This window comes from Leuciscus leuciscus, assembly GCF_965113295.1.
Source record: "Leuciscus leuciscus genome assembly, chromosome: 25".
Lineage (NCBI taxonomy): Eukaryota > Metazoa > Chordata > Actinopteri > Cypriniformes > Leuciscidae > Leuciscus > Leuciscus leuciscus.
This window is the reverse complement of record NC_138724.1, coordinates 29,413,442-29,474,389: the sequence shown is the minus strand read 5'-3', so window position 1 is coordinate 29,474,389 and position 60,948 is coordinate 29,413,442. Positions and strand designations below refer to the sequence as shown.

The 60,948-nt window shown below is 40.4% G+C and overlaps 2 protein-coding genes across 2 annotated transcripts; both read left to right on the top strand.

The window, feature by feature from the left end:
* Positions 1 to 398: 398 nt before the first annotated feature.
* Positions 399 to 15,744, top strand: LOC309491248 (uncharacterized protein). The gene is made up of 4 exons (XM_082160733.1): positions 399 to 412; positions 1,518 to 1,591; positions 7,554 to 8,586; positions 15,676 to 15,744. Exons 3-4 carry the CDS (start codon positions 7,559 to 7,561, stop codon positions 15,710 to 15,712), a joined length of 1,065 nt encoding a protein of 354 aa, XP_082016859.1. The 5' UTR covers positions 399 to 412; positions 1,518 to 1,591; positions 7,554 to 7,558; the 3' UTR covers positions 15,713 to 15,744.
* A 4,147-nt stretch (positions 15,745 to 19,891) lies between these two features.
* LOC309491253 (uncharacterized protein) lies at positions 19,892 to 37,951 on the top strand. The gene is made up of 3 exons (XM_082160741.1): positions 19,892 to 19,954; positions 36,165 to 37,113; positions 37,764 to 37,951. The coding sequence occupies exons 2-3, from the start codon at positions 36,170 to 36,172 to the stop codon at positions 37,798 to 37,800; spliced, it is 981 nt and encodes a 326-aa protein (XP_082016867.1). The 5' UTR covers positions 19,892 to 19,954; positions 36,165 to 36,169; the 3' UTR covers positions 37,801 to 37,951.
* Positions 37,952 to 60,948: the final 22,997 nt, after the last annotated feature.

Here is a 60,948-nt window from a genome sequence, read left to right as displayed (position 1 = left end):
ACATTCTACATTAGAATTCAACCAAGCCATGTAATAAAGTATATTATTATTCAAAATAGAGACGTAAAATGTACCCCTAATTCTACAATGACTCACACATGACTGGAATCAAGGCTTCATGAAGTCAGAACAATTACTATGAACTTTAAACAACACAGTTTCTACTAAATAAACTGAAATGATCTACATCTCAACACAGCTTTACACAACCAGCAGAAAGAGAGCAGTTGGAATAAAGACCAGTTATTATTATTTTTTTTTTTGTTATTGTTGATGTCTAGATGTTTTGTCGTTATGAAAAGTATTTTGGCCCATCCTGTACAGTTGGCGGTCGATGACGTCACCGCTATTTCGCGCTTCTTCTTCAGTCATTGAGTTTCAGTCGAGTCAGAGCGGAGTCGAGTCTTCTGAGGTGAGGAGAAGTTCACGGTATTTATCATATTTACACAACCATCAAACACACTTTATACAGTTTGGTTAAGTGACAGGCTCATTTCTGTATTGTTTTCATCGATCACAGCGATACTTGTGTGTCTTTTCTGGCGTCTTCCTACTGAAACATTTACGTGCAGGGGTGGGGGGGGCTTTGGGTGCCCCTTCACTTTAATAAAACAAAATGCATTTGATTGTAATTAACATGACAATGTGTACAAAATTAAAGTTGCCTAAATTTACGTTTATTTTTACGTTTCTGTCAGTCTGAGGTGTCGTTGCCATAACGCGTTGCTATGGGTTACGTCACTTGCGTGTGACTGTCTTGCTTCGGACTTGACTGAAGAGTCACTCCGGATTAGTGTGTGTGTGTGTGTTATGCGTTGGTTATGCGTTTTAAAATGAAAATGCACTGGTGTAAGCGTACAGGTATTCCACAGTCTTCTCGGAACCGATGCTCGAGCCAGATATGGTTCTCTCAGTGCTTAGGCCTAAACGGCTCGGCGGCAATTTTTTAAACTTTTTTTTCAATAATAAAAGGTAGAATAAAAGGCAAATATTTTAAAATATTACATAATTCATTGAAGCCTGTTTGTTATGTATAGTACACCGACCAATCAAGTAGTATTTCAAGTCACTTGTCACAAGTCTTTACTGTCACTTTTCTTTTAATCAATTTGGCACATCCTTGCTGAATATAATGATGAATTTCTTAAAAAAAAGAAAGAAAGACAATTACTGACCCCAAACTTTTGAACGGTATATTGGTACAAAATATATTTTAAGATGCTGTTCTTTAACTAAGAATCCTGAAAAAAGTATTAAATGTTATGAGTATATTATAATAATTTGAATAATAATCAAACATAATTATTTATATTTGGAAGAATTATTTATATTATTTTCTTTATTTCTAGATACTTGTATTTTAATGAAGAAGCAGAAGAATGTTAGGATTAGCAATAAAAATAATTAATGAATTGGCATCAGTTACTGTACGATGAATAGATAGACAGACATAAATGCTTAGAAGTGTCATTTATTATAAAAACAAACTCAGTAATTGAAATATTTGATTTTGGCAGATCAGCTCCTCCCACGTTGGAATACATCATCAGTGAAGCTCCTCCCACTGCAAGAACAAAGAGAACAAAGAAAGGTTGGTGTTTATTCTTCATTCATTCATGAAGCTGAAGAACATTCTTGTAAGAAACATTCAAGCACTTCATCAGATTTAGATAAACAGTTAAACAATGAAATGCCGCCGCTAGAGTTCTTACGAGATCAAGAAAATATGATCATATAACACCGATTTTATCATCACTGCATTGGTTACCTATAAAGTTCTGTATTAATTACAAGGTATTGCTACTGACTTATAAAGCCCTAAACGGCTTAGCTCCAGTCTATTTAACGGATCTTCTATCACCCTATAATCCATCGCGCTCTTTAAGATCACTAAATTCAAGGCTTTTGGTCATACCTAGGATATCCAGAACCACCAAAGGAGGGAGAGCATTTTCACATTTGGCTCCAAAACTCTGGAATAGTCTTCCTGATACTGTTCGTTGCTCAGACTCGCTCTCCCAGTTTAAAACTAGATTAAAGTCGCATCTCTTCAGCCAGGCATTCATATAATCCTACAGTTCAAACTACAATCCGGCCTCTAGCTCATAAATGCCAGAGGAGAACTGGCCCCCGACTGAGCCTGGGTTCTCCCAAGGTTTTTTTTTTTTCTCCATTAGGTCACCTGATGGAGTTTTAGGACACCATTAGGTCACTTGATGGAGTTTTTCGGTTCCTTGCCACTGTTGCCTTTGGCTTGCTCAGTTGGGGATATTTTGGGGATATTTAATTTAATTTTATCAATCAATAAATTCCTCTTGAAACAAACTTTGTTGTATTATTTTAATTTAATACTGTGAAGCTGCTTTGATACAATCTGTATTGTGAAAAGCGCTATACAAATAAACTTGACTTGACTTGACTTGAAATGCAGAGCTCCAGACTGCGACCATTTTTCCTGCCGGTGAGACCAAATATTTGAAGAAATCCATTGATTTCGCCCCAGAATTGATAATATCATCTCTGCGAGATCCAGTGGGAAACATTACAATTTGGTGCAGAGTTCTCTGTTATAAACAGGGGGGGTGGGGTGGCTCTGGCTCTGATTGGCTCTGGGTTTTGATTGATTTTGGTGCATCTCGCAGTCGTGTCGCGTCTAGTGTGGACAGACACATTATTTGTCGCTGGAATCTTGTCGCGTCGCGTCTGGTTAGGACACGGTGTAAAAATAAACAGTAAACATCAAGTTACTGATAGTTGTATTTGACAAATTTCATACAAGTTTTTCATAGTTCATAGAGATTCTTCTTACAGTAACTTTGGTAACAGGGTTGATGAATGCAGTCAATCTATGGATTGAGATTATTTTCTTATCCTCCCATCATGCTGTAGAAAAAGCCCAGATGATGTCACAATTTTAATGTTGCGTTCACACCGAATGGGAATTGAGTGTCAAATTCGCTTCTATCGCGTCTAGTTGGACGCTTGAACATTTTGAATCTACTCACGCATCCAAAGCGAATTGGACGAGCGTTTGAAGCGAATAGATGCGTGTTCGAGGCGAAATCCGCTTCTTCTGGGAGGGGCAAGTGCTAGGCGGTGTTCTGTTTGCAAGACGGCTGATGTTGATCGGGCATTCAACGAGAGAGTCACCGCGGCGTAGGGGTAATCGTCGTCGTACTTGGGTCCACCAGACCCTCCGGAGGCGTACCCAGTTTGGCGAGTTTCACCACTTGCTCCAGGAGCTGCGCCTGGATGACGGCCCCTTTCAGCTGTACTTCCGCCTGTCCCGCGATCAGTTTGATGACCTGTTGTCCCGCATCGGAACGAGGATCACCCTCCAGGACACTGGTCTCTTCACCCCGTGACAGCAGCAAGCAGACTTTCGTGTAGTCTGGCGTAAAATGTGTCTTATACTTTCATTTTTTGTGGCACTCTCCCTCTGCCATGGCGCTCCTGTGTCTAGATACACTGAACTGATTAATTCGGTTCGGGTGAAGAGATAAAAGCCTGCCCACACTGACAATTGATTGGTTGATTTACCGAAACAGGCCAATCAGATGCTCTCTATCTTACATGCGCTTCATGATGAGGCACACTAGCACACACACGCAAGGTCTCTCGCTCCCTCTCCCTCTCTGCCGTGCGCACGCTACACGGTTTGGAACAGTCTCTGTCTCGCATGCGCGCTCTTGCTCGCTCGCTCTAGATTCCGGGAGATTTTAACTAATTTGCGGGCATCAGGGAGCCGCTAGCAATATGCGGGAGACTCCCGGAACTTCCGGGAGACTTGGGATGTCTGATTTTTTTTCAGTAAGGATGCATTAAAGTGATCAAAAATGACCTTAAAACATGTGTAATGTTACAAAAGATTTATGTTTCAAATAAATGCTGTTCTTTTGACATTTTTATTCATCAAAGAATCATGAAAAATGTATCATAGTTTCCAAAATATTAAGCAGCACATTGTTTTCATATTTCTGAAGGATCATGTGACACTGAAGTAATGATTTTGAAAATTGAAAATTCAGCTTTGACATCACAGGAATAAATTACATTTTGAAATATATTTAACAAATTTTTGATCAAACAAATTCAGCTTTGGTGAGCATGAGCTCTTTATAAAAAAAATTTCTTTGTGCACAAGTAGCTAGTTACTAGTTACTTCGGATCATATATAGGCCTATGTATGTTCCTATACATACAACTACTGTATGTTCCTGAACATCTGAACACAAACAACGATCAAATGCACATCGACGGATCTTCTTCCGTCTGTTCTCCAAAACATGCAATCAAATGTATATTTCTGCAAGCATGTTTAAACTGGTTAACTGTGTCTAAGGCCCTGTGTTCACCAAAGCATTGTTTTATGCGTCTGGCGTATGTTTCCAATTGTTTTCCCGTGTTTTTTTAAAACGCCATGAGCGTAACGAGGTGCTGAGTGTTTTTTTTTTACATGCTGAAGCGCTGAGAGCGTTTTTTACAGGTCGCCGAGAGTTGAAGAATGTTCAGCTTTGGGTAAAATGCAGCGCTCATCACTGTCACTTTTTACCCAGCCTTCCAATTACAGTGGAGGAGGGGCGGGACTAATACCACACCGACCAATCGCCACATTCTGCTTGTAGCGTCAACCGATGACAACAACAAGCATAATAACGGAGCAAAATAATTTCAAACTAGAGCCAGAGCAAATACTTTATAATACAAACAAAATATGTGTGAAATGAGATACTAGTAACACTTTCGCGGATATTCCGTATCATAACAAGCAAAGCGTCTCAACTGGAAAAAAACAAATGCTGCTCTGCCAAAACGCTCTCAAGCGCCCATAGCTAGGCGTTTTCAGCAGAGCGCTAGGCGTTTTCAGCAGAGCGCTAGGCGTTTTCAGCAGAGCGCTAGGCGTTTTCAGCAGAGCGCTAGGCGTTTTCAGCAGAGCGCTAGGCGTTTTCAGCTGGCTAAAAGCGGTTTGGTGGACACACTGCCTAAGGCAGGCAAAGGCGTTCGTTTTCAAGACGATTTCGCACGCCACTAGGGCTGGTCCGAATACCATTTTTTGAGCTTCGAAGCTTCGGTAGTAATGAACATCGAATATTCGAAGCTTCGGAGAGAGGGTGCTGAAAATATTCTTCTCTCTAATAAAGGCAGGAATCTCGATGTGTCTGTATGTCCGTTTGCATTTTGATTATTTCGAGAACCGTTCATCCAATCGACTTCACAAGGGAGTGCAGTGTCTCATTTGGTGCAACACGCGGATGGACACGCGAGACGTGACACGCAACACATTCAGAATAATAAACTTTTAGTAAACTACAGCGAGCGGGAAGCGGCGCGGGCAGGGCTTATATGCTCCGAGAACGGACACTATACTAGTGATATAAAAGGCACACACACAGGTCTGTTAAATTAAGAAATACTTTTAAGGTAATCTAATATTTTTCTGACTAACAAATTACTGACACGGTAAAGGGTAGATTGAAATAAAGAAAAACGAAATTTAAATAAAGAAAAACGAAATTTAAATAAAGAAAAAACTAAATTTAAATAAAGAAAAACTAAATTTAAATAAAGAAAAAACTAAATTTAAATAAAGAAAAACGAAATTTAAATAAAGAAAAAACGAATTTTAAATAAAGAAAAACGAATTTTAAATAAAGTAAAACGTAATTTAAATAAAGAAAAACTAAATTTAAATAAAGAAAAAACTAAATTTAAATAAAGAAAAAACTAAATTTAAATAAAGAAAAACGAAATTAAGTTAAATTAAAAACGAGATTAATTTAGATTGATAATAACGGGTAAAAAGGCTAATACTTTTTGTTTATATTAGCCTATTCTATTTTCCACAATGTCAAAGCAACGCAGCTTAACCCAAAACACAAGCTCAGGCATGAACTTCGGTCCATACAAACGCCGCTGTTCTGCGCTCTAGCCAGAGAACACTCCCGTTGCTGGAACATAGACGTCGGTTCTATTTCTAGAATGCATGCAAACTCCAACCTGTTAACATGGGAGCCGAAAAAAAAAACGGACACGCCACGCAGACGCTCAGCTAGTGTGTCGCCGGCCTTATTCAAGCGCGAATGAGAACTGTTTCGCGGGGGATCCCAGGTGTGCAAAAAAAAAAAAAAAAAAAGAATATTCGAATGTCAAATTTTCAAATCGAATACCAACCCACAGAAAGAATATTCGAATATTCGATTATTCGGGTACAGCCCTACACGCCACTGCGCAATACACACACATTACGGCGGGATGGCCGGTGTTCATTTCATAAACTGTGAACAATGGCTAATTTAATGTATACATTTCATAAACTGTGAACAATGGTAGCTAATTTAATGTATAAATTAAGGGTATATGTCCTGAGCGAAATTAAATCGAATGTATCGTCATTCACAGACAGCTTACGAAGATGTTCAACTAATAAAGATCTTCATCGCTGGCATACAATATGAAGCATTTGCAGATTTGCTTTCACTACTGTAGGTCCACGGCCACTTCATCCAACGCTCTTGATGCTCTTAAACCTTCCTGTTACGACTCCGAGTGTGAAACTGCTTCTGACAATTCAGTGTGTGAAGGAAACTGAACAAATCATTCAAACTGATTGGCGAACTGATTTAGACAGATCTGCCAACTTGTTTGATGAAGTGTTTGAACAGAGAATCGACTAAGAGTGATTCATTTGTGAATTGAGCATCGCTCATGCCCAGAAAAAAGATACAGCGCGCTTGGAATAAACTACGCATTTAACAACATGTATTGCATTCAAATAAAGTAATGAGAGGAACGTCGCCCAACGTAACAAAGTAAAAGTACCGTTTTTTCATTAGAAATGTACTCGAGTTAAAGTAAAAGTACCCACATTTAAATCTACGCTACTTACTTTTTTCAGAAAAATACTCAAGTAAATTTAATGAAGTAAATGTACTTCGTTACTACCCACCACTGACTCTGCGGCAGCTTTTTTACAAACATACATTTAACATATAACAAATAATAATAATTCAAATATAAAAAATATACAATCCACTCCACTTGAATACTAAACGTGTGTGTTATTTCTCACAGGGTAATTCACTTGAGCTTGTGTTTCTGGTGTCCCACATTCACATGCGCATGAATGGAAGTCAGTGCAAGGAAAAGTCTAGTGTGAACGGCCATTAATAATTAAAATGTTTTTAGTAAAATAAATATAAATCTCAAAGTTGGTGTCAAAATATGGCAGTATTGTATATTTTAATGTTAATATCATGTTAGATAATTGTGTCATTGATCAAATATATTTAATAGGTCTAGCTAAAAAAACATGGGATTCGTGTCTATAATGTTTTAAAAATAATAATTGGAAGATAAATTTACCTCGTTCATGGAAAGTTTCAATGACATATAATCAATTTATAAAAAGGCATCAAATTATAATATTTTATAACAGTTGTCTACTTTCTACTATTACATCAGGGCTCACCTTCATGTCCTTTCACTTTATATTTCTCTTTTAATTATTTTGATGTACTGAAAATTAAATGTAATATTTGTTTCTTTCATGTCAGACCTGATGGAAGAGAGCGAGGAGAGAGAAGAACTGAGTGAAGTGGAGGAGGAACATCATGTCAAACGCTCAAAGACTAAAAATATATTTTTAAAGAAACGAGCCAAGAAATCTTTCACCTGCACTCAGTGTGGAAAGAGTTTAACAACCAAACCAAGTCTTGAGCGTCACATGATGATCCACACCGGAGAGAAGCCGTTCACATGTGATCAGTGTGGAAACAGTTTCACATGCAAAAAAAATGTTGACCGTCACATGAGGATCCACACCGGAGAGAAGCCGTTCACATGTGATCAGTGTGGAAACAGTTTCACACGCAAACAAAGTCTTAAGGTTCACATGAGGATCCACACCGGAGAGAAGCCGTTCTCATGTGATCAATGCAGCAAAACATTTCTCTGTGCATCAGACCTGAAGAAACACCTGAGAGTTCACACGAAGGAGAAGCCGTATTCATGTTCTGTGTGTGGAAAGAGTTTTTCACAGCGGCAAAGTTTACATGAACATGAGAAAATTCACACTGGTGTAAGAGAGTACATGTGCTTTGAGTGTGAGAAGACTTTCATTTCAGCGAACTGTTTAAAACGGCACCAGAGAATTCACACTGGAGAAAAACCTTACAAGTGTTCACACTGTGACCAGAGATTCAGTCGATCATCATCTCTGAAAACACATGAGAGGATCCACACTGGAGAAAAACCTTACAAGTGTCCACACTGTGACCAGAGATTCAGTCACTCATCATCTCTGAAATCACATGAGAGGATCCACACTGGAGAAAAACCTTACAAGTGTCCACACTGTGACCAGAGATTCAGTCAGTCATCATCTCTGAAATCACATGAGAGGATCCACACTGGAGAAAAACCTTACAAGTGTCCACACTGTGACCAGAGATTCAGTCACTCATCATCTCTGAAAACACATGAGAGGATCCACACTGGAGAAAAACCTTACAAGTGTCCACACTGTGACCAGAGATTCAATCAGTCAGAACATCTGAAAAGACATGAGAGGATCCACAGCAATTCCCGGTTTGTTAATAATAGTCTCTACTTTATTTAACTTTAATAATACACCGCACATACATTTCTAAATCAGCCATTGCAATAATCAAATGTGGACAATGAAAGATTTATGCAAATATTCAATTACAAGCTACCCTAAAAAATTTGTTTTAAAGATGAACTGAACTGAAAAAAAAAAATTTTTATAACGTGTTGTTTATGACAATTAAAAGTAAATTACACTAAAAAAAATTATTAAAAATATCAATATAGCTTTTTTTTAAAGCAACACAAAAATTGCGTTTGTTAGTATAAGAACGCTGGCAATTCTGATGACGTCACTGGAATGGTAGGACCTGCGAAGGTATATGGCAGCTGCAACTGCAGGTCCTATACACACGAAAATGACTCATTTTGGTTACGTGTTTGAGCCCGTGAGGGACAGGCCAGTAGTACTGACTACCACCACAAGGAGGACGATCAGTTTCAGGCTCCAACTACAGTACAGGATCGTTTGGGGGGAGCGGCGCGCGCTGTATCGATTCGCCTCACTGATCAAGTGCAAAAGAAACTACGAGCATGCAACGCCGTTACGTTGTAAATTACACGAAATAAAAGTAATGCAGGTATGATCCAGATTGTATTTGCAATGTACATAGTCAATTATTAATGGAGCAATAGTGGTTCATGGTGTTATAAGAGGGAAATGTGGTGGGAGGTTGGAGGGCTGTAGTAGCCTGTCATGCACTCTCATTTATTGTATACAAGCACATTATGCATTTTATTAAATAGAGACTGCTTATATATGTCGTGTGCATTTAGAGAAAAATACTAAAACATGGTTGAGGTACTGTGCGTTTTAGAAAGTCAAGGCAGATGAATGGCAAATGTGATTGGACGAATTCATCCAATGGGATCGCTTGTTCAGTTAGCTGCACGCAAAAATGTTAAAGGAGAACTCTGTAACTCTAGCGAACTCTAGTCACTTCTTCGCTGATTTTCCCTTTTGTTGGTCGCATGTTTTCCCCACGAGCTCCCCCTACAGCTGTGGGGGGGCGTATATTTCACAACACAGTCGTAAAAAACTCACTTGCGGCGGCCTCCTCCCCCTCTCTACCGCTGCTCATGTGCGTTTGTTTTGATCGGAGCAAGCCAACTGTATCGTGTGGAGCTATGTCTACCGAGGTGGGTAATCTAGTAATACATCATACATGCGTGTGTGTTTATGTCGAATTGCCGTAAAGCAATTTGTGTTTCGCGCTCGTTCTCGTTCTAGTTCTCGCTTCTCACGAGACTTCCAATTTCACTTTGCCGGGACGGCAGTGCGCAAGTTGCAAGGTTGGTTTTCCGCCTGGGAACGCTGGGGGGAGCGGGGAAAGTCACCAATATCACCAGAACAGGTTGTTTAACCATCCAAATGATTTCTAGACAGTTTTATTAAGTTAAAAAAGTTACCAAGTTCTCCTTTAAAATCAAAATACTCCCTGCATCAACAATGTTTCCTGACACGATGAACATCAGCTAGCTTCAGGGTGAGTAGAGAGGGACATTGGATTCTGTTGACAGACCTGCTGCGGTTTAGTTAGCTGCTAGTAAACGCATTATTAAGGCAGCTGAGGTTACGATACATTTTCACAGGCTAACGTTACCTTTGACAAGGAAACCAGGCTTTATAGCGTTCAACAAAACTGAGACTGACACACTCGGCATTCATTGAAATTGAGTCACAAAACCAAGCTAGATACCAAACGATCCAACCTAGGTAAAGAGCTAGCAGCTAAACGAGTTGGATATCACAGATTGATGCGTTTACTGGCAGCTAACTAAACCGCAGCAGGTCTGTCAACAGAATCCAATGTCCCTCTCTACTCACCCTGAAGCTAGCGGATGTTCATCGTGTCAGGAAACATTGTTGATGCAGGGAGTATTTTGATTTTAACATTTTTGCGTGCAGCTAACTGAACAAGCGATCCCATTGGATGAATTCGTCCAATCACATTTGCCATTTATCTGCCTTGACTTTCTAAAACGCACAGTACCTCAACCATGTTTTAGTATTTTTCTCTAAATGCACACGACATATATAAGCAGTCTCTATTTAATAAAATGCATAATGTGCTTGTATACAATAAATGAGAGTGCATGACAGGCTACTACAGCCCTCCAACCTCCCACCACATTTCCCTCTTATAACACCATGAACCACTATTGCTCCATTAATAATTGACTATGTACATTGCAAATACAATCTGGATCATACCTGCATTACTTTTATTTCGTGTAATTTACAACGTAACGGCGTTGCATGCTCGTAGTTTCTTTTGCACTTGATCAGTGAGGCGAATCGATACAGCGCGCGCCGCTCCCCCCAAACGATCCTGTACTGTAGTTGGAGCCTGAAACTGATCGTCCTCCTTGTGGTGGTAGTCAGTACTACTGGCCTGTCCCTCACAGGCTCAAACACGTAACCAAAATAAAACAACACGTAAACAACACGTTATAAAAAAAAAAAAAATTTCAGTTCAGTTCATCTTTAAGGTAAGATTTAAAAATGCTAAGAGATTTGTGACAAGTGCTGAATATATAGACATTCAATAGGCCTAATATTCAATATTCAGTAAAAGACTATACTTGCAGTGCATACAGAATACAACATGTTCACCTTATCAGCTGCAATTACTAGGCTTTTTATGTAATTGCAAAAAGTGTTTACTGCATACAATATTATTATTTTCTGTAATGTTCTGGAGGCGGTTTTCTCCATTTTTTGATGTAGTGTCTAATGGATGATCTGTAGTGCTTATTTTATTGACTCGTGTGTTTATGATCTGAAAGCATTGTTTGATTTTGAGAAGAGTCAATGGTTTTGTGAGTTTAGTTGAAAATTTGGATTTGTGTTTACAGTTTTTCTGAATTGCTAAAACACTAGGGAGAGGACGCTGGCGCTGTCTGTTCGCCGCTTCTCCACTTTTTATATTAATTTATTGTATTTTAAGAAAGTGGTTTTTAGGACTATTTTATGCCCCTTGCAAGTTTCCTCTGTGTACCGCAACAACTTTTTGACCGGGTGCTTTAGCAACGTACCTGCTGCCGTTGCTTTTCGGTGTAAACACTGTGCTAACGCCACCAGCGTCCGGCATGATGTTGAAATATTCCATTTCTCAACTGCTGAGTCTCAACTGGAACACTGCTCCACCTTGCATCACAGCCATAAGACAGCTTGGACTTCTGCGCCGACCCCGGTACTGCCACAGAAGTGCTCGGAAAGACTTTGTTTACATTTCGCATGGTGCATCGACGATCCCCTCCATCTGGTCTTCAGCTGCGCGTGTCGCGCTACAACGGCGTCATCAGAACACTGCCGAGCTTGGAGTATGTAGTAACCCTACATCGCTCCTGAGAGCCTCTAGCGGTGGGAGATATATAAAACACGGAGTGGACCTCAGTGTACTGCGGAGCTTACAGAGACTTTCACCATCAGCTTTGTCTCCTGCCACTATGGAATTATTCAACACACAATCCCTTACCAATAAATCCCTTCTTATTCATGACCATATTTTGGATAGAGGATTAGATTTCATGTGCCTAGTGGAAACTTGGCACAAAACAGGCGACCACTCAGTACTCAATGAAGCTTGCCCCCAGGGTTATGTCTATATGGAAAAATCACGCAGCTCTGGACGTGGGGGTGGTTTGGCCGTCATCCATCGGGATGAACTGAAACTCTCTCCTCTGCCACTGCCTGATCTTACCTCAATGGAATGCTTAGCCTTCAAATGTAAACCTCCATACTCCATGACAGTGCTTCTCATATACCGTCCCCCCAAACCACACTCTTCATTTCTCCCTGAAATACATGATTTACTCACATCACTCTGTTCCATGTCAACAAGGATTGTTATTCTTGGTGATTTTAATATCCATATTGATAAACCCTCCTGTCATCTTGCAACAGAGTTTATGAGTCTAATTGATTGTCTTGGTCTCCAGCAACATGTGAAGGCTCCTACGCACACCAAGGGCCACACCTTAGATCTTGTCATTACTGACGCGGCCCCCATAAACAGCCTGGAGGTAAAAGATCTGGGTGTGTCCGATCACAAGCTGGTTTCTATGGCCCTTACATTCTCACTGCCCATCATCAGACCTAAGCGCCAAATATCTTTCCGGAACTGGAAACAAATAAACCCAACTTCCTTCACTATAGACCTTCAATCCAATATTAACTGCCCAGTCTCTAGAACAGTAGACGGACTAGTGGATCACTACAATACATCATTGAGCAGTGTTTTTGACCTCCATGCCCCTGTCAGGACACGGGAAGTCAACTTTGAACGCTCTGCCCCCTGGTTCACACAGGAATTGCGGCAAATGAAAACTGAGGGCCGTATCCTGGAACGCCGCTGTAAACAGACTGGTCTAACTGTTCACAATCTTGCATTCCGTGACCATCAAAAGGCTTATCTTAAGTCCTTGAAGGGTGCACGTTCAACATTTTATTCCAACCTCATTAATAAGAACACTGGAAATTCTAAACAGCTTTTTTCTACAGTAAACAATCTCCTGAAGCCGAAATCATCTTTATCCACTGAAACCACAGTGGAGCGATGCAACAGCTTCATTGACTTTTTTAGATCTAAAGTCAATAACATCCGCTCTTCAATATCTGGCTCTCTATCACTGTCTCCACCGTTATCCAACCCCCTGTCCGGTGGATTGACAGTCCTTCCGTACTTTACCGAGGTTCAGCAGAGCCATGTTGAGGAAACCATCAATAAAATGAAGCCATCCGTCTGCATCTTGGATCCCATCCCGACTGTTTTGCTCAAGTCACTCATTCCCAGTGTCAGCCCAATCATCACTGAGTTTATTAATCTCTCGCTAAAAACAGGCGTTGTCCCTCCTGCCCTTAAAGCTGCTGTCATTTGTCCGATACTTAAGAAACCAACCCTAGACCCTGAGGTCCTGGGAAATTACAGGCCAATCTCCAACCTCACCTTTCTGTCAAAGGTTCTGGAGAAGGAAGTCGCCATTCAGCTTCAAAACCATCTAGAACACAATAACCTATATGAGGTATTTCAGTCAGGCTTTCGTTCGGCCCACAGCACTGAAACAGCTCTGCTAAGGGTGACAAATGACCTTCTCATGGCAGCTGATTCAGGATCACCATCGCTGCTCATTCTACTCGATCTAACAGCCGCATTCGACACAGTTGACCATGCCATCCTACGGGACCGCCTCCACAATACAGTTGGACTATCGGGAACAGCACTGCAGTGGTTTCAGTCCTACCTTTCTGGCAGGACTGAACGAGTTATATTAGGAGAATATGAGTCCAGGCTGCTCCCTGTTACATGTGGTGTTCCACAGGGGTCGGTTCTTGGCCCTATCCTATTTATTTTATACCTGCTTCCCCTCGGTTCTGTCATCAGCAGACATGGACTATCCTTCCACTGTTATGCGGACGATTTGCAACTTTATATTAAAACTGCTCCAAGCCCCTCCACAACCTTGTCGCGGCTTAACACATGTCTTCTGGAGATAAAGGAATGGATGAAAAGCAACTTCCTCCAGCTAAACTCCGGTAAAACTGAGGCATTACTTGTTGGAACCACGCACCAGATCCGCTCCTCTCCCGTATCTCAGTTCATCTTGGACGACCAAGCCATCACTTTCTCCTCCTCAGTTACAAACCTAGGGGTTAGGTTTGACCCGCAGCTGACCTTCAACGAACACATTAAATATATTTGCAAAACCTCCTACTACCATCTTCGAAATATCTCTAAACTACGTCCTCTTTTAACTCTTCAGGATGCAGAGAAACTTGTCCATGCTTTTATTTCCACCAGGTTGGATTATTGCAACGGACTCTTCATTGGGACTTCTGTCAGAAACATGCAGAAGCTACAATACATCCAAAATAGCGCTGCCAGAGTCCTCATGAGAGTCCGAAAATTTGATCACATAACTCCCATCTTACACTCACTCCACTGGCTCCCTGTTTCATTCCGGATCGACTTCAAAATTCTGCTGTACACACACAAATGTATTACTGGACATGCACCACCTTATCTGCAAGAACTCATCACCTTGAAATCCTCCTCCCGCACTCTCAGATCATCAGGCCACCTACTTCTTCAGGTCCCGACCACTAGACTTCGTACTATGGGGGACCGAGCTTTCTGTTCAGCTGCACCGCGGCTTTGGAATCAGCTCCCGAGTGAGCTGAGAGAAGTACACAGCTTGGACACTTTCAAGGCAGAACTGAAGACCTTTCTATTTAGAAAGGCTTTTATGTGCTGATTGTTTTATTGTTTTTATGGTTTTTAGTATTCTGTAGTTATTATTGTTGTTCTTTTGTGTAGCACTTTGAGATTCTTCGGAATGAAAAGTGCATTATAAATAAAATTTATTATTATTATTATTATTATTACTAAAGGCCAATTTATACTTCTGCGTCGGGTTCGCGTAGAAGGTACGGCGTAGCATACGCATTGACGTGTACCATACGTCGTACCCTTCGCCGTACCCTGACGCGCACCTCCTCAAAAATGTAACTACGCGTCGCGGCGACGCGGACCGCAAGATCTGTGATTGGTCGGCTGGATAGCATCGCGTTTCCTCGTACGCATTTCCGGAAGGATCTTCTGCACTCTGCACCGCCCGCCCGCCATTTTTAAATTCCGAAGATCAGTGAAGAGCCATGGAAATAGACCAAGTGACCGAGAGATTGCTTGAAGAAGTGCGGAAATACAGCCATCTGTATGACTCCTGTCCTTCAGTCGCCATTGCTCGTAGAAACCTAAACTCAAAACAGCCGCGAGGAATGTAAACACAGTGGAACTGGAACATTAAAACCCACCCGCGCCAACTAGCGTTTCGGCGGTGTAACTGCAGAGCAACACAGACATTCGCAGAAGTATAAATGCTCACGACGGCGTCGCCTACGTGCGTACCCTACGACGTACACTACGGCGTACACTCGACGCAGAAGTATAAATTGGGCTTAACTCCCATTCTCTGAACCAGGAATCTGTTTCCACAATCTCTGATCAGTTTCTTCAGTTCTGCACAGTTACTTTCACTGACATGTTTTTCTATTGACTTATTTTTCAGGCCATCTCCTCCAGTGAACAGAACGATGCTGAACTGAGCAGCTCTTGGACTAAAGATGCTAGGCTGTTCTGTTTCTTGTCTGTCGTCGCTATAGGTTGTTCTGTTTCTTGTCTGTCGTCGCTATAGGTTGTTCTGTTTCTTGTCTAGAGTGTTGGGTTGTTCTTTGAAAATAAAGTTAAGCTGTTGCAAGTAGATCCTGCATCCTTCCCTGCTTCAACCTGCTTCGTGACATGTTTTTGGTCATCACATTAAAAATAATAATATTTAGAGATGTGAAGAGCTGGAAAAAGTGTGAATGGCTTGAAAGTCCGTGAACGTAGGCTCACTATTGGCCGGCGCTGGTCATGGGTGTGATGCGTGTAATGCTGGCCAATAGTGAGCCTACGTTTGACGTACAACCCAGACGCGCTGCGCTGTTACACTACGTGAACTCACTCAGAGGCCCACACAGAAGAACATGAAGAGTTGAATAAAGTCGTTATTTTTGTGCACAAGAAGTATTCTCGTCACTTGATAAACTTAAAGGGACACTTCACCCATTTGCTTTGCATCGTTAGAAACCCAGTCATATTTTTGAATGGTCGTGCATTATTCCCTCATTTTCCCCTTAAAATATATTAATTTGAGTTCCGAAGATGAACGAAAGTCTTTTCCGGTTTGGAATGACATGAGAAATGTAAACTATTTTACTCTTTTAAGCCAGCTAACCCTTTCACTTTTTGCAGTTTAATATCTTGAATTAAAGGAACATGCTGACTTTTTGGGGCTTTAGCTTATTCACCGTATCCCCCAGAGTTAGATAAGTCCATGCATACCCTTTTTCATCTCCGTGAGTGCCGTAACTCTGTCTGACGCACCCACCGCTAGCCTAGCTTAGCACAAAGACTGGAGGTAAGTGGCTCCAGCTAGCATACTGCTCCCAATAAGTGACAAAATAACGCCAACATTTTCCTATAATATGTCAGTTGAGGCTAATATTTCCAAAATTCAGTAATACAATACAATTTATAAAACAGTTAGTTCCAATCCTTGATTCTGATTGGTCAATAGCTGTGCTTTATTCACGATAAAACACGGCTATGACCGCTTCACCCAATGGTTCTATGTATCACTACAACACCCCTAGCAACCACTCTTAGCAACTTAAACACATGTGTGATCTCATTGATATTGTTCATTGAAGCTATAGTGGAGTATTGTGAGAGATCGAGAAAGCGAGTGTAAAGTTACCTGCATTCACAGTAGATATTGGATTTTCCTTCAGGTCAGTCCTATATTCATAATAAAATAATCCGTTTGAATGTCCGCTGCGACATCTTGTCCTTTTAACTGTTAACCGTTAATGGTTTTCCTGTGCCTATAACGTTAGTCATCTCTCAGTTGCGTCTTCCTTCTCGGTGAAAACAAGTTTGAGTCTTTTCAATATAAAAGTCTTCTCTACCGACTGACTCATTCATAAGACAGTCTTTGCCGCCATCTATTGGCGAAATAATGTAACTTCTGTTGCTGTTTACGGTCAGGGACTATTTTTTCCAGCGGAAGGAATGCTTTTAGTGATTTTACTTATGAAAGTTGCATAGATAAATATTTTTCGGCTTTAATATTTGTATTGTGTGGCAACCGTTTTATAAAAGCAATAAGGTACTCGAGGCAAGTGCTGTATCGTGAATAAGTAACGGCTGAAGTGGTAACGGCTGAAGTAACTCCGCTTCGTGTCGTGCCTAACAACGCCCTTCAGCCGTTACTTATTCACGATACAGCACAGCCTCTCGTACCTTATTGCTTACTTAAATTAGGGCTCTTACTATCACGATAACAGATTTGACAAATAATGAATCTGCTATTGGTGTACCCTAAACATTTTGTACAAATGAATGAGAAAAGAATAATGACATTTCTGCCAGAGGAAGTGACATCACTTGGTACAGTTCACATGCTTTTTCTTTGAATACTTTGGAGATTTTTATGTTGTTTTATAATTTATAGACACAAAATCTATTTTTTAAAATTAATTAAATTACATAAAAAACAAAAATATGAATATTCTATGCAATTGTTTATATAAGTAAAAAATGACTTATTACATGATAGTTCAAGTTGAATACATGAATCAGGAGGCAATGACAGACAATAATAGGTGGAGTGGGAGTCGTATTAGAATATTTAAATAAAGAATATTTTCTAAAAAAAAAATCCCTAAATATACATAAAACATTATTTTAAATGATAGTGTAATATATGTAAGGGATAATGTAGAGCGAGGCGGTTGTTATAGTGAATACAACCCGACAGGGTGATCGGGACCCGACGCGGAGCTTGAATCAGCCTGAAGGGAGGGGTTGTATTCGCTATAACAACCGCCTCGCGCTACATTATCCCGCTTATTACATGGCTACCCACCAAATAAATCAATAATTTGACACAAAATATTGATTTAAAAAGGAGTTTATTGATTTAAAAAAAATCCGCTAAAGAAAATAGTCCGTTCCGTCTCTCCGGTTAGAATCCTGCGTCCATAGCAACGCTCTGTTTTTCATGGCAACGGTGTGTTATACTTCACAGCGGTCTGTTATCAAGAAATAACACACCGCATTATACATTAGAATTCAACCAAGCCATGTAATAAAGTATATTATTATTCAAAATTAATTAAAGTTTTTTTTTTTTATAACAGTTTATCTAGAGACGTAAAATGTACCCCTAATTCTAGAATGACTCACACATGACTGAAATCAAGGCTTCATGAAGTCAGAACAATTACTATGAACTTTAAACAACACACAGTTTCTACTAAATAAACTGAAATGATCTACATCTCAAAACAGCTTTACACAACCAGCAGAAAGAGAGCAGTTGGAATAAAGACCAGTTATTTATTTATTTATTTATTTATTTTTGTGTTATTGTTGATGTCTATAGATGTTTTGTCGTTATGAATAGTATTTTGGCGCGTCTTCGATCCTCTACGGTTGGCGGCCGATGACGTCACCGCTCGTTCGCGCCTCTTCAGTCATTGAGTTTCAGTCGAGTCAGAGCTGAGTCGAGTCTTCTGAGGTGAGGAGAAGTTCACGGTATTTATCATATTTACACAACCATCAAATACACTTTATACAGTTTGATTAAGTGACAGGCTCATTTCTGTATTGTTTTCATCGATCACAGCGATACTTGTGCGTCTTTTCTTGCGTCTTCCTACTGAAACATTTACGTGCAGGGGTGGGGGGGCTTTGGGTGCCCCTTCACTTTAATAAAACAAAATGCATTTGATTATAATTAACATGACAATGTGAACAAAATTAAAGTTGCCTAAATTTACGTTTATTTGTACGTTTCTGTCAGTCTGAGGTGTCGTTGCCATAACGCGTTGCTATGGGTTACGTCACTTGCGTGTGACTGTCTTGCTTCGGACTTGACTGAAGAGTCACTCCGGATTAGTGTGTGTGTGTGTGTGTGTGTGTGTGTGTGTGTGTGTGTGTGTGTGTGTGTGTGTGTGTGTTATGCGTTCAGGTTATGCGTTTTAAAATGAAAACGCACTGGTGTAAGCGTACAGGTATTCCACAGTCTCCTCGGAACCGATGCTCGAGCCAGATATGGTTCTCTCAGTGCTTAGGCCTAAATGGCTCGACGGCAATTTTTTTACTTTTTTTTCAATAATAAAAGGTAGAATAAAAGGCACATATTTTAAAATATTACACAATTCATTGAAGCCTGTTTGTTATGTATAGTACACCGACCAATCAAGTTGTATTTCAAGTCACTTGTCACAAGTCTTTACTGTCACTTTTCTTTTAATCACTTTGGCACATCCTTGCTGAATATAATTATGAATTTCTTTAAAAAAAGAAAGAAAGAAAGAAAATTACTGACCCCAAACTTTTGAACGGTATATACTGGTACAAAATATTTATATTTTAAGATGCTGTTCTTTAACTAAGAATCCTGAAAAAATTATTAAATGTTATGAGTATATTATAATAATTTGAATAATAATCAAACATAATTATTTATATTTGGAAGATTATTTATATTATTTTCTTTATTTCTAGATACTTGTATTTTAAAGAAGAAGCAGAAGAATGTTAGGATTAGCAATAAAAATAATTAATGAATTGGCATCAGTTACTGTACGATGAATAGATAGAAAGACATAAATGCTTAGAAGTGTCATTTATTATAAAAACAAACTCAGTAATTTAAATATTTGATTTTGGCAGATCAGCTCCTCCCACATTGGAATACATCATCAGTGAAGCTCCTCCCACTGCAAGAACAAAGAAAGGTTGGTGTTTATTCTTCATTCATTCATGAAGCTGAAGAACATTCTTGTTAGAAACATTCAAGCACTTCATCAGATTTAGATAAACAGTTAAACAATGAAATGCAGAGCTCCAGACTGCGACCATTTTTCCTGCCGGTGAGACCAAATATTTGAAGAAATCCATTGAATTCGCCCCAGAATTGATAACATCATCTCTGCGAGATCCAGTGGGAAACATTACGATTTGGCGCAGAGTTCTCTGTTATAAACCATAGTTTATCAGAATCAGAATCAGAAAGAGCTTTATTGCCAAGTGTGCTTGCACCCACAAGGAATTTTTCTTGGTACTGAAGCTTCCAGTGCACATATACAAATACAAATACAACAAGAAACATAGTAATACAAATTCTAAGAATAAAATATATATATAAAAAAAAAATAATAGTCTAAATGTAAATAAAGGGGTCACAGTTGGGTTTAGTCTGAATAAACATTTACAGATTATGAACATATTTACAGTATTTTGAGTATTATGAATAATATAAGTATAAATATCACCTGAGTTAGAGAATATTACACTAGACAGTGGGAGTCTAGTGCATGTTACAGATTATGAACATATTTACAGTATTTTGAGTAGTATGAATAGTATAAATATCACCTGAGTTAAAGAATATTGCACTAGACAGTGGGAGTATTGCACTTACAGGCATATGCCTTGGGGGGCATGTTAAGTGTTCAGAAGGGAAATGGCCTGTGGAAAGAAACTGTTCCTGTGCTTGGATGTTCTTGTGGCCAGTGATCTGTGTCGCCGTCCTGACGGTAACAGTTCAGACAGGGGGTGTCCAGGGTGAGTGGAGTCTGTGATGATTTTACCTGCTCTCTTCCTCACTCTGGAAGAGTACAGGTCCTGGAGGGTTGGCAAGGGGGCACCAATAATCCTCTCTGCAGTCCGGACTGTCCGTTGTAGTCTCCTGATGTCCGATTTGGTAGCTGAACCAAACCAGACAGTGATGGAAGTGCTTAAAACAGACTCAATGACGGCTGAGTAGAACTGGATCAGCAGCTCCTGTGGCAGATTGAACTTCTTCAGCTGGCGAAGGAAGTACAGTCTCTGCTGGGCCTTTTTCACAATGGAGTCAATGTGATTTGCCCACTTCAGGTCCTGAGAGATGGTAGAGCCCAGGAACCTGAATGACTCCACTGCTTCCACAGTGCTGTTCATGATGGTGAGAGGGGGGAGTGCTGGGGATTTTCTCCTGAAATCCACAATCATCTCCACTGTTTTGAGCGTGTTCAGCTCAAGGTTGTTATAGCTGCACCAGACAGCCAGCTGTTCAACCCCCAGTCTGTAAGCAGACTCGTCACCATTTTGGATGAGACCGATGACGGTGGTGTCGTCTGCAAATTTCAGGAGCTTGACAGAGGGGTCTTTAGAAGTGCAGTCATTAGTGTACAGGGAGAAGAGCAGTGGGGAGAGAACACACCCTTGGGGATCACCAGTGCTGATGGTGAGGGTCCTGGATGTGAGCTTCCCCAGTCTCACTCGCTGCGGCCGGTCCGTCAGGAAGCTGGAGATCCACTGACAGATTGAGGATGGCATGGAGAGCTGAGTCAGTTTGGCTGTGAGAAGATCAGGGATGATGGTATTGAAGGCCGAACTAAAGTCCACAAATAAGATCCGTGCATAAGTCCCAGGTCTGTCAAGATGTTGCAGGATATAGTGCAGTCCCATGTTGACTGCATCATCCACAGACCTGTTTGCTCTGTAAGCAAACTGAAAGGGATCCAGCAGGGGTCCAGTGATGTCCTTCAGAAAGGCTAACACCAGTCTTTCAAACGACTTCATGACCACAGACGTGAGAGTGACAGGTCTGTAGTCATTAAGTCCAGTGATTTTAGGTTTTTTGGGAACCGGAATGATAGTGGAGCGTTTGAAGCAGCAGGGAACTTCACACTGCTCCAATGATCTGTTGAAGATCTGCGTGAAGACTGGGGCCAGTTGGTCAGCGCAGGCTTTTAGACAAGCAGATGAGATGCCGTCTGGGCCTGAAGCTTTCCTAGTCTTCTGTTTTTTGAAGACTCGGCTCACATCCTCCACACAGAACTTAAGCTCAGGTTGGATGGCAGAAGGGGGGAGGAGAGGGGTTGCAGGAGGTGATGGTGGATGTGTGAAGTGCACATCAGAGCGGGTGTGAGGTGTGAGTCTGGGCTTCTCAAACCTGCAATAGAATGCATTGAGAGTGTCAGCCAGTTGTTGATTCTCCACAGATCGGGGGGATGGTGATTTGTAGTTGGTGATGTTCCTCAGGCCTCTCCAGACTGATGCCGGGTCGTTGGCTGAAAACTGTTTTTTCAGCTTTTCAGAGTAGCTTCTTTTAGCAACTCTGATCTCCTTTGTCAGTCTGTTTCTGGCCTGGTTATACAAGATTTTATCCCCACTTCTGTAAGCATCCTCTTTGGCATGACGAAGCTGTTTGAGTTTCCCAGTAAACCATGGTTTATCATTAGTGAATGATAAGAATGTCCTGGTAGGAATGCATGTATCCTCACAGAAACTGATATATGATGTTACAGTATCTGTGAGCTCATCCAGATCGGTGGCTGCAGCTTCAAAAACAGTCCAATCAGTGCAATCGAAGCAGGCCTGTAGATCCTGCTCTGCTTCGTTGGTCCATCTTTTTACAGTCCTTATTACAGGTTTAGCTGATTTCAGTTTCTGCCTGTAGGTCGGTAAAAGATGAACCAAACAGTGATCAGAGAAGCCCCAAAGCTGCCTGTGGGACGGAGTGATACGCATTCTTTATCATGGTGTAACAGTGGTCCAATATATTACTGTCTCTGGTAGGACATGTAACATGCTGTCTGTATTTTGGCAGTTCACGGGAGAGATTTGCTTTGTTAAAATCCCCAAGAATGATTAAAAGAGAGTCTGGGTACCTTTGTTCCATTTCAGCTATATGTTCAGCCAGCTGTTGTATCGCCGCGCTCACACACGCGTCTGGAGGAATGTAAACATTCGCGAGAATGAATGAGGAAAACTCCCGCGGCGAGTAGAAAGGTTAACAGTTCATGAAATGCGCCTCTAAGTTAGGAGAGCACATCTTCTTCAGTGTTGTTACATCTGAACACCAACTTTCGTTAATGTAGAAACACAATCCACCACCTCTCGTTTTCCCCATTAGTTCCGCGATGCGATGTGCTCGGAACAGCTGGAAGCCCGGCAGATGTAGTGCGTTGTCCGGTATGGCTTCACTCAGCCAGGTTTCAGTGAAGCACAGAGCAGCGGAGTTGAAAAAATCCTTGTTAGTGCGGGTGAGGAGAAGAAGTTCGTCCATTTTGTTAGGAAGAGATCGGAGATTCGCAAGATGAATACTGGGGAGTGCAGTGCGGAGGCTGCGCTCGCGGAGTTTAACCAGCGCGCTTCCCACGTTTGCGTCTGACCGCGCGTTTGAACAACACCGCTGCCCCTCCGACGAGAATGTCCAGTAAAACGTCTGAGTAATCAAAATCTGTAAAAAAGTTGTCTGGTGTGTGTTTCCTAATGTCCAGTAGTTTGTCTTTGGTGAAACTGATAGGAAAAGAATGACTAAACGCAGAACAAACCAACAAAAACAACACAATAACCGGAGAGCTCCACACCGAGGCAGCCATCCGCGGCGCCATCTTGGTTTCAACCGTGGCCGTTCGTCTGTTATAGGACCGTTCGTCTGTTATAGGACAACTTAGTTTGAATAAAATTAATATTTGTGTAGTGTTCAATGTTGTTATCAATAGAGATACGCGGATGGGGTATTAGTTAATCCGCAACTGCATCACAAAACTCATCATCCGCACCAACGTTTTTTGACCAGATTTCAAAGCCTCACCCGCCCGCCATCCGCTTATTGTTTTGCGGTCTATGGACGATGCAATGCTCTGCTGATGCAAGCCGCAAGAAAGCCCTTGTCTGTTCTAGAAAGGATGCAGCTGCAAAGATATTTAATGCTAATGTCTGAGGCATAGGCCTACGCTGAGTTTCATTCATTTACGATGAGATGCGCTCTACTTCACAATGCAATGCAAGTGTGCAAGCTCCATGTCACGGTTATTATATTGTCTCCTATATTTGCTTTTTATTTATTAAATACATGCAATTGGTTGATGAAACATTTCTTAAAATTAAGATACAATTTGTACAAAACGAAATTCACTTTAAAGAAAGGCTTTCTACAAAGCTATCTCAAATGATTGGCGGTCGGTCAAGGGGTACTTGGCAAAGAATCAAATACAGTTGGAAACGACGTAGACCATTAATAACACAGACTGTTAACAATTGTTTTTAATTAGTATTTAAACATTCTCTATGATAAAAAATGTTTGTAAAAAATATTTTAATAACACGGTTTTGGCGGTTATAGAGTTGTAATGACGGTGTTCAACTATAACCGTCGGTCTCACGGTTATATACTAACCGTCACACCCCTATTTGAATATCATTTAGTGCTCCAGCTTTGAAGCTGTAAAAGCAACAATGGATAATTCACCATTAGGGATGGGACGGTATGAAAATTTCATATCACGATTATAGTGACCAAAATTATCGTGATTATCAATATTATCACGGTTTTGTTAAAACGAGATGAAAGTGTTCAAAAAGAACTGATGCTCACACTAAAAACAGTTTAATATTTGAAAATCAACAAACAACAAATAAAACAAGCAGCTCTATGCACTTTTTCAAGCAAGATTATATTCTGTGGCATTTCCTTCCTTATAATGACCGTCGTCAATAGCAACACATTATAACACCGCGCACATCCATGAATCGCAGCGGACGCGCACGCGCTCTCTCGTTTCATTCAAATACAACTTGCCGTCTTGCGTCTCCGTTCTTCGGCGATTGTTTTGTACGCTGTACAAAATGGATTTATAACAGGTAAGATTTAAAACATTAATCTCAATTCAATATGTCCCTGTAATTGTGTGGTAAAAAAATAAATAAAAATAAATCGGTGTAATAAGTGTACAATGATAGTCTTGTTTGAACTTGTTCGCTCGTCTTTGGCTCAAAGCCACTTGCTGCGAACTTGTATTCGCAGAAGCTTCACGTTTATTTCAAGTGAGTGAGATCAAATATTTCAACTCAAAACAACATTTTGTGGCCAATTATTTCCCAGACGTAGTTTTTGGTAAGTTAACTTGCCTTGCGTTCGCTATAAACAGTGGGTGATGGTCACAAAAGAGGACTCGGCAGATTTCCTCGGCAGACTCGTGTTTCCCCCTTATTGTTGTGACCATCCTCGATTAAGTTTCACTCAGGACTTTTCTAAAAGCCAAAATATGACCACACCTCAGATTTGGTCCTCTTAAAAGGCTGAAAAATCTCCCGAGCACGACCACTGCCTTTCGCCATTCCTTCTTGAATAAAAAAACAACAACATTGCGCGCTGCGCCTGCGTCAGACTGTTGCTGGCTGGACAGGATTTACAGTGAGTTATTAAAATCGCGATAATCAAACACGGTTTTAATGATAATTAAATTTTGAACGATAATACTAATCGTCAGTACTAGGGCTAAACGATATATCGTTATCGTATCTATATCTAGATATGAACTTTCAAGATATTACTATCGAAAAAAGCAACGATATAGACGATATAGATTTCCCCTCTCCGTGCTCGCCCTGCATACAACTCTGGCAGTCACAACAAACATCAGTTTTACGAGTGCCCTTGAATGCACCGCTAAAGCCAGCGCGCACACACTAGTACCAGGGACGTGGGAACTATATTGTGAGAGGGGGGGCGGCGTTTCCATGGTGACGTGTCATTGCTTGTCACGTGACACACCGCAGCAGCAACAGCGCTGAATGAATGATGATCTGCTTTTATGTAATTTTTCCTTTTTTATTCAGAATATTCACAAATGTGTTAGCTATGGCATGAAATATCTGATATTCCGATTGTCAAATACATGCAAGTGGAAGTATATTGTTGTTTAAACACCTTTATAACGATCGCGTTAGTTGAGCTGTATGCGCGATGGGCGCCGCCGTGTTAGTTTGTACAACACGTGAATTCATCCACTTCTCCCGAAATACTTAAAAGTAAGTGGCTGGTGAACTGGGAATAGAATAGAGTAAACATTGAAGTTACTTACACAATGTGTATCTGATATGAATAAAACGTGTCGAATTATAATGGAAAGGATTATTATTACCTCTTCCATAGACATCAGTGTGTATTTTACAAACTCTAAATGTATTGTTTTTTTAGTACTTATGTGAATTTATATGTTTGAAACCTAAAATAAACATTATGTGGTTGAAAACACTGAAAAGTTGTGATATATGACAGCTCTGAGCGCGCCTGTCTCTGGCTAAATTAAACGTTTGAATTTAGCAGTTGATCATGTGATGCACTTGATCGTACGCTCCAGGGACCAGCCTAGACTGATTACACCTGTGTGATCGTACGTTCGAAAGGCTTAAAAACAATACATTTTCTGACACAAAATTGTCCCCCTTTCTCCTGACCCGGAGAGGGGTTGTTAAAGCAGAGCTGCAGTAAAAGGTTTGATTTGTAATTTATTTTTTTGGTAATTTATGTTAATGTTGATGACTTGTTCTTAAAAATAAAACTATACTTTCCACATTTTTTTGTATTATGATCTTTTTATTTTTCTGAGAAATGCTTGGTTTTCACCGAACCCGTAGTCATATCGTATTGTATCGATATCGAGATATCTGGCATGAAAATCGAGATATGAAATTTTGTCCATATCGTTCAGCCCTAGTCAGTACATTTAATCGTGGTTTATAGTGAAACCGGTAATCGTCCCATCCCTAGTTGACATACAGTATAATACTACTGTTTCTGTATCATGAAATGTAGTTTTAAGAGTTTTTCAGGCGAGAATGTAGTTGTTTAAAGCTCAGATCTGTGGTTTATTTATAAAGATTTATGAAAATTGTATCCAGTTGTGAGATCCAGCGATGACCGGGCGCTCGGCGTTCATGTACCCCGCCTGGAACAGCCTTTCCTCGGCTAGTCGTTCTGACATTTGCCGCTGACTCTGACGTCTCTGTAGTGGTTAAACATGAGATATAATTTGTCTTGTGTATATCTAACGGGTGATTTTTGGTCTTGTAAATCTATAATTTGTTCCCTGGCCAATCGGTTTGGCTGAGGGGAAGTTTCATAAGTTTATAAGCTATTTAACTTTACCATTGTATGGTTAGACTAGATCGAGCGCTGACTTTGTATGTTTGACAGAATTGTTTGCTTTATTTGTATAGCTTCTTGTACCTTTTACTTATACTTTTATAATAGCTAATATTGATAAAACTGAAATTTAACAAAAAGAGACTGGGTTGAGTTTTGTCATTTAAAATTTTAATACAACGAATATGATCTGTAATGTTGTTTACTGCAACATCTGTTGTTTAGTACAAATGCACATATTGCCTGGACCATATTAAAATGTTTAATATTTTTATATTATATTTAAAACGAAAAGAGGCAGGTTTGTGTTTTATATTTTGTTTGTTTTTTTATAAATAGGCAAACGTTATGTGCAGTGAATATAATCAATACGCGTTGCCTGAACCACATTTGTGTGGCTATAATGTTTAAGATTTCTTTAAATGAAAACGAAAAGTATGGTGTTTTATAACATATTTCGTTGCCTAAATATACACAGAGATAACCGAAGTAGCAGAGCGAGCGAGTGACGCGCGCTGCTTCAAAAGGTGGGCGGGGTTAGGATTTCCCAAGATTTTCGAAGATGGCGCCGCCCATACCCCCCATAAACGGCTTCAAACCCGTTCTTCAGAAAGTCTATGGGTGACGTCACAGACGCTTTGTCCATATTTTTTACAGTCTATGGTCTAGATACACTGAACTAGAGCTGGGCGATATATCGATATAAAAAATATATCGATATATTTTTGAAATGCGAAATGGAATTAGACCATATCGCATATATCGATATAGTTTAAATTTGCGCTGTGATCCTTGCTCCCCGCGCCTCCTTTTCCACTCTGCGTGCGTGTTTAGCGCATGTTATGTTATGAGAGGCGAATCATGACTACTTCAGAAAACCCAGCACAATAGGAACTACCAGGCAGTGACATAAGTGTACGCTGAGATAAAGTTTTTCACCTCAGAAAAACTGACTTTCTTGTCCTGTCAGTCATTATCCTTTTCTCCTAGCGCACACTCTTCAATTGCACGCGCAAATGCGGTGGCGCGCGCTGTATCGCCTCACTGATCAAGTGCAAAAGAAACTACGAGCATGCAACGCCGTTACGTTGTACATGACACGAAATAAAAGTAATGCAGGTATGATTTTCATTCTATTCACCAGGAGCAGTTTCCATGTTTCATTAACAGTTATTGTTAATATTGTGTATTCACCATGGTAACGTCTCAGTTACGTATGTAACCCTCGTTCCCTGAGTAGGGAACGGAGACGTTACGTCGGATGACGACGAATGGGGTTTCGCTTAGAAAGCCTATCATCTTCGAGTATATAAAACGAGCCAATGGCAAAGAAATGCCATGGGTCTGCGGAATTTGCATAGCGTAACTCCGCCGTACCCTAGGGGTATATAAGGAAGTACGCCGCAACATGCAGATATGTCTTCGCTGAGGAGCCGAGACTGAACTCAGGTGTTCCAGCGGTACAGCGGAAGTGGCAGGGAGACGTAACGTCTCCGTTCCCTACATACGTAACCGAGACGTTCCCTTTCGTTGTCACTCCGAGTTACGTCGGATGACGACGAATGGGGTTCCCAGTGAAATCACGCCACCTCTCGACTGTCTTCCAGTGCCCTGCGTAAGTGTGAGCTCCCTGTCGTGAGACTGGCACGGACGAAGGACTCCTACTTAACACAGGATATACCAAGGTACACTGGGAAGCATATCTCAGTGGAAATATGCAATCATGCCCAACCCGAAGGGGGGGACTTGGAATACACATATGACCCCGGAGGGCTGCATATGGAGAAACACTGGGGTATCCAGCCGCAGGTGGAATATTTCAACCCCAGGGGTGGCAAGGTGGCTTGCCAAGGGAAAGACACATGCTCAGAGAGGCTTACAGTGGAATACACATGTGGGGGTCGCCCAGAGGGGGAACCATGCACATGGAGGCACCTAGCCAAGCGCGAAAGCTGCCGGTGGCAACTCTGGCGTTGACATCGTCAGTGCTGGAGGAGACTCAGGGCTTATGAGGCTCACCTGAGGAAATATCGCACGTATCCCGTCCGTGGAGAGGAATGGCGAGCAAGCGAAGACACCTGAGCAGAATCTAATACCGGCTAGTTGAAGCGAGTACATGAGAAGAAACTGGCTCCACTCGGAGATTATAGAATCTCGCGAATGTGTTAGGTGTCGCCCAGCCTGCAGCTCTGCAGATGTCTGTTAGCGAGGCGCCATGCGCTAGAGCCCAAGAGGATGCCACACTCCGGGTGGAGTGGGCCGTCACACCAAGGGGGCATGGTCGACCTTGCTGCTGGTAAGCCAAAGCAATGGCGTCCACTATCCAGTGAGACAACCTTTGCTTGGAGAGAGCCTTTCCCTTCAGCTTCCCACCATGACAGACAAAGAGCTGGTCAGAGGTCCTGAAACACTGCGTTCTGTCTACGTAAGCACGGAGGGCGCGTACTGGACAGAGCAGTGCCAAGGCTGGGTCTGCCTCCTCCAAAGGCAGCGCTTGCAGGTTCACCACCTGGTCTCAAAAGGGTGTGGTGGGAACCTTGGGCACATATCCAGGCCGGGGTCTCAGGATCACGTGAGGGTTAGCCGGCCCGAATTCCAGGCACGCTTCGTCAACCGAGAATGCCTGCAGGTCCCCTACCCTCTTGATAGAGGCCAATGCAACCAGGAGCGCTGTCTTCATAGACAGGAACTTAAGCTCCACTGATTGCAGAGGCTCAAAGGGAGCACTCTGCAGGGCAGTTAAAACCACTGAGAGGTCCCAAGAGGGAACGACAGGAGGGCGAGGAGGACACAGTCTCCTCGCTCCTCTCAGGAACCTGATGATCAGGTCGTGCTTTCCAAGGGACTTACCTTCGACTGCGTCGTGATGTGCGGCAATGGCGGCAACATACACTTTCAGGGTGGAGGGAGACAGCCTTCGCTCCAACCCTTCTTGCAGGAAGGAAAGCACGACACTGATCGGGCATTTCGTGGGTTCTTGATGTTTAGAAGAACACCAGTTGACGAAGAGGTTCCACTTCAACGCATAGACATGTCTCGTGGACGATGCTCTAGCGGAAGTGATGGTAGCCACCACCGCTGGTGGTAGGGTACTCAAACCTACCTCGTCCCGTCCAGGAGCCACACGTGGAGGTTCCAAAGATCGGGATGAGGGTGCCATAGGGTGCCCCGTCCCTGAGAAAGCAGGTCCTTCCTCAGAGGAATAGGCCAGGGAGGTGCTGTCGCGAGGAGTACTAGTTCTGGGAACCAGGTACGGTTGGGCCAATACGGGGCAACCAATATCACCTGCTCCTCGTCCTCCCTGATCTTGCGCAAAGTCTGCGCAAGAAGGCTCACTGGGGGAAACGCATACTTGCGTAGGCCCCGCGGCCAGCTGTGCGCCAGTGCATCCGTGCCGAGCGTGCCCTCGGTCAGGGAATAAAACAGGTCGCAATGGGACGAGTCGTGGGAGGCAAACAGATTTATCTGAGCGTCCCCGAACTGATCCCAAATCAGCTGGACCGACTGGGGATGGAGTCTCCATTCTCCAGCGAGAGGCCGAAGCCGAGACAGCTCGTCGGCCGCACGGTTCAGCTCTCCCGGGATATAAATGGCTCGAAGCGACCTCAGATGCTTCTGACTCCATATGAGGAGGTGGCGGGCGAGTTGTGACATACGGCGGGAGCGTAGACCACCTTGACGGTTGATGTACGCTACTGTGGCGGTATTGTCTGAACGGACTAGTACGTGTTGACCCCTGAGCAACGCCCGGAAGCGGTGCAGGGCAAGGCGTACAGCCAGCAACTCGAGGCAATTGACATGCCAAAGGCGTTGGGGACCTGTCCAGGAGCCCGCGGCAGCATGTCCATTGCACATGGCGCCCCAGCCCGTGGTGGAGGCATCCGTTGATACAACAACATGCCTGGAAGCTCGTTCTAAGGGCACTCCGGCCCGTAGAAAACTGAGGTTCGACCACGGGGTGAAGGTCTGACGGCAGGCCGGAGTCACTGGGACTCGGAGCGTGCCGTGTTGCCATGCCCACCTCGGGACTCGATCGCAAAGCCAAAGCTGAAGCGGTCTCATATGAAGCAATCCGAGCAGCGTTACTGCGGCTGCGGATGCCATATGCCCCAGGAGCCTCTGAAAGTGTTTCAGTGGGACCGAACTCTTGCCCTCGAACTGACGAAGGCAAGTCAGCAGTGACTGCGCGCGCTCGCTCGTAAGCTGCGCGCACATGGCGACCGAGTCGATATCCATACCGAGAAAAGAGATCCTCTGCACGGGGCAGAGTTTGCTCTTCTCCCAGTTGACCCGAAGGCCCAGACGAGCTAGGTGCCGGAGCACTAGGTCCCTGTGTTCGCAAACCTGGTCTCGAGAGTGAGCTAGGATCAGCCAGTCGTCGAGATAATTCAGGATGCGAACTCCGTGTTCCCGAAGGGGAACAAGGGCTGCCTCGATGACCTTCGTAAAGACGCGAGGAGACAGGGCTAGCCCGAAAGGGAGAACCGCGTACTGGTAGGCCTGCCCCTCGAAAGCAAACCGTAAGAACGGTCTGTGTCGAGGAAGAATGGAGACATGGAAGTAGGCGTCCTTCAGGTCGATCGCTGCAAACCAATCCGTGCTTCCAATTCTGAATTTTTTGTGTGTGTTTCACAAATATAATATATTATATAATATAACCACTGGTGGTGGTTGAGGAGAGATTCTCTGAAATGATTGTAAAGCGCTTTTAAGTGTAGGCCTACAGTAAACATATGAAAGCGCTATATAAATGCCTCATTCATGCATTCATTCAGCTGGATATCTTGATCCAGTCTGAAAAGTGTTTTCGCCTGTAGGCTAAAGTCTATTTCGGCGCAGTATATTTTATAACGTCCTATAGCCTAATGCCATGTTGGTAGATTTTCCTTTTGTTGAAAGGCAAGAAAAAAGTAAAGCTATTATTTTGTGTAGTTCCAGTTCACACACACACACGCACGCACGCACGCACACGCATGAATGCCTGTGCGGCAATGTGAAATAACGGCAAGCACACACGCAACTTCTACAGAAGACTGTATTCTGGTAATGTTTCGACTTTATTCTCGAAATGTTTCGACTTTATTCTCGAAATGTTTCGACTTTATTCTCGAAATGTTTCGATTTTATTCTCGAAATGTTTCGACTTTATTCTCGAAATGTTTCGACTTTATTCTCGAAATGTTTCGACTTTATTCTCGAAATGTTTCGACTTTATTCTCGAAATGTTTCGACTTTATTCTCGAAATGTTTCGACTTTATTCTCGAAATGTTTCGACTTTATTCTCGAAATGTTTCGACTTTATTCTCGAAATGTTTCGACTTTATTCTCGAAATGTTTCGACTTTATTCTCGAAATGTTTCGACTTTATTCTCGAAATGTTTCGACTTTATTCTCGAAATGTTTCGACTTTATTCTCGAAATGTTTCGACTTTAATCTCGAAATGTTTCGACTTTAATCTCGAAATGCTAGAATTTTTTTTTTTTTTTTTTTTACGGATTTTTTTTTTTTTTTTTTTTTAGTTGCGGTTCAGGGCTTCCGTACTAAGGAGCATGAGTCAAACTGAAAAAATAAAACCAAAGTTTTTCTGAGGCAATGTGTTATGTAATCTTGTTAAAATGGATTTCATAAAATTGGTATCGAAAAAAAAGTATCGTTCAGGAACCAGTATCGAAATCAAGGTATCGGTATCAGTATCGAAATTTTTTGAACGATACCCAGCCCTTCCAGATGCTCAATTCGCTTTCGGTGTGAACGCAGCATAAGAAATGCTCTGTTTTTGAAAGGAGGAAAATCATGTCAGAAGTAACAGAGTTGAGTAAAACATGTAGGACACAGTTAAAGCTAATAAAATGTGTTAATTTAAAACTAGTTAAAGCCACGGCCACTCTACACTTTGAGCATGTGAAGTTTCTACAGACACTGCAATGGTCGTGATATGACGTCACACTCTGCGCAGAGCTGGGAAGAGTATCCAAAAACTGTACTCAAGTAAAAGTACAAGTACTTATAGAAATATTTACTCAAAGTAAAAATAAAAGTAACAATCTTAATAGTTAGTTGAGTAAGAGTAAAAAGTATACTATGAAAAAACTACTCAAGTAGCTAGTTACTAGTTATTTCGGATCATATATAGGCCTATGTATGTTCCTATACAACTACTGTATGTTCCTGAACATCTGAACACAAACAACGATCAAATGCACATCGACGGATCTTCTTCCGTCTGTTCTCCAAAACATGCAATCAAATGTATATTTCTGCAAGCATGTTTAAACTGGTTAACTGTGTCTAAGGCCCTGTGTTCACCAAAGCGTTGTTTTATGCGGCTGGCGTATTTTTCCAATTGTTTTCCCATGTTTTTTTAAAACGCCATGAGCGTAATGAGGTGCTGAGTGTTTTTTTTACATGCTGAAGCACTGAGAGCGTTTTTTACAGGTCGCCGAGAGTTGAAGAATGTTCAACTTTGGGTAAAATGCAGCGCTCATCACTGTCACTTTTTACCCAGCCTTCCAATCACAGTGGAGGAGGGGCTGGACTAATACCACACCGACCAATCGCCACATTCTGCTTGTAGCGTCAACAGATGACGACAACAAGCATAATAACGGAGCAAAATAATTTCAAACTAGAGCCAGAGCAAATACTTTATAATCTATCTACATTTTTATATTGAAACAACACAGAAACAAAATATGTGTGAAATGAGATACTAGTAACACTTTCGCGGATATTCCGTATCATAACAAGCAAAACGTCTCTACTAGAGCCCGACCGATAAAGGATTTTTAAGGCCGATACCGATACAAATATTTGGTGATTTAAAAATCCGATATTCCGATATATCGGCAGATATATATATATATATATATATATATATATATATATATATATATATATATATATATTTTAAATCCAGAAACACGTAACAAAACATGAACAGATTTCCCTAACATTAGTTATTTGTCGTTATTTAAGAGTCCTCAGCCTTACTAAAATAATATGATAATGCAGTTTAAAAATAAACTTGTTTGTTTTATTGTCACAACAGAACAGAATATATTAAAGTTCTGATAAATATAATGTATAAAAATACAAACTTAAGATAACTTTGAACAAAAAAAAAGTCAACTAATATTATTAATATTGACAGTAATAAATCAATTATGTAATAATGTGTGTGTGAAGAACTGATAAGATTGTAAATGTGTACCTGCCAAATGCAATGTAAGTCGCTTTTGATAAAAGCGTCTGCCAAATGTCAATGTTATAAGCTACCTTATAATTACAATGTCAACTTGCTTATCCCTTTACCTGCACTCTTTTAATTCTATCCATCTATTCCATCAAGCTACAACAAACCATTTTCAATCTTCATTTGCTGCCTGTCTTCTAAAATCTACTACTCAGTGATGCACTAAATACATTATGTGACTCGTTAATGCTGCGGCTAAACGAAGTCAGCAACGCACACTTGGAGTTCACACACGTGTAAAAGAAAAGCTAACTTTTATGCACAGGCTGTGTTTGATACTTTTTCTCTATGTCTAAATGTTCACGCCTCGCGTGCCTAACTTACGTTTTACAATGCAGAGACTGGAACTACAGATATGCTAGTTATAAAATACAGTAATCATTACTTTATTTAGGCAGAATAAGTTTGTTGTGATTTCCAAGCTCATTAGCCGCGTTTCCACTGTCGGGCCAGTGCGAGCCAGGGCAAAAAAAAAAAAAAACGCTTCAGTGCGCCGACGAACAGGTTAAACGGGCCGTGCCGGGCTAATAGCCTCGGGCTAATAGTTGTTTACCACAGGTTTACAATAAAAAGTGATACATTGATCATAATGAATTCATTTATGTCAAAATTGCACATTAGTCACTCAGAAATAAATTACCGTTAGGTCTATTTCACAAAAGAAAGAGGACACTTACTTACTTCTTCAGTCGCGTCTGTTACTGTTTATCTGGTAGTTACAGGACATATTTACATCACATTTAGAAAGAATGATAATTTCTACAAATATATGCCACCAAAAATACGACCCGAGGAGCTTTAGCACTCTCTCGACTCCCATACAGATATTTTCAGTCAGAGAAACAGAGGAAGCTCCCGAAAAAAAAGTTGCTTTATTTTGTCATGATAGTCCGGTATAAAGAGACGAGACGTAGGCTACTGACACATAAAATAAAAACATGACTGTGATAGCCTTTATGATTGGTCTGATTTCTTCAAGCGTTCACTATGTTTTTACACTATGCGTATCTTCAAGCGTTTACTATGTTTTTACACTATGCGTAAAGTAAAAGTACAGTTTTTTCATTAGAAATGTACTCGAGTTAAAGTAAAAGTACCCACATTTAAATCTACTCTACTTACTTTTTTCAGAAAAATACTCAATTAATTTAATGAAGTAAATGTACTTCGTTACTACCCACCACTGACTCTGCGGCAGCTTTTTTACAAACATACATTTAACATATAACAAATAATAATAATTCAAATATAAAAAATATACAATCCACTCCACTTGAATACTAAACGTGTGTGTTATTTCTCACAGGGTAATTCACTTGAGCTTGTGTTTCTGGTGTCCCACATTCACATGCGCATGAATGGAAGTCAGTGCAAGGAAAAGTCTAGTAATTAAAATGTTTTTAGTAAAATAAATATAAATCTCAAAGTTGGTGTCAAAATATGGCAGTATTGTATATTTTAATGTTAATATCATGTTAGATAATTGTGTCATTGATCAAATATATTTAATAGGTCTTGCTAAAGAAACATGGGATTTGTGCCTATAATGTTTTAAAAATAATAATTGGAAGATAAATTTACCTCATTCATGGAAAGTTTCAATGACATATAATCCATTTATAAAAAGGCATCAAATTATAATATTTTATAACAGTTGTCTACTTTCTACTATTACATCAGGGCTCACCTTCATGTCCTTTCACTTTATATTTCTCTTTTAATTATTTTGATGTACTGAAAATTAAATGTAATATTTGTTTCTTTCATGTCAGACCTGATGGAAGAGAGCGAGGAGAGAGAAGAACTGAGTGAAGTGGAGGAGGAACATCATGTCAAACGCTCAAAGACTACAAATATATTTTTAAAGAAAAGAGCCAAGAAATCTTTCACCTGCACTCAATGTGGAAAGAGTTTAACAACCAAACCAAGTCTTGAGCGTCACATGATGATCCACACCGGAGAGAAGCCGTTCACATGTGATCAGTGTGGAAACAGTTTCACAACCAAACAAAATCTTAATAATCACATGAGGATCCACACCGGAGAGAAGCCGTTCACATGTGATCAATGCAGCAAAACATTTGTCTGTGCATCAGACCTGAAGAAACACCTGAGAGTTCACACGAAGGAGAAGCCGTATTCATGTTCTGTGTGTGGAAAGAGTTTTTCACAGCGGCAAAGTTTACATGAACATGAGAAAATTCACACTGGTGTAAGAGAGTACATGTGCTTTGAGTGTGAGAAGACTTTCATTTCAGCAAACAAGTTAAAACGGCACCAGAGAATTCACACTGGAGAAAAACCTTACAAGTGTCCACACTGTGACCAGAGATTCAGTCGATCAGAAAATCTGAAAAGACATGAGAGGATCCACACTGGAGAAAAACCTTACAAGTGTCCACACTGTGACCAGAGATTCAGTCGATCAGAAAATCTGAAAAGACATGAGAGGATCCACACTGGAGAAAAACCTTACAAGTGTCCACACTGTGACCAGAGATTCAGTCAGTCATCAAATCTGAAAACACATGAGAGGATCCACACTGGAGAAAAACCTTACAAGTGTCCACACTGTGACCAGAGATTCAGTCAGTCATCAAATCTGAAAACACATGAGAGGATCCACACTGGAGAAAAACCTTACAAGTGTCCACACTGTGACCAGAGATTCAGTCGATCAGAACATCTGAAAAGACATGAGAGGATCCACAGCAATTCCCGGTTTGTTAATAATAGTCTCTACTTTATTTAACTTTAATAATACACCGCACATACATTTCTAAATCAGCCATTGCAATGATAAAATGTGGACAATGAAAGATTTATGCAAATAGGCTATTCAATTACAAGCTACCCTAAAAAATTAGTTTTAAGGTAAGATTTAAAAATGCTAAGAGATTTGTGACAAGTGCTGAATATATAGACATTCAATAGGCCTAATATTCAATATTCAGTAAAAGACTATACTTGCAGTGCATACAGAATACAATATGTTCACCTTATCAGCTGCAATTACTAGGCTTTTTATGTAATTGCAAAAAGTGTTTACTGCATACAATATTATTATTTTCTGTAATGTTCTGGAGGCGGTTTTCTCCATTTTTTGATGTAGTGTCTAATGGATGATCTGTAGTGCTTATTTTATTGACTCGTGTGTGTATGATCTGAAAGCATTGTTTGATTTTGAGAAGAGTCGATGGTTTTGTGAGTTTAGTTGAAAATTTGGATTTGTGTTTACAGTTTTTCTGAATTGCTAAAACACTAACTCCCATTCTCTGAACCAGGAATCTGTTTCCACAATCTCTGATCAGTTTCTTCAGTTCTGCACAGTTACTTTCACTGACATATTTTTCTATTGACTTATTTTTCAGGCCATCTCCTCCAGTGAACAGAACGATGCTGAACTGAGCAGCTCTTGGACTGAAGATGCTAGACTGTTCTGTTTCTTGTCTGTCGTCGCTATAGGTTGTTCTGTTTCTTGTCTGTCGTCGCTATAGGTTGTTCTGTTTCTTGTCGGTCGTCACTGTTATATGCTAGGCTGTTCTGTTTCTTGTCTAGAGTGTTTTGTTTCTTTTACTGTATGTTCTTTGAAAATAAAGTTAAGCTTCTGCAAGTAGATCCTGCATCCTTCCCTGCTTCAACCTGCTTTGTGACCAGTGTTGGGGAAGTTACTTTTAAAAAGTAGTGTTTGCTCGTTACTCGTTACTTTTTAAAAAAGTAATCCGTTACTTTACTTAGTTACCCCGTTTGGAAAGTAACTTTTTACGTTACTCGTTACTTTTACGTTACTTTTATGTTGCTTGACTTTGGGCAGAACCCAATATCTGTTCCTAAATATGTAGACAAAGTTATACAATGGAGGACATAACAGGTAATTATTTTGTGCTCTTTATTATAAAAAATAGTATCAATTTCAAAAGAAAAAAAGTCCTCATTGCAGCCGGCTCTGCATCATGGGGTAGAGTGCGACACTCCGCGATGAGCCGCGTGCTCGCGCCACTTCTCTCCGCTCCGCTTCCCCTATCCACCGAACTTTAAATTTCGGCAACAGCCAATAAAGCTTCCCTGCTCTCTAACACCGGTGCGAATCGCGTCTTGATAACATAGGACAAAATGATATAGAAGACATAAGCTTAGTTTTCAGACATACGACTCACTCTATCAAGGGAGTAGGAGAAAAAAAAGAGATTTTGAGAGAAAAAAAAATATTTTGTTTAAAAGTACACATATTCAAGCTTTCTATATATTTCTCAGGTCTGTGAGACAAGTAGCTTATGAGTTTCGGTTCATTTACAGTATGGAGAGGAGCTCCAGTTCACGCGCTGGTGCCGTCATGATTATTTTGCATGCCATATTTACTTATTTATTAAATTCAGGAAAATTAATTGGTTGGTAAAACATTGATTAAAATTAAGATACAATTAATACAAAACGAAATTCGTTTTAAAGAAAGTCTTTCTACAAAAACAAACTTAATAAAGTGGTCTAAATCATGTCTGCCCACTCCATTTATCTCCCGATATATTGCACAAAATTATGATCTTACTCACGCTTTTCACTTTTCATATAATCAACATAGATTAAATTATTTATTTATTTATTTTATTTAAACATAAATATGAAACTAAATAGTTTTCTTTAATTTACTTCTTATTAAATTCAGCCAATTGGTTGATAAAAAATTGATTAAAATTAAGATACAATTAATACAAAACGAAATTCACTTTAAATACAGGTTTTCTACAAAAACAAACTTAATAAAGTGGTCAAAATCATGTCTCCACACTCCATTTGTCTCCCGATATATTGCGCAATTTTTTTATTTAATTTAATTTAAACATAAATATGAAACTAAAGGCCATTGCACACCTAGTCCGAAATTTTCGTATCCGTTTTTTCGTGTTCGTCAGCCTTAAAATTCGTCACGCACAGAAACCTTGCACACTGAGTCCGATGCGTATTTATTAAACCTTTGCGGAAAAAAACGCAAAAAATACAAAATGTATTCGTCAAGGGTAGCAGTGAGGATGATTTTGTTGCCCTCTTTCTTCTTAAAAAGAGAAAAAGAAAGAGGAAATATTGGGTCCACCCAATACTGAGATTGCGCCGAGAGGAAGGAGAGTTTCAACTCCTTATCAAGGAGTTGCGAAATTATCCCGAGCGATTCAAAATTTACCTCAGAATGTCAGTGGAACAGTTTGATGCTTTGCTAGCGATACTGGAGCCACATATTAAAAACAAGACCACCAATTTCCGTGAACCAATCGATCCTGAACAGAGACTGGCAGTATGTCTAAGGTATGGGCACACACACACACGCAAGCGGGCGGCGGAAGCGCTGGGCAGACAGAACAGCTGTATACAGGTTATATTTTATACCCAAATAATACATGATTAGTGATCGAATTGGCTGCTAAATCCATTGTGGATCTTGTCGTTCGCTTTTAGTTGTACGGTGGCTCTGAATTGTGAAAAAACCTCTCAAAATACTGGCTGTGGATGCGAAAAACGCAGAAAATCGAACCCGATCCGAATTTTTTTATTACGGACGAAAGTTTCGTAGACAGTGTGCAAGCGTGATTGACATAACGTGAGGTCGAATTTTTTTTTTTACGTGCGAAAATTTCGGATGCGAATTTCGGACTCAGTGTGCAATGGCCTTAAATCGTTTTCTTCAGTTCTCAACAGTTCTCTTCTCTCAAGCGCGCAGCTGAGGCAGTGTCGCTGTCAAATATATCCATGGGAAAAGTAACGTAGCGGCGAATTGAAAAAGGAACTACGTTTCGTTACCAAATTTTTAGTAGTAACGCGTTACACTACTTTTTACCCAAAAAAGTAGTTACGTTACTGTAACGCGTTACTTTGTAACGCGTTACACACAACACTGTTTGTGACACATGTTTTTGGTCATCACATTAAAAATAACAATAATATTTAGAGATGTGAAGAGCTGGAAAAAGTGTGAATGGCTTGAAAGTCCGTAGGCTCACTATCGGCCGAGTTCCGAAGATGAACGAAAGTCTTTTCCGGTTTGGAATGACATGAGAAATGTCAGCAATTTTACACTTTTAAGTCAACTAACCCTTTAACCTTTTGCAGTTTAATATCTTGAATTAAAGGAACACGACGACTTTTTGGGACTTTAGCTTATTCACCGTATCCCCAAGAGTTAGATAAGTCCATGCATACCCTTTTTCATCTCCGTGAGTGCCGTAACTCTGTCTGACGCACCCACCGCTAGCCTAGCTTAGCACAAAGACTGGAGGTAAGCGGCTCCAGCTAGCATACTGCTCCCAATAAGTGACAAAATAACACCAACATTTTCCCATAATATATGTCAGTTGAGGCTAATATTTCCGAAAATTCAGTAATGCAATACAATTTAAATTAGGGCTCTTACTATCATGATAACAGAATTGACAAATAATGAATCTGCTATTGGTGTACCCTAAACATTTTATACAAATGAATGAGAAAAGAATAATGACATACCTCACTGCCTTCTAGAGATTCCTGCCAGAGGAAGTGACATCACTTGGTACAGTTCACATGCTTTTTCTATGAATACTTTGAAGATTTTTATGTTGTTTTATAGACACAAAATCTATTTTTTTAAATCAATTAAATTACATAAAATACAAAAATATGAATATTCTATGCAATTGTTTATACAAGTAAAATTAGCCTAGAAATCTAGACGCACTCTAGCGGCAGCAAAATTTATTTTGCAGCCAGGGCAGTCTAGCAACTCTCCATAGACTTTCGATCTGCAAAAACCTAAATTGGGTCAGGCCAATCACGTCGGCCTGACCCAATGTAGGCGCCGCCGGTGTGTGTACTCTCATAGAGAATAGTGTGTTCGAATTTAAAAGACGTGGCGCTGCGCGGCGCGCCGCCGAGCTGCGCGTCCGGTGTGCGACCCCCTTTAGCCTACTTCTTTTTTTACAGATAATTTCTCCAGCCTTCTCAAATCCTCTCACAGGGGACACTTGTTGCTGGCATGCAAATATATTTTTTAGCTAGGACATACAAATGAGGAAAGATTACTGCTCTCTCTTTCCAGTAAGTTAGTGTATCATGAGTTCTGGGCAAATACGCAAATTTCAAATTCTCCTCAAATGGCGCATCATGGATGATGTATTGTTGCAGTAGGCTAGCTGCCGATCACAATACACACATCTCACTTTATTTGGGGTTTCTAAACGGAAATGCTCCCACACCACAGATGTACAGCATCTCTTCTGGGGAGCCTCCATTTTATCAATCTATCTATGTATCTAGATATAATCTATGTATCTATCTATAATCTATCTATATATGTATCTATCTATCTATTAATCTAGCTTGCTATATATATTTATATCTATGTATCTATTAATGTGTCACTATATGTATACTCTGTCTGTCTCTAGCCTATCAGTCAATGTGTTGTGTAAATTTAAATGTAAGCCTAAATAGCCTATAGGCGGATCTTTTGTGACGTCATTGTTTATGTTTGTCGCGTTGCATCATGGGAATCGTGTGGCAGGAAACACCGCTAGATACCTCTAGATACCTGTAATTTGATTGTTTTGCACGTTTGGAGGAGGATTTAGAGAAGAGGATGGTTCACTCTTGCTGTGTGGTCGAGTACGGCTCGTTGGGGGCCTGATGAAAAGTTTTTTCGAATTCCCTCCGAAAAGGATCGCGAAAAACGAAAGAAATGGTTGCGTGCAATTAGGCGATTGAACCTGGACGCTCCGAAGAAAGCCTGGATTCCTGCAGCTAACGTTACTGATCGAGTTTGTGAGGCTCATTTTGTTCATGGTAGGCCTAAGTCTTAGTGACTATGTATTTATAGAAGATTGAATAAAAAAAATAATAAAACTGAGTCAAATCAACCGAGTCATATGTTTTCGCGTTCTGATTCAGGTGTCCCAAACCGCGATCCACAGCACCCAGACTATGTTCCTCACATCAAAATGGGCTATTCTGGATCGCAAAACTTAAAAGCAAAAGAAAAGGCTGTTCTAACCTCTGCTTTTAGCACGATCACTGCTTTCTGTTTGGCAGAAAAGATCGGCCCAACTTTTTGAAAAAACAAAATAATCATAGGCCTCCAGACTTTTGAAAGCCTTTAATCTTTCATGAGTGAAGGGTCCAGGGGTTTCTATTAAATAAGAATAAATGTCTCCCCAGCAGATTGGTGGCCAAGACACGGGCAAGTCGGACCAACGTTTTTTGTCATCCCAGATCTCATATGGGCTTTGAATAACTTCGATTTTGTCACCAATACAAATTTTGAGCTTCTCTCCAAACCTCCTCCGGTCTTCAGATGTTAAAGTGCTTATATATTGTGGATTTCTCCCGCTAACTCTCTTGAAAATGCTCGTCGCGTCTTTACTGCCCGCAATACTGTCTGTTTTGTTGCCACACAACCACTCGCGCATGCGTACAAAGATGTCAACAAAGATCCTCCTATAACTAGGCTAATCAAATCGCACTATGTCACTATATCACAAAAAATCCGCTATCTCAAAATCAAACTCCTCTCACAAAAACCCACGAGGTCAATATGCGTTGATTTCACTTTTATACAGATGTGCGATTGTGTGGTCTTTTCCCGACCGTGTCAATCAAACGCTGATTCGGCGGACCACACCTGATGAAACACTTCGAGGCTTCGTTTGGCCATAGTCACGTGACATGGGTGTTTTGAATCACGCTTCGGATCAGTGTTTCGAAACATCTGCGCTTCGGGTCAGCCATCCCTACTTAACATATGACGACAGAGTTGCGACGGTTACCTGGCTGCTACTTGAAAACAAAGAATGACGTCTGGTGCTGGCGAACATCTTTCGAATCGGCTTTGTCCGCGACTCTGGAGGACTTGGAGTTAAGTTTTTCTTTGAGAAAAGAGCATAGAACGGCACTTAAGTCATTCTTAAAAAAAGGAAGATGTGTTCGTCGTTTTGCCGGCCAGATATGGCAAAAGTTGAATCTATCAACTAGCTCCGCTGTTGGGAAAAAGCTCTGGTTGGTTGAAGCGCTGTCCTATTGCGTGCAGAGGGAATTTGAAAAACAGCCGTTTATCCCGCCCCTCGGATTGAGCGTGTCTATACACGGGTTTCTTGTATACAAACAATACCGGATGCGCGCGCATCCTGGGGCCTGTACCATGAAGCCGGTTTAGGTGGCTAGCCAGCTATGTTTCAGTTTAGTTTCCGCCAACCCTGGGTTTTAGGTACTATGAAAGTAGCTTGGCTTTAATCGGAGTTCGTTACCATGGTATCTTACGCTGCACGGCTAACCTGCTCCGGGGCAGGTTATGTTCTGGATTCAAGATCTCAGACTGAAGTTTGACCAATCAGCTGAGAGCAAAGAAACATATAGGTGACGTAACTTATTCCCAGTGTCTGTTACAATGACTTCACCTTTTCTTCCAAATCCTGTGGACATCTCAGCGCAAATTGTTTGACGAGCACTTCGTAGAGAAAGAGTTTTTAGCCAGACAAAATCCCCTTGCCTTTCCTGATAGTTACTTGTATGAAAGATACAGATTTTCCGCGGAAGGAATGTCTTATCTTTGCGAACTTCTTGAGCCGCACATAAAGAATTTAACACGTCGAATTCATGCACTTACTGTACCGCAAATATTGCGTTGCGTTTTTTTGTTGTTGCAAGTGGTGTATAGGCCTACTTGCACGGTGGGTGACGCACAGAAGCTATAGGGGAAAACACGGTTTGTCGAACCATTCGTGAGGTGGTCCTCGCTCTGCAGGAGTACATGAATAGTTTCATTAATAGTGTTCCCCGGACATTTATCGGCCATGTCCATAAAAGAGGGCTTTTATAAAATTGCCGGTAAGATATATTGATAGGGTGACATCACATGAACAATTTTTTTTTTTTTTTAAAGCAAATTGTACAAATGTAGGCTACTAAACAATATAATACATGTTAAGAATTATTTTAAATCTTTATTATTATTCTGTTAATCTTATGATAGGATTCCCTAGCTTTCTTAGTAGTACAAATAGGCTACGTTCTATAAAATTATGTATATATGTATGTGTAGCCTATATGTGTAATATAGCCTATTTTTTATAATGTATAAAAATGTGCATGTATAATTTTTTATATATTATAAAAATAGGCTATATTACACATATAGGCTACACATACATACATAATTTTACATAAATATAGAACGTATTTGTTTAACTTACACATTAACAATCAGCAATCTTTCTCCAACAGTCTTCTCTTGCTTTGGCAACAGAGACCGTATTGTTTCGAGCTTGAAGTACATATTTAAATTCATCGTAATTCTGAATGATTATCTCTTGCTCCCCCGCGGAAAAATATATCGCTCTCGCTCTACTACCCGCGATTGGTTGTTCAGCGTCGACGTCACTCTTTTATGTGCACGCGCGCGTGGAGTAATCATAGCTTTAGGATCAAAGCCTGAGTTGACAGAGAAAGTTGATGAGCTGCATCATGGTACCAATAAAGCCTGATTGCATCGGTTTGGTTTTGTCAACTCAAAACTAATCCTGTAACCTCGAGTTTGTTCAGCTACCTTCATGGTACAGGCCCCAGGAGGCAAAAAAAAAAACGCTATCTGTTATGCCGAGTTCTGTAATAAAAGAACATTGTAATTAACGTAGATTTCGCATTGTTTGTCATTTTTTGTTGACTCAATAATAAACTGCAATTTCAGAGTTGGATCTGTTTGTTTGTGTTTCATATTAATATAACATTATGTAAAAAGTCCAACTGTTTACGAATCAAAATCCGGACATACTGTGATGCATGTATGAATTATCATGTTAGACTAAGTTAGTAATGTAATAGTCAATGTTAGCAGTGCAGCATCTAGAGCCCGAATTTGCTTTTATATAAGTTAACCTTGTTTACGTTACTTTACGACCTGCAACATTTCATGACTGCACACATATAACGTTACTTACTGTAAATCAAAGATTTGACGGTGGATTATGTGCTGTCATGAGCACATACTAGAGTTTAACTGCTCAACCAGTTATGAACAGTGAAAAAAATACATGTTTATTTTTTCAAACAGCTATTTAGATCGCAAATTTGACATTTAGTATACCAAGTGTGTAGTATACAAGAAAACATTCAAATAAATGCTGTTCTTTTGAATTTTCTATTCATCAAAGAATCCTAAATAAAATATGTCACAAAAATAAGAAGCAGCAAAACTGTTTTCAACATTGATAATTATCAGAAATGTTACTTGAGCATCAAATCATCATATTAGAATGATTTGTGAAGGATCATGTGACACTGAAGACTGGAGTAATGACGCTGAAAATTCAGCTTTGATAAATTACATATTGATTTAAAAAGGAGTTTATTGATTTAAAAACGATTGTATTGCTTCAGCTAAAAAAAAATAGTCCGTTCCGTCTATACGGTTAGAATCCTGCGTCCATAGCAACGCTCTGTTTTTCATGGCAACGGTGTTATACTTCACAGCGTCTGTTATCAAGAAATAACACCACATTCTACATTAGAATTCAACCAAGCCATGTAATAATAAAGTATATTATTATTCAAAATTAATTAAATATATATTTTTTAAATAACAGTTTATCTAGAGAATTCTACAATGACTCACACATGACTGAAATCAAGGCTTCATGAAGTCAGAACAATTACTATGAACTTTAAACAACACAGAACTACTAAATAAACTGAAATTATCTCCATCTCAACACAGCTTTACACAACCAGCAGAAAGAGACCAGTTGGAATAAAGACCAGTTATTTTTTTATTTTTGTGTTATTGTTGATGTCTATAGATGTTTTGTCGTTAAGAATAGTATTTTGGCGCGTCTTCGATCCTCTAAATTTGGCGGCCGATGACGTCACCGCTCGTTCGCGCTTCTTCAGTCATTGAGTTTCAGTCGAGTCAGAGCTGAGTCGAGTCTTCTGAGGTGAGGAGAGAAGTTCACGGTATTTATCATATTTACACAACCATCAAACACACTTTATACAGTTTGATTAAGTGACAGGCTCATTTCTGTATTGTTTTCATCGATCACAGCGATACTTGTGCGTCTTTTCTGGCGTCTTCCTACTGAAACATTTACGTGCAGGGGTGGGGGGGCTTTGGGTGCCCCTTCACTTCACTTCAATAAAACAAAATGGATTTGATTATAATTAACATGACAATGTGTACAAAATTAAAGTTGCCTAAATGTACGTTTATTTTTACGTTTCTGTCAGTCTGAGGTGTCATTGCCATAACGCGTTGCTATGGGTTACGTCACTTGCCTTAAAATTCGTCACGCACAGATACCTTGCACACACTAAGTCCGATGCGTATTTATTAAACCTTTGCGGGGAAAAAACGCAAAAAATACAAAATGGATTCGTCAAGCAGTGAGGATGATTTTGTTGCCCTCTTTCTTCTTAAAAAGAGAAAAAGAAAGAGGAAATATTGGGTCCATCCAATCCTGAGATTGCGCCGAGAGGAAGGAGAGTTTCACCTCCTTATCAAGGAGTTGCAAAATTATCCCGAGCGATTCAAAATTTACCTCAGAATGTCAGTGGAACAGTTTGATGCTTTGCTAGCGATACTGGAGCCACAATCTGAAAGATTAACGGTCTGGCATCGACTAATGAAGATCGGCCAGCTCGAGGGGCGGCACCAAGCATGCATTTGAAAATCTCACTGCATGCAATTGGATAACACTACGACCAATCACAACAAGCCCCATACGCTTAGCTACCAGCGGAGCTAACTGGTAGATTAGATTCTTACCGTATCCGGTCGGCAAAACAGCAAAAACGTCCTTCTTGCAAAGGAACGATTCGAGCGCCGTCTTCTGTTCCTCTTTTAGATAAAAAGCCAAGTCTAACTCGTTCATTGTAGCGGCCAAAGCCGTTTCAAACAACTGGTGTTCATCCATAGCCATCTTGCAATGTTTACTAATGATTTCGACGTCACAGCGCTGTCGTCATCTCGCCTCTGGCCCGCCTATATCAGATAACCCGATGTGATTGGTGCAGCTCAGATCGAGGGGCATATTTAATGAGCATCGTTACTCGACGCCAGAGTAACTCGCTGAGCAAATTCAACTTGTGCTCTCGCGAGAACTCTGGATTACCAGGGTACCTGTCCGTTGGTCTGGGGATGGTAAGCACTGGAGACAGCATGTTTGATGTTCAGCGTACTGAAAATGCTGCTGTTGAGCTGCAGAGGGATCATCATCAGTTAAATTGGCAAGACTGGAGTAATTGTAGACAACACCATATATGTTGAGAGTGACTAGAGTAGGGGGGAAAACAATAAAACCTTTTCAAAACTTCACCTTGTTGACAAACTCCTTCCCTTGGTCTGTAATGATTTTTCTGACCATGCCGAACAAGTACAACTTTGTGGTTATTATTGCAGACACCTAAGCTGCTGTCTTAGATTGCAGGGGTTCTGCATGTCTGTCTGTCATAGTAAGGACATACTTGTTGTTGCATGCCGTTTCTGGCATTGGTCCAATCAAATCCAAACCAAGCACCTCCCATTAGCATTAGTCAAATGCTGGTAAAACTGTACACAAGCTTGAGACCAGCTTGTTAGTCTCATCAGTATGCTAAAACATTGTAAGCAGTACCTTAATGAAATGCAAGACTGACACAACAGTCTCGATTGGGTCATTCAACTGGCAGCGGTGACAAGATCTGACCTAAAAAGCAACACATTTTTTGAACAAAATGTCTAGAAAAATAGCCAGTTGATGAGAGACGGTATTAACATTAAGTGACATGGCATCTGTGGCTTTAATATGTTAAGTCCATCCCAAAAAAAAAAAAAGACCAAAAAAAGAATACATTCTTCAAAATCATTTGTTGTGATTACATGCCGAGATGCTAACAATCTTCTTTAGTTATATTAGGCTATTTATTCAGGATTTAGTGTCACAATTACATCACAATTACAATTACAAACTGAGACGCAGTTTAGCGTCTCAGTGCTAAACTGATTTGTCTGTTACTACTGGAAGTGTCACAACATACGGCGACATGTTCTGCGTCTCAGTGTCAGTGTTTTGCGACAATGTCACTGACACATGCCAACATCCGGATGTGCCACTACGCATAGCAACATGTGCCATTGGCTTCTGTGCGTCAGATGCTTAATGTCACTTAATGTTAATAAAAGTCAATTAATGTTAATAATGCTACTGCAGTTGATATAAGTTGGTGATGATAATACAGTAGTCAACATTTGAAGTGGATCTACACCTTTCATGGAACAATACCCGTTCTTGTCTTAGGACAACTTTGATTAACTTTTTTGATCCACTTTAAATGTTGACTACTGTAAATATAACTTCTAAATCAAGGAGGTATCTAACAATCAAAGGTGGCAAAGGTAGACACATTCTTAAGTATAGATATAAGATACCCATTAAGTCAAGATCGGTCAGAAATCTTGGAGTAACGTTTGATGACCAGCTGACCTTCACTGATCACATTTCAAAAACAACTCGATCATGCAGGTTTGCACTGCACAACATCAGGAAGATCAGGCCTTTCCTAACTGAGCATGCAACCCAACTTATCGTCCAGGCCCTGGTCATCTCTAGGCTCGACTACTGCAATGCTCTTCTGGCTGGACTTCCAGCATGTGCAATCAAACCCCTACAGATGATCCAGAATGCTGCAGCTCGTCTTGTCTTCAACGAGCCCAAGAGGGCCCACGTCACTCCTCTGTTCACCTCTCTGCACTGGCTACCTCTCGCTGCTCGCATCAAGTTCAAGGCACTGACGCTTGCTTACAGAACTATCACAGGCTCAGCTCCCTCCTACTTTCACTCACTCCTACGAGTCTACATCCCTACCAGACACCTACGATCGGTCAACGAGCGACGTCTCGTGGTTCCATCACAGAAAGCCACAAAATCACTTTCCAGAACATTCTCATTCAGTTCCATGCTGGTGGAACGCTCTCCCCACCCTCATCCGGAATGCAGAATCCCTGACAACATTCAAAAGACAGCTGAAAACCCATCTCTTCCGTGAGCACTTAACCTTATAAAAAAAATTAAAAAAAATTAAAAAATCCTTTCCCTTTGAAACATCACTTATCAGGCTTATGCTACTCTGAATAATACCTGAACTTCGTATTTTGAGCACTTCTTGCATTGTTGTTGCTTTTGCCTCTTTATGATGACTCGCTGAATTTTTGTCCTAATTTGTAAGTCGCTTTGGATAAAGGCGTCTGCTAAATGACTAAATGTAAATGTAAATGTAATTAAGTAGCCAGCAAAACCCCTGTTTTGAGTGCCTCTGACCAGGCATGGCGCCAGGATTCCAGTTTTGGATGGGCCAGACCAATTGTGGGTGGACCTTAAATTAAAAACGTTATCAAATCACTGTTTAACCTAATAAAAATGCCTGACTAATATACTGTTATATTATCTGTGTTTACATAATAGAGATTTTAATAGCTTGATGCTCTTTAAATATTTTGTTGCTTTTTAAAAAAGTTTTGGTGCATGACGGACCTCTCCGCGATCGCTCTCCTTAGTTCTGACCAAAGAAGAGCGCTTTGGAATCAATCATCCCTGGCTGTGCTTTAGCGCATCTCTCGATAGACCTAAGGCCTACAGACAGTAAAAGTGGTCAGGAATCTAATACTTCCCCAAAACATAGTTTAGTTCTGCTCGTAAAACATGAAGCCGAATATTTCACAATTCTGTTTAATTGTTTTAAGTTTTCAACAATAGGCTACTGATCAACAACACTGCCCGACAGTTTCAATCAAATCTGGTCATAAGTGGCAATAGACCTGTTTGACGATTTCATACAACATTAATTTCTTTGGATTTCATTAACAACAGACTGAGCTTGGCTTATTATACATAGAAGATGCATTAAAATGTAGCCTATAGGCTACTACTAGATAAAAACTAATACAATAGGCTACCGCCAATTCACGGTCATCCACAAAGATTAACAGCTTCATCCGATCCCGAACCTCACTGTCTTCTGAACTTGCGCAGAAACATCAAAATAGACATAACCAGCTTTTTAAAATTGTTTTGAAAACTCGACTGGTGCTAGGTGACGTCACCTCGACCTCGCCCCATAGAGACAGAGTGCAACGCGTCATAATATGAAGACCACGCTCACCGGGGGTGAAAACAATCCAACCGTCTCCATTGACTTTGCATTGCGAGAGGCTGCCTCCTTGTCATATATGACTTATAACAAAAGACAGAAAAGTGCCTAAGACTTCCGGTTATGGTGGCAAGGTGAGCAGACGCGTTTTCCTCGTGCTCAATTGCTTTTCAATAAATCCTGCATAATATTCCAGAGAGAGGTCATATAAAGAGACAAAATTGTAAGCATAAGAGTAAACTACTTCAAACATGCCAAAAAAAGCGGCTAAGGAGAAGAAAATGATGGAGAGCTGTGAGGATGCAGGCCAGGAGCTAGCTGAAGGGGAGCCATGCTCACCGGAGCAGGCACGTGCTGATGTTTCCGCGGACGCCGAACAAGTCATAATCCATCAACAAAGGACCTCATGCTTGCCATAACCTCATTCAAACAAGACTTTAACACAAAAATTGATGGTGTACTGACGGAAATAAGAATTGTCCAAACGGACGTGAAAGACTGTAGTGGGCGTATCATGGAGGCCGAAATGCGGATATCTACGGCAGAAGACGAGATACAAACCCTGAAAGAAACTATCGAAAAAATTGAGAGCAAGACAAAAAACCTCAATAACAAAGTCGAAGACTTAGAAGGGAGAAGTAGACGTAATAACCTGCGTGTACTGGGCATACCCGAGAAAGTAGAAGGCAATGATACCTGTTCCTTTATGGAAAAGTGGATAGCGGATACTCTGAAGATAACGCCACCGGTTTTGGAGAGAGCACACCGGATAACAGCGAGCCAAAGTTCCACCACGTATCCGAGAACCATCATCATCAAGTGCTTAAACTACAAGGACAGAGAAAATATCTTGAAAGCTGCGAGGATACAGATAGAGGTGATGTACCAAAACAACAAAATAAGATTTCTTCCTGACCTGCCAACGGAGGTGTATAAGCAACAGAGCAGCTACGACGGCGTGAGGAAGCGGTTACGGGAACTCGATCTGGACGAGCACCGGGTAATATACCCCGCACGGCTCCTGTTGACCAACAATGACTGCACTGTCGTCTTCAATACACCAGCGGACGTGAACAAGTACATCAAGAAACTGGAGCCAGTGACTGAGGATGTCTAAATGAAGTGTGTTTTGATGAGAACTCTTATTAAGCTTACAATCTCTTTAGAAGTGGCTGCTGGAAACTAAGAGGTATGTAGGGCCTAATTGACCGTTCGCAAAACCCCGCCCTCGAACGTTCCTCGTCCAATCCTAGCTCAGCAACTGTAACTAAGGAAAAGGACCCCCGTCAAACATTGCGATTTCAGCAAGATGGTGAAACGATGCGCCTATGGCACCTGCAAGTCCGTTTTAATGATGTCCTGTATGAACAAAATGACGGAGTATGTTTTTATGTTTCCACTGTTCGATCGCGCCCGTTCCTCTCTGTCTCTGACACACACACACACACACACACACATTCCAGCATTGCAATCTTGACATCGGAGCCTGTTCATTATGCTGCGTTCACACCAAACGCGAATAGAGCGTCAAATTCGCGTGTATCGCGTCTAGTTCGACGCTTGAACATTTTGAATCCATTCGCGCGTCCAAAGCGAATAGGACGCGAGCGAGTGAGTGCAGTATGAAATGTTTAAAGACACGTAGAACATATGCGATGATGAAAGGTTAAACTTGAGAGGTGGGGAAACTGTAGGCTACTTGTTTAGGCTGGTCGTCATCCTTAGCTTAGCTGGCATAGCTAACCTGTCATACCTCTGATAGAACAGGTAAGTTACTTACCCGGCAGTGCAGGAACATGACTGGTCCACAAGGCTGTGCTGGTTGCATTGCAAGAACAGGTCGTGAGGTTTCTCATTCTTGGACTGAGACCGGTACACCTTTGCCTCGATTGTTGTAATATTCCCGTCTTTGCTTATTTTAACATTTTGAACATATCCCTCCACTGCATATTGCAGCCCTTTCTGTCGTGCCCTGGAGGATATGTCTGCTGCATTACTCCAAAACCAATCACTTATATACACTCACCTAAAGGATTATTAGGAACACCTGTTCAATTTCTCATTAATGCAATTATCTAATCAACCAATCACATGGCAGTTGCTTCAATGCATTTAGGGGTGTGGTCCTGGTCAAGACAATCTCCTGAACTCAAAACTGAATGTCAGAATGGGAAAGAAAGGTGATTTAAGCAATTTTGAGCGTGGCATGGTTGTTGGTGCCAGACGGGGCGGTCTGAGTATTTCACAATCTGCTCAGTTACTGGGTTTTTTACGCACAACCATTTCTAGGGTTTACAAAGAATGGTGTGAAAAGGGAAAAACATCCAGTATGCGGCAGTCCTGTAGGCGAAAATGCCTTGTTGTTGCTAGAGGTCAGAGGAGAATGGGCCGACTGATTCAAGCTGATAGAAGAGCAACTTTGACTGAAATAACCACTCATTACAACCGAGGTATGCAGCAAAGCATTTGTGAAGCCACAACACGCACAACCTTGAGGCGGATGGGCTACAACAGCAGAAGACCCCACCGGGTACCACTCATCTCCACTACAAATAGGAAAATGAGGCTACAATTTGCACAAGCTCACCAAAATTGGACATTTGAAGACTGGAAAAATGTTGCCTGATCTGATGAGTCTCGATTTCTGTTGAGACATTCAGATGGTAGAGTGAGATTTTGGCATAAACAGAATGAGAACATGGATCCATCATGCCTTGTTACCACTGTGCAGGCTGGTGGTGGTGGTGTAATGGTGAGAGGGATGTTTTCTTGGCACACTTTAGGCCCCTTAGTGCCAATTGGGCATTGTTTAAATGCCACGGCCTACCTGAGCATTGTTTCTGACCATGTCCATCCCTTTATGACCACCATGTACCCATCCTCTGATGGCTACTTCCAGCAGGATAATGCACCATGTCACAGAGCTCGAATCATTTCAAATTGGTTTCTTGAACATGACAATGAGTTCACTGTACTAAAATGGCCCCCACAGTCACCAGATCTCAACCCAATAGAGCATCTTTGGGATGTGGTGGAACGGGAGCTTCGTGCCCTGGATGTGCATCCCACAAATCTCCATCAACTGCAAGATGCTATCCTATCAATATGGGCCAACATTTCTAAAGAATGCTTTCAGCACCTTGCTGAATCAATGCCACGTAGAATTAAGGCAGTTCTGAAGGCGAAAGGGGGTCAAACACAGTATTAGTATGGTGTTCCTAATAATCCTTTAGGTGAGTGTAGGTATGGAGCTCAACCCAGCCATGGCTATGTGTCCTGGTTCTCAATTGTTTGATGGGCGTTGTAACAATAACTAGGGGGCGTGGCTTTTGCGAATGGTCAATTAGAGCTTGATTAAATAAATTCTTCGTTTGTAATAGAGAGGATGTCTTAAGCTATGAAACTTTGAAAACTAAACATTTAGACTATTTTAGCACAAATTATGAGCTTATTTGGCGATTTTTAATTATTCTTGACAAAGTTAAAATATATTAAAAGTTTATTTTATTTTTGAAGAAAGTTTTGGGTGGGCCTGTTGAAAAGTAGGTGGTCCTAGGCCCATCAGGCCCACCCATAACGCCGTGCCTGTTGTACACACTACTGCCATAGTAGCCAGTGCTTAGGATTTATTAGGTCTGAAATCTATAATGAATGTGTGTTGTATTGGAAGGATGTGGTCCTAGGCTTTGTTGATTTTGACCAATCTAAAAAAGGCATTTTTATGTGATTAATCTGATCTTGTTACTAGCAAAATTCCATATTCATAAATCTAAACCTCTCTTTCTTATATTTGTGAAAGAACTTGAAAAATACTTCTCAATTAAGTTGTCTGAGAACAAAAAAGCTTTAAAAACATTATCTGCTTGTAACTCTTTTCCTTTTTTCAGTGTCCTGTAATTCTCATAATTTGTAAATGTTTAATTTATATTATTTCCCCCATTGTTTTGTTTTTTGTTGTTTTTGTATTCTGTTGTTATCTGTTATTACTTGTGTATTGTTTTAAGCAATAAAAATAAATAAAAAATAAAAATAAAGTAGCCAGGTGCTTCTCGTGATGTGACGTATATGGAAGCTTTTTCCTAACATAATTAAAATTAAAATTAAAATGCTTAAAAAGATCAAATAATAAATCAAACTCTCAAAATGGCTACACAAATGATAAATCAAATGCTCAAATGCAATTTAATTTCCTCATTCGGATTTGATTTTTAATTGTCATTATCAACCCAGTATAAACCTGTCATAATTAAATCTATGAGTCAATGCTTAAATCATAATGTTAGGAAAAAAGCGTTGATCTTCTTCTGCAAAGGCGGTGTTTCGCTGCCCTGTGACGTCATAAGCCTCCACTGTGTAGAACTCTCCTGTGGTTTTAGCAGTAGCGTAGCCAGAAAAGAGACTTTGGGTGTGCATATGAAAATCTGGGTGTGCCACATTTATTGTCAGATTACTGTGCAAAATTATTAACCATAACCATAAACCCATGGCCCACATAACCATAAAACTATATAAAATATAACTATACATGACACCCAGGATCACCAATAACATAGTCATAACATAGTGCCTGTTAGCTGCTTAAAGGGCGAGACGGCGTGGCCTGGCCTTGAAAGCCTCAATTATATCATCCAGGTCCAGTGTCTCTGCAAGTTCTCGTTCAAATGTCAGCAACGAGAGGCTATTTAGTCTTTCTGTGAGCATGGTTGCTCTGTTGCTGGATTTGATTTGGTTCACTGCTGAAAACAAGCGCTCCACAGAACAGCTTGTAACAGGCAATGTGATCAAAACATGCAGTAAACTGTTCATGTTGGGGAAAACGTCCTTCTCACATGAGTCTAAGACTTCAATTAAGGATGGGTACGGGTGACCCCCATCCATATGGAGCTTATAATATGACAAAATGATTTGAATTTGAATTGTGTAAATTTGAATTATTTGCAAGTGTAATCTAACTAAATTGAATTTTAGGTGGTAGTTTAAATAGTTCTGAATTTGATTTGTTTTAAACGAATATTGAACATTTGAAATTTAACAAATTGAAATGTTTTTATGGCTGAATTTTATAGACATGTATTTTCAAACAGCTAGTTTTTTTGTTCTGAATTCGTATAGTGCAAATATTCAGTTTAAAAAAATACAGATTCAAGTTTTCAAGATGAAGAAATTCGGAACTTCAAATTCAGTTTTCTAAAATTCAAGTTCAAAAATTCAAGTTCAAAAATTCAGATCTTACAGAAAGTAGGTCACAGGTCATCCACAGGGAAGAGTAAAGGATCTCAGATAAGTCGAACAGAGCATTTTGGCTGCACTGCAGTAGTTTTCTGCCGCAAACGCGGTGGTGGTTCAAGAGAATCCGTGTATCTTTCGTTCAGTCGTTTTTTTTATTTAATATTAAGAGTAGAAAAATGAGAAAACAGCTTGAGTATTAGATTTCTTCTAATATTCTAGTAATAATAGTCCGCTGCAGCAGTTGCACGGAGCTTACAAAACGCGTGTATTGCAACTATAGGCTACATTTAATTTTCTCATCAAACAACTAGACTAGCGAATGGCTCGGCACAACAGAAGAGCTTAGACAGGGCTTTCTCTCTGTGTAGACCAGCAGTTGGTCTGAATTTGCCTATTTTCTCGACTGTATAGGCTAAGTCACGTTTTATCATGAAACACGCTCTGATTTATTCCAAAGTGACTCAGGCATATATAATGCATTTAATGTTAAATAATCTAAATGTTGACTTTCAAAAGTAGGCGCGCCAAGAAGGCTATTCTCTGTATTTTGGTTCATTTTTGGTGAGCGCCAGAAAGATCTAAAGAGACCGAGACGCGCTAAAGCAGCGCATCATGTTGTTTTATTTATTTTTCAATGGCATGATATTTTGTAGTCATTTTGAATGTACACAAATAAAAATATACATTTTACTGTTTCGGATGATGTCATATTATCTGTATGACTAAATAACAAAGTATTAAGTTATTTCCCAGCAGTGGAACAAATCCAAGTGATGGCGCTCGCGCATCGCGCTCTCACACAACATAGTAGGCTATCAGTTCTGGCGTTGCTTCATATCGCAGACTGTTCATTATCAAAATGAAACACAGTCAACCAAACATATAAAAAGTTATTCTGCATAATTTAATTGGTCTGTTGTACAATATGAAGGGCAAGCTGTGCCACACACAGTCCCACTTGTTATTCCAAACATTTCCCTTGCTGTGAAGAGTCTGAAGACGCTGATTTAGCCTATACGTGTATTTTGGGACTCGACTGAAGTATGACGCCTTTTTATTTGTATTATAATATAATATATTAAAATACATAATCTTCTGAGTTTTATGATGTAGGCCTTGTGTGTTTTATTAAAATGTATTATAATTTACATCTCAAAAGGATGCGCTTTGTGCATTCTCTGACATTATATTTATTTATTTAATTAATATTGAGTATCAATTGATGTTAAACAAAACGGTATGTTATTTTCTCTGGCAACTAAACTTTCAAAAAAAAAAAAAAAAAACTTCCAAAGCAAAGCCATTGTGCGTTCTCTCCTCGCTCCGCAGCTTTCCACACAGATTTTGAGAACTGGCCAGCTAAAAAAAATAGGCCAAAGAAGTAGACTTACGGCTAGTGTCCGGGAAATGCGAGGTATACGTTCATATATATAAATAAACATAACTGATTTTGTCTACACCTAAATACATTTCCTAATAATAACAGTGATTAAGCCCAAATGTGGGTGGGGGTAATGAACACAATATGTTTTTTTTTGCCCAAATGATCTCCACTCTATGCATTTTGTAACAATACAGCAACATTTTTTAACTGACCGTATTTGCCAGAAAATAAGTCGCATGCACATGAGTGCAAGTCACACCGGATCATGTTGAGAGAGAAAGGCGTCATAATTATTTGTATTTTTTTATATATTAACCTATTCAGCAATAGTGTAAAAGACCTGTAAATAAAATACAGCATTTACATGATAAACACTATTAACATGTAGGCTATGTGTTGCCTATTTTACTTTCCCTTATGACAAATGAATGCAAAAAACAACAAGAATGAAAAATAAGTATGTAGGCTAGGCTATAATAAAATAATATATAGGCTACAGACTATAAAAATAGCCTATATTGTGCCCTTTATAAACGCCAAGCCTAAACAAATTTATTTAAATCGAAACGGTCGCGCATCTCTCATTCAGTCAAAAGTTTTCATTGCAATGTAACATGTGGATGCTAACTATAAAGAAGGCTTCATACTTCAGTCGAGTCCCAAAATACACGTAGGCCTATAGGCGTCTTCACAGCAAGGGAAATGTTTGGAGTGGGACTGTGTGTGGCACAGCTTGCCCTTTATATTGTACAACAGACCAATTAAATTATGCAGAATAACTTTTTATATGTTTGGTTGACTGTCTTTCATTTTGATAATGAACAGTCTGCGATATGAAGCAACGCCAGAACTGATAGCCTACTATGTTGTGTGAGAGTGCGATGCGCGAGCGCCATCACTTGGATTTGTTCCACTGCTGGGAAATAACTTAATACTCTGTTATTTAGTCATACAGATAATATGACATCATCCGAAACAGTAAAATGTATATTTTTATTTGTGTACATTCAAAATGACTACAAAATATCATGCCATTGAAAAATAAATAAAACAACATGATGCGCTGCTTTAGTGCGTCTCGGTCTCTTTAGATCTTTCTGGCGCTCACCAAAAATGAACCAAAATACAGAGAATAGCCTTCTTGGCACGCCTACTTTTGAAAGACAACATTTATATTATTTAACGTTAAATGCATTATATATGCCTGAGTCACTTTGGAATAAATCAGAGCGTGTTTCATGATAAAACGTGACTTAGCCTATACAGTCGAGAAAATAGGCAAATTCAGACCAACTGCTGGTCTACACAGAGAGAAAGCCCTGTCTAAGCTCTTCTGTTGTGCCGAGCCATTCGCTAGTCTAGTTGTTTGATGAGAAAATTAAATGTAGCCTATAGTTGCAATACACGCGTTTTGTAAGCTCCGTGCAACTGCTGCAGCGGACTATTATTACTAGAATATTAGAAGAAATCTAATACTCAAGCTGTTTTCTCATTTTTCTACTCTTAATATTAAATAAAAAAAAACGACTGAACGAAAGATACACGGATTCTCTTGAACCACCACCGCGTTTGCGGCAGAAAACTACTGCAGTGCAGCCAAAATGCTCTGTTCGACTTATCTGAGATCCTTTACTCTTCCCTGTGGATGACCTGTGACCTACTTTCTGTAAGATCTGAATTTTTGAACTTGAATTTTAGAAAACTGAATTTGAAGTTCCGAATTTCTTCATCTTGAAAACTTGAATCTGTATTTTTTTAAACTGAATATTTGCACTATACGAATTCAGAACAAAAAAACTAGCTGTTTGAAAATACATGTCTATAAAATTCAGCCATAAAAACATTTCAATTTGTTAAATTTCAAATGTTCAATATTCGTTTAAAACAAATCAAATTCAGAACTATTTAAACTACCACCTAAAATTCAATTTAGTTAGATTACACTTGCAAATAATTCAAATTTACACAATTCAAATTCAAATCATTTTGTCATATTATAAGCTCCATACATCCACCTTTCGTTTGAGCAGTTGCACAAATACTGTAAATTCAGGAATTTCCACTCTAAGTGCTTGCTTGGTGCCTGTAATATTTCCATCTGGCCAAACGCGTCAGATCCGGGCAGCAAGGAGGCAGCAGCCTTCATTATTCCGTAGGAGTCACTCTGAAAACGGTTGTTTAGTTCCATTAGCTGTCTGTCAAGAATGGAAATCCACAAGGATTTCAAATCTAAGTCACTCCTAATGGGCGCACACCTGCCCACTGTAGAGGTCACGTGCGAGTCGGAAAGCCTGGCAGGTAATTTTTTGTTACGTGCACCCACTATGTCCCAGTTGTGCACATCGTTCTTCTTCATGACGTCATCAGTAAGCCCAATGATTCTTTCAAATTCCCCATCCGAGTTATTCCTAAATGTAGTAAAAGTTTATTTTAAACCCTCAATCATGTGGACAGAGTCAGTAACAGAAACAGATAGGGACTGTAGGCCTTTTGTCGCAAATTCACTTGTACTAAACAGCTTGGAAAATGCAACAAGGAGAAAGATGAATCTCTTGGTCTGTATTAGTTGCAAAAGAGACTCTGCATCTATTTTGGTCTGGCCAGAACCTTCTGCAAACTCACTCAGTGTTTCCAATATGACGTCGTACAACTTCAAGACTCGACTCACAGACTCAGATTTTGAACTCCATCTAATATCCGTGGAGCGCACAAGCTCCAGACAGGGTTTGTCGGGGTGTAGCTCTTTTTGGATCTGTAGAAACCGTGCGTGTCTGTTGGCTCCGGTCATGAAATGGTGCAGTGAATTTATAACATCAAAAAAGGTGACCACAGTAGGAGACACTTTTGAGGCTGTTGAAAGAACAAGATTCAGGCGGTGCGAGTGGCAGTGTACATACACTGCATGGGGGGAAGTTTTTTTGAGGAGCACCTGCACCCCAGCTCTCCCACCTGACATGACTGCCGTTCCGTCAAAACTGAAACCCACACACAATTCAGGATCCAACTGCAGCGGTTCTAGTACTTCCAAAATTTTGCCAGCGATGCCAGAGGATGTCATATCATCTGTTGCCACAAATCCGACAGCTCTCTCTCTTAGATTGCCATTAAATATATACCTCACACAGACAGCAATTAGCTCCTTCTTTGAGAGGTCCTTGTACTCATCAGCTAAAATGGCATAATAGGTGTCAGCCTGTGCATGCAATTCTGCTCTGATTTTTCGTTTGAGAAGTGATGCTGCAGTTTCAAGGAGGTCGTTTTGAATATCTGGGCTCATCATTTTTGCATTAGCTGGAAGCTCATCAAGGCGTTGTTTTATCTCAGGGTCATATTTACAAAGCACTTTAAACAACTCCAAAAAGTTTCCTCTGTTAAGACTTTCTGTGTCTTCCTTGTGACCACGCAGTGCAATCCCTTGTTTCGCACAAAAAAGTAAAATGTCAATGATAACTTTGACATGTGCCCGGTTTCTTTCAATCAGGTCAGTAAAATGCTCATGTGTGTCTTTTGTTACCTGATGAATGATGTCACCTTTTCCAGCCCTTTTTATCTCCTTGAAACCTTTGTGTCGGGCCACAGCAGCAGCATGAGCTTTACTGGCTTCATGTTTTATACAAAACTGACCAAGATGCCCCCAGTCTCTCAGTCCTGCTTTGCTGAATCTGTCCTCCTTGGTATCAGTGTTAAAGTGGCGACAGGAATGGCAAAAAACAGCATCCATTGTGATACTGTACTCTAACCAAGTGTACCGGTCATACCACTTAGCAGAAAAATTCCTCCTCTTTCCACTGACTGTTTGTGTGACTGGA

Excerpts from the sequence above, each read along its gene's own strand:
- LOC309491253 (XM_082160741.1), top strand. The coding sequence starts at position 36,170 with ATGGAAGAGAGCGAGGAGAGAGAAGAACTGAGTGAAGTGGAGGAGGAA. Across the intron at positions 37,114-37,763 it reads AGGATCCACAGCAATTCCCG|GCCATCTCCTCCAGTGAACA; the intron begins GTTTGTTAATAA and ends CTTATTTTTCAG.
- LOC309491248 (XM_082160733.1), top strand. The coding sequence starts at position 7,559 with ATGGAAGAGAGCGAGGAGAGAGAAGAACTGAGTGAAGTGGAGGAGGAA. Across the intron at positions 8,587-15,675 it reads AGGATCCACAGCAATTCCCG|GCCATCTCCTCCAGTGAACA; the intron begins GTTTGTTAATAA and ends CTTATTTTTCAG.